Source organism: Balaenoptera ricei, chromosome 15 (assembly GCF_028023285.1).
Source record: "Balaenoptera ricei isolate mBalRic1 chromosome 15, mBalRic1.hap2, whole genome shotgun sequence".
NCBI lineage: Eukaryota > Metazoa > Chordata > Mammalia > Artiodactyla > Balaenopteridae > Balaenoptera > Balaenoptera ricei.
Genome location: NC_082653.1, coordinates 22,408,362 through 22,477,401, shown reverse-complemented (window position 1 = coordinate 22,477,401; position 69,040 = coordinate 22,408,362). Strand labels below are relative to the sequence as shown.

General features: G+C 54.0%; 1 protein-coding gene across 2 annotated transcripts; it reads left to right on the top strand.

The window, feature by feature from the left end:
* The first annotated feature begins 11,447 nt into the window (after positions 1–11,447).
* SRC (SRC proto-oncogene, non-receptor tyrosine kinase) lies at positions 11,448–67,525 on the top strand. 2 transcript variants are annotated; one of them, XM_059898797.1, is made up of 14 exons: positions 11,448–11,778; positions 32,336–32,403; positions 44,632–44,799; positions 46,037–46,326; positions 48,081–48,180; positions 55,691–55,789; positions 55,965–56,068; positions 57,965–58,114; positions 59,634–59,789; positions 61,879–62,058; positions 62,979–63,055; positions 63,800–63,953; positions 64,114–64,245; positions 64,554–67,525. In XM_059898797.1, the coding sequence occupies exons 4-14, from the start codon at positions 46,041–46,043 to the stop codon at positions 64,760–64,762; spliced, it is 1,647 nt and encodes a 548-aa protein (XP_059754780.1). In that variant the 5' UTR covers positions 11,448–11,778; positions 32,336–32,403; positions 44,632–44,799; positions 46,037–46,040; the 3' UTR covers positions 64,763–67,525. The 2 variants fall into 2 exon arrangements, with proteins under 2 accessions (XP_059754780.1, XP_059754779.1); XM_059898796.1 differs by having other exon boundaries at positions 46,034–46,326.
* The last annotated feature ends 1,515 nt before the right edge of the window (positions 67,526–69,040 follow it).

Sequence of the window (69,040 nt, the reverse complement as noted above, 5' to 3'; positions counted from 1 at the left end):
TCCCCCCAGATCCTTGTATGGCCACTCTTTTTATCCTTCAAACTTCAGCTAAAATTCATCTCCTCCGAGAAGCCCTCCCTGACCTCCTGTCCTCAGTGGTCCCCACTCTTCCCCATCACATCCCGGGCTTCCTCCCATCCTAGCAGGTAGCACTGTCTGCCTTTCTGAATCAACAGGTTTGTTCTCTGGTTTATCCACCACCCCTCACACCAACCTGTGAACTTCACGAAGGTGGGAGCTGTGTGTATTTTATCAGCCAGTGTGTACCCACAAGATGGTAAATATTTCATCAACTCCCAAGACCTTAACCAGGTCTCCACCCCTGGGCTCTGTGACCTTGGGGAAGTTTCTCACCCTCTCTGGGCCTTGAGTTTCCTGCGCCTGGCAGGTAGAGGGGCCTGGCTGGTGATGGACTCCTACCCCTCGCCCTGGCCTGGCCCAAGGTGCAGGCGGGAGGGAGGCTGGCCCTGTCACCTGCCGCAGACAGTGCTCCACAGTGTTTGCTGAGTTGAACTGAGTCAAATGGCCCTGCACCAAGGTCTTGGAAACACAGATGCCAGAACCTCCAGGAATGAGAAGATGGCAGGGGAGCTAGCTCAAGGCCCAGGGAGCTCGTTTACCTATTGGATGATTAAATATGTTTAATTATTGGGAGGTGGCTGTGGTGGAAGTCGAGGATAGACCACAAATCGCAAGAGGCAGCAAGAGGCCTGGTTCAAATTGGGGTTGGGGGGAGGTGACTTCCCCAGATCCAACCATCTGGATGGGAGAAGTCTCAGCCAGGGACCATGGTCCCAGGGGGCGCTGAGGCCTGGACCAGCACAGGGGCTGGCTTCCTTCCTGGCTCCTGCTAGGATCCCAAACCCCCTGAGTCCCTCCCTGAGCCAGCAGGGGTGTGGGGAGAAGGTGAGGCCAGACGCAGGCTGTGTCCTGGGGCAGGCTGGCTGGCTCAGTTCTTGTTCTGGAAGACTGAGTGAATGTGCTAGCCTCAGGCAGGGGCTGGGACAGGCCTTGCACTGTTCTAGTGGACCTGGGGAATCCAGGCCTGAGATTCCTGTCCCAACAAGCATGGGGCCTATTCAGCGTCAAGCCCTGGTGGGGGCAGTGCTGTGGCACAAGGATGACCCAGGTCCAAACTATACCGCCTTGAAGTTCTTGGCCTGTGGTGGGGGAAATGGATGGGTAAAATTGACATTCCTTATGAGAAGTGCAGAGGGGGTCCATGAAGCTTTGACCCAGACTGGGCGGGGGGGGGGGGTGGGGGAGAGAGGGGCAGGGGAGGGGCCAAAGAATGTACAGGATTAACCAGGGAGGACAGGTGGGGAGAGGTACATCCCAAGTGGAGCAAAGAGCAAAGGTGAGACAGTGCTGCTGGTGGGGAGTGACCAGGAATTCAGCCCTGGGGGAAGATGCAGACAGCAGTGGAGAGGCTGTCCCGCCCTCTGTGGCCTTCTTTACGGGCTTTGGCCTGAGGCCACAGGGGAGCCCCTGAAGGACCAGAGCTGTGTCCTGGAAAGAGGAACATGAAGGGTGTTAGCGGATGAGTCAGGGATGGGGAGACCAGAGGCCGGGAGATCAGGAGGAGGCCAGGCTGGTGTCTGGACGCACCAGGCCCCAGCTGAGCATGGCGGAGGGACCCACGGAGGGGGCGGTTAAGGAGGGAGTAGTAGAGGCAGTCGGTCTTGGGTGTGTGGGTATCTGGGGAGGCTGAGGGTGCTGCGTTTCTGAGAAGGTGGAAGAGCTATTCCTAAGCTGGGGACCCAGGATGGGGGCCGACCTCAGGGAACAGAGGGCGTGCTCTGCTTAGGGTAAGTAGAGTATCCAGGATGCCAGAATGGGGGTTGGGAGAGTGTCCTGGGGAAAGGCCTGGAGGATGACGGACAGATGGACCCAGAGCTCTAGAGAGAGGCCAGGCCGTGGGAGGGGGACTGGGGTGAGGCTGGGTGGGTGGTCCCTTCTCAGATCGTCTCCCTCTGGCTCTCTGGGGGCAGGGAGCAGGCTTGGTTATGGAATGTGAGGGAGTCAACAGCCCTGCGGGCATCCCGAAGCCAAAGAGGGTCAGGAGTGGGGGACAAAGGCCCCGTAGGATGGGCATTTGTGGGAGGCATGTTGAAACTCATTTGAGGTCCTGGAGGAATGGAGCTCCCGTTGCCTCTGGCAGTGACCTGGATAAGCCTCCTTTATTGGCCTCTCTCCTTCCCTGTCTCTTCCTGACCCCTCACTGCAGCTTCTGGGATCACTACCCTAATGAGTACTGGTCTCAGGCTCTACTTTGGGAGAACCCGACTAAGATAAAGTCGAGTGGGAGCCACCAGACTGTGGGCTCCTCCTGGGCTACTATTGGCTGTGTCTTTGGCCCCAAACCCAGGCCCCGGGCAGAGGACCCCCCCCTCCTCATTACCTGCCTCTGCCCCATCCTGGAAGAGTGTGCGGACGTAAACAGGGTGAGCCAAGGTTGAGGGAAAGGGGAAGAGCAGAGCCCCAGGATGTCATGGAAGAGAAGTGGGCACTTCCCCTGGGAGTCTCTCTCTTTCTCATCAGGCAGGGCCAGGATCCCAGGCAGAGGCACCTGGGGCAGGGGGTGGGGTGAGAGTTGGTGGCCAAGTGCATGGCCAGCTCACCCTTGTGGACTTTGGCCCCCCAGGAGCCCTGAGCTGTGGAGTCTATGACCAGGCCTTGCATTGGGCCTCCAGAGCAGTTAGGGAGCAGATCAGAGTCACAAATAATCTCTATCCCTTTCTATTGCCCCTGTATCATGACCTTATTTTCAAAAACTTAAAAAATAAAGACAAGCACAAAAGAAAAAACTATTAAGCTCATCTGTGGGTCTCCCCCTCCCCCCATCCCCGTGACAACTGCTAGAAACATGGTAGTGTTTATTCCTTTTGTTTTCCCTACTCCCACATTTTTTTAAAAACAGAAATGGGATTACATTGTTAATACTATAACATTTAAATTTACTAGTATAGTATGAACTCTTTCCAGGGCAAAACATATAGATGTACATTGTTAATTTTAAGACTGTCACAGTTTTCCGCTTTTCTAATGGAACCTTAGGTTGGCTACACCAGAAATAATAATAATAATAACAACAACAACAATATCCATTTACTGAGCGTCTAGCATGTGTGTGTCACGCTAATCACTGAACAACCAAAGGAGATGTGTACAGTTATCCCCAGTTTACAAATAGACCAGTGAGGGTGAGAGGGGTCAAGTGCCTTGCCAAAGGCCACAGAGCTATCCAGGCAGGATTCAAAGCCCTGTCTCTATAGTTGCTCTTAACCATGATGTTTGGCCACCTGGTAAGTCCCCTCTCCCGGGCCCCCATGTTCGTTTCCACCCAGATATTCTGATGAATTGAAGTCCTGTGTATGCTTTTACCTGTTCCACTTAGAGGGAAGCTTTGTATTGGAGTTGGCAGCGTGGGTGGGGGCGATCCTTTCCATCTCTCCTGCCTGTCCCTTAAGGCTCCCTGGACATGACATTGAACCTCTTCCCTCAGCAGCTATGGAAACAACGCTGGCCAGAGAGGGGAAGGGACTTGCCCAAGACCATACAGTGTAGAGGCTGCACCAGACTTCCGATTCCCCACCCAGGGGGTGGACAAAGCATGCAGGATGCACAGGACATAGAGGGTAGAGGCCCCAGCTCCAAAGGACAGGGTCCGTTTCAGTCTTGCTCACTGCTACATCCGTCCCCGAACCTGGCACAGGGGCTGGCATGCAGGAGGCATGAATGAGTAGAGAGGATACAAGGACCAAGAGGGGTCTCTGCGGAAGGTTTCCAGGAGGAGTGGCGGATGGGCCGAGGAGGGCAAGCGGGGTTTGCACAAGCTGAGGGGAGATGGTGGGCGATACTACAAGGGCAGATGTATGGAGCGGGGAAGAAGAAAGTGTACGTTGGAGGGCAGGAATGGGACACGAGACCAAGTGTCTATGAGTCTTTGAGAGACCAGAGCAGACCCCAGGAGGCTCCAGGCCCAGCATCTGGGGCAGTCCCCCAACCAGCACGGAGCCCTGCCCGGGGTAATTCCTGAACAGGAACAGAAGGAGGAAGTTGTATAAGCGACACTCAGCTGGTGAGTGGGAGGCAGGGCTGGGTTTCATTTCCAGACAGTCCCGGAGTTTTTCGGCTCCGGTGGCCGCCCCCGCCCTTGCCCATCCCCTGCTGCCTCTGTCCTTGACTCAGGCAATGGTGAACCCCAAAGCCCACTGAGGCTGGGAAGGAGGCATCAAGGCTAAGAAATGGGGAAGTCCCCTGGAGTGGGAATGCCCTGGGAGAGCGGCCCGATGCTTCTCCTTCTCTGCCAGACCAGCTGGTGAACTCTGGAGGCCGGGGCTGCAGCTTCCACATCCTCTCTGCCTGGCAAACGCCTTTCCATCCTTCAAGACCCAACCCAAATGTCCTTCATCTAGGAAGCCCCCCAAGAAATCCCCACCAAAGCAGATTGACAAATCACTCCCTCTCTGAGCTCTCCAGCACTCAGACTGCCCTTAAAAATAAAAAAAAGAATCATTGTTTATTGAGTGCTTCCGGTGCCCAAGGCGCTGTGCTGGGTGCCTCACAGCCCTGACGCCTTATTGGATTCTCTCAGCATCACTGAGAGAAGGTTCCATCACCAGCTCCTTTTCATCCAGCGGCACAGTGAGGCTTAGCAGGATCACATGGGCTGCAGATGGTGGGGCTGAATCTTCTGGACATGGAAGTTCATGGCTCTCTGGCTCTCCTGCTCAGGGTGTTTCAGCATCTGTTTCCCCTTCTGGTTTGAGAGCCCCCAATGGGCAGGGTCTGTGTCCCTGGACACCTGGCTCAGGGGAGGTACTGACCCATGGACAAATCTTTGAACCTCTCAACCTGCCTTCATCATGAGGAGGACCTAGACTGGTGTCTTGTATACAGCAGGCATTTGATAAATACTTGTGACACTGAGAACCCTTGATCCTAGTTCAGGCTGTCATAAACTTGCATATGACCTTGGGCGAATCTCTTCATTCCCCAGTCCTCAGTTTCCCAAGCTTTAAAAGGAAATGTTTAGGGAGTTTCCTGGTGGCCCAGTGGTTAAGAATCAGCTTTCCAATGCAGGGGACGCGGGTTCAATCCCTGGTCGGGGAACTAAGATCCCACATGCCGTGGGGCAACTAAGCCCACGCGCCACAACTACTGAGCCCTCGCACCTCAAATAGAGAGCCAGCGTGCTGCAAACTATAGAGCCCATTCACTCTGGATCGCTCATGCCACAACTAGAGAAGAAAAAATCCGCATGCCACAAGTAGAGAGAATCCTGAGCACCACAACTAGAGAGAAGCCCACACACCACAACAAAAGATCCCGCGTGCTGCAACTAAGACCCAACGCAGCCAAAAATAAAATAAAATAAATCAATTCATTAATTTTTAGAAAAAGGAAATGTTTAGCAACAGTTCTGTTGGCTTCCTGTCTGTCCTAAAATTCTGTCCTTTGCTCTAGAACATGATATGGCATATACCCCCCAACCAATTTCCCCTATAACTAACATCTTACATCAATATGTAAGACTGTATTATTACTAACTATCGATGTATTATTATTAACTAATGTCCATACTTTATTCAGAGTTCCTTAGTTTTCCCCTAATGTCTTTCTTCTGTTCCAGGATCCCACCCAGGATGCCACATTACATTTAATCATCGTGTACCCTTAGGCTTCTCTTGGTTATGACGATTTCTCAGACTTTCCTTGTTTTCGATGACCTTGACAGTTTTGAGGAGAACTGGTCAGCTATTCTGTAGAGTATCTTTCTACTGGAATGTGTCTGATGTTTTTCTCGTGATTACACTGGGATTATGGGTTCTGGGGAGGAAAACAACAGAGGTGAAGTGTTATGCTCACCACATCATATCAAGGGTACATATTATCACAGTGACTTATCCCTGTTGATGTCGACCTTGACCACCTGGTGGAGGCAGTGTTTGTCAGGTCTCTCCAAGGTAAAGTTACCCCTCCACCCACCCATGCTGTCCTCTTGGGAAGGAAGAAAGTCGCTGTGAGCAGCCCACACCCAAGGAGCCAGGAGTTATGCATCCCTCCTTGAGAGTGGAGTATAGTATTAGCATTTTTTCTTCTTTAGTATCTACTTTTCAAGCACTCCCACAAAACATTGCTACATTCCATCTTCCCAACAGGCCTGGGAAATGTGGGAGATAGAGACATTCCATGAGGTGGAAGCAGAGGCTCAGGGCGGGAGGGATCAGAGGTTGGGTCAGACTCTGGGGGTCTTGCCTCTCCCTGTTGGATGTGAAAGACGTCCAAGGTCTGGGCAGGACAGGACTGCAGAGCCTGAGCTCCAGACTCAGGAAGGCTTGAAATTGAGGTCCTGCCCTCCCTTGCCGTGGCACATAGTCTTGCTGAGCCTCAGTTTTCTCCATCTGTACAATGGGGATAACAGTAGCTCCTACATTGCAGTGCTGTGAAGAACAAACACCTTGCTACACATGGACCCCAGAACAGGGCCCTGCCCAGGAAGCTCCGCACACGGTGACTGTGGGCTGTTGCGACGATGATTATTTTTACAAGCATGCTTTGAAGACCTCCTGTTGCAGACTTGTCTCCTCTCTGCTCAGCAGGTTTCTAACCCCCTCTGATCTGTAGGGTCACAGCTCTGGCTGCAGATTTCCGCCCTGCCCTCTGCCCTCCTGCCAGGCCTGGCAGATCAAGGGCTCTGGCTCCTTTTATCCTTTCTCACAAACATTCTGAGATATGGCGGAAGGAGGCCTGGGCTGGAGGGGGGCTGGCTCTGCTTGCCAGTGACTCTCTGTGTGACCTTGGGAGAGTGTCGGTCCCTCTCTGGGCCTCTACTGTGGCCTGAGGGGAGTGATGTGATGAATGGCTGAGCTTCTTGGGGGAGCAGCCAGGTGTCTCCCCCATTTTCACGTGGACAGGGCTTTTCCTCCTGTGACACACCCCTGTTTTGTCTCCAGACTCCCAGCTGAGAAAAATGTTTGAACAGCACGTTTCCCATCTGTAAATTGGCCGTACAGCCCCAGAAGGTGAGTGTGTGTGGCGGCACTCAGAGGTCAACACAGTCATTTGTTTGTCATCACTTGGGCTCCACCTGCTCAGGTGCCCACTGTCTCCATCCTTTCCCTGGAGGTGGAAGGATGCTGGAGGAAACTGCTGGCGGCTGAGCACCCCTGCCAGAGGCCGGCCTCTGAGGAAGCACATGCTCATTTGCTCCCAGCTCCTTTCGACTCTCATGGGGCTGGGCATGCTTCCCTAGTGTCCTGTGTCTTAGGCCTTCGGGCCAGTTTGGCCTCGCTCCTTGGATCATAGGTAGGTGCCCATGCACACACACCGATGTAAGCCGGGGGCTTCACCTCTGCTGGTCCTCAGCTGTGGTTGCCATCAGCCAGAGGCCTCCAGACTGCCCCTCCCTGCCCCTCAATCTGCCCCCAACTCAGTGACAGCACCTCTCCCCAGGCCCTTCTCTGTTCTCAACCCTCCATGGCTCCCCACTGCCTCCAGGACAGAAGCCAAGCCTGGCATTCAAGGATCTTCAGAGCTCCCCCCAGCCTCCCTTCCCGCCTCCCTTCCCTCACCCCAGCCCACCCATCACGTTGTGCCCAGTTAGTACTTCCTGGTCGTGGTTCCAAACACAGCAGTGTTTTTGGCCTCTGTGTCTTTGCTCATGCTGTTCCCCCACCCAGAACACCTTCTCTTTTGTCCCATTTTCACCTGTAACTGCTTCCTCCGGCTTCTATACTCTCCATAGATGACCTCCTTCTTTCACCAGCCCCCCTACGCCAACACACGTGCTGAGTTAGAACCCCTTCCTCAGGGCCCCACCAGCCCCTGATGCTTGTGCCTAGCACACTGTCACTCTTCCCTGCTCCTCCAGGCTGTGAGCAACTCCAAGGCAGACACCAGATCTGGTTTGTTCACTGCTGTATCCCTAGCATATAGCACAGACCCTAGCACATAGTAGATGCTCAGTAAATATTGACTGACCAGAGGAAGGAAGAGTAAGGCTTAGCCAGGGGCTGCTGGGTGGAGAGCATTCCAGGCAGGGGGACCAGTGCAGAGGCCTCAGGGCGGAATAAGCTTCTGTGATGGAGTGACAGCAGGGAAGCAGGCTTGACTAGGAGGGAAGGGGACCAGGGCTCGCAAGCGAAGCCTGAGCAGTTGGCAAGGGCCAGATCAGGCTGATGCACTGACGCACTGAGGCACTGGGCATCTCTGTGTAAACTGTAAAGTGCAGTGCCATGAGAGGTGCCAAGCCCTTTCCACAGCCTCAAGCCAGAGCCTGCCCACTTTTCCACCTTATCCTGTAGCCCTGAGCCCAGTTCTTCAAATAGACAACTCACAGCAAACCATCTGGGGAATGACAGGGCTGGTCTGGAATTTCCCACCGAGTGCCTGTGATGGGTCAGCTTTCCAGTTGCTTTCCAAGGATGAGCTAGGCTCAGGGTGGGTGGGAGCCAGAGCCACCAGGGCCTTGGGTGAGGCGCAGGCGGTGCCCCTGATCCCGTGGCATGGGAAAGCTCTCGCCACAGGTTTGCTGCCAGTTGTGGTGGGCCAGGCCTCAACCCCCATGCTCCATCCTGCCCTCAGTTGTGGCTTTGACCCAGGTGGGGGGAAGGAGGGGAGAGGAGGTTTCCAGAGACAGAGAACTGTATACAGCTGGTGCTCACCGTCTCCACAATGTTGACATCAATAACATCTGTCATCTGCTGGGTGTTTTGGGTTGGGAAATTATCCCTCCTGGCGTTCCAGACCCGGCTCAAACTGTGTATACCATCGGTGGTCAATAAGTGCTTGCTGTCCATTAATGATGATGAATGATTTACAGGTATTAAGCAATGAGTTTCTGTTTTACTAACTATCTTTTAAGCAAAATAATGCACCAAGAGTCACTTACTGATCCACCAGGCCAGACTGTCAACTCTTGCATCTGCATAATCCTGGAAGGTGGTAGGATCGTTGCTCCCACTTTACTGATGAGTAAACTGAGGCTCAGAGAGGGTGGGGTCACAGAGTCGATGAATGGAAGAGTTGGAACTCTTGTATGTGGATCCCTAGGCCAAGTGCTCTCTCTGGCCAACTGGGCAGTGCCTGCCCTGTGCCAGGCACGGGCCAGGCCATAGTCCCTGCCCTCTGGGTGGGGACAGATGCACCCTGAATTTCTTGGGGTGTGTCTCCATCAGAGGTTTGTCAGGAAGCATGTCCTGGAGGAGGTGGCACTTACTTAGGTCCCTGATGGACAGGGAGGGCTGGGCAGCTAGAGATGTGGGGTAAGCATTCCTGGTAGGGGTTTACAGCCTGAGTGAAGGCCCAGAGGGGTGGTTGAAAATAACGAACTCTTCCAATGCTCAATCATGAAACCACTGTGCTGGCCACATCCTCCTGAACGACCTCCTGAGAACCTCAGCCGCTGAGCCGAGCCAGTGGCGGCTCCAGGTGGAAGGCTGCATCTGTGCTCATAGAGCCAAGATGTGTCCCAGCTGCCCCCACTCCTCCAAGAGAGCGGGTAGGGTATGAAAAAGGCTCAGACGTACTGGGCGTACATTGCTTCATTTCATCCTCACGTGAGCCTTCTGAGAGGAGCACTGTCTTTAGCCCATTTTGCAGGTTGGCATAGTGAGGCTCAGAGAAATGGCCTACTCAAGGTCACATATCCACAAAGGGGCAGAGATGGGACTTGAACCCAGGTCTGTAGGTCCCAAGTCTGTGCTTTTAAGCCCTCTGTCATCCCAGCTCTAGAAGAAGCTCAGAACTTTTAGTTGAACTCCTGGGGATGAATCTAGTGATATGCCAGTAAATATTTAACAACTAGCTTTCTGGAAGGAAAAAAGCCTTGATTTGTAGTGTTTGCTGATTTCCAAGGTGTTAATACTTCCACCATGGCTGATGTCAAGGTACCAACATGACATCATTGAACTTGGAGTTGGGAAGAGATGAACACAATCTGTCGGAAGAGCCAGCTCCAGCACACCACTGGATGAACATCCCACCCCTAGCCCAGGCCTCCAATAAAGGCCTTCAGGCCTGTCTGAGGAGTGAATGAGGGCTGAGAAACCTGCTCCTCCAGCTAGGGGAAGCTGCAGTTAATCTTTAAGCCAGCCTTGCAAATATGTGCAGCCATTTCACCAGCCCAGGCTGGCTTCTGGTGCTGGCTCTGCTGCTGACTTGCTGTGGGGCTTCAAGCAGCCCTTTCCCCCTCTGGCCTCAGTTTACCAACCATAAGAGCTACGCTTCGTTGAGCACAACCTCAGTCACCCTCACCCTTGTCAGTTTTAACTTTCCCAGGAGCCCTCTGTGGCCATGTTCACTCCTGTATCATAGGTGAGGGGACCTGGGCTGGGGAAGTTGATGGACTTGTACAGGTTACAGTGGGTAGGCAACTAGTCTAGATTTGAACTCAGATCAGTCTGGCTTAAGGCCTTGCTCATTCCTGGTCTCCTGGATACTATATTGTACCCTGAGGTCTTTGCCTCCCATACTCTAGGGTTCCCCTCCCAGCTCCTTTCCGGAGAAGCCCAGGCTGGTACCATTTGGCCCGGCTGGGCCTTACTTTCCCATCTGTGAAATGGAAGAACTTTCAGAGAAGGAAAGTAGAGGCAGATGGTGGCATTTAAAGCTGGATTCAGGCTCACCTTCCCCTGTGCAGTAATTCCAGGAGGACATGTGAAGAGCCAAGGGTGGGGCACCCACCCCCAATAGGGCAGTCCTGAAGCCTGGGTCGGGAGATGGTGGGAGTGGGGGGAGGGGTCAGATAGTGGTGCCTGGAGGTTTTGTGGCTAAACCAGCATTTCCTCAATGTCCCCTCCTTTCTCTGCTGCACTCCCTGCCTCCTGTGTCCAGATGTACTCAGTCTCTTTATCTACTTGGAAGTGTAATTTCCACTAAATACCTGCTTCAGCCCCCTCCTAAGCAGGAGTATCTGGAACTTGCTGACTTCGGATGGGCTGCCTTAGTTACTTTTCTTTTTTCTGATGCACATTAAAATGAATGCATATCTATTTAGATAAATGTTGCTCCTTACCACGCCGTCCTTCCTGCTTCAGTCCCCACTTTGGGAAACTCAGGTCAAGGCCAGGGTCCAAGGCCTGGTTCTTGTCAGGTGACTCCCTTCTCTGTGCCTCAGTTTCTTCATCTGTAAAATGGGGATAATCGATGGCCCGCCCAGCCCAGTTGGTTGGTAGGAATAGATCCTAAAATTGACCTGAACCGCTTAGCCTGGCCCCTGGCAAGAAGTGAGCGCTCCATCAGTGCTGCTGTTGATTATTACTAATAATTTTGGGAGAGGTAGATTTGGGGTAAATAGGGTGGGTGGGCTGTGGGGGAGTTAGGGAGGGCATTTTGGCTTGAGGGCTGATGGGTGCCCCAAGGGTAGGGAGCGCTCTCAGGGCGGGGTGGGGGCGGGGTTTCTGTGCCCGGTGCCTCCGCCCCCCATTCCCCGGCCCGCCGGGACCCTTGGCGTGGGGAGGCCGCGCACGGGTCTCTACCAGGTCACCGGCGGGGAACTGTCCCGGCGCGCTTCCTCCTTCCTCCTCCTCCCGGCGGCTTGCCGGGCCCCTCCTCCCTGCTCGCGCGCTCCCTCCCTCCTCTTCCCCTCCCCAGGCCGCCGCCGCCTCCTCCTCCTCCTCCCTTTCTCTCTCGATCTGTCTCTCCCGGCCCGGAATCCATTCCGGCCTGGGAGCCGGAGCGGCCAGGCCGCCGTGTGCCCGAAGCCCTGGCAATCCGGCGGTCGGTCCTCCGGTGCGTCTGTCTGCCGGTGCGTCCGCCTGCCCGCCGGCCCAGGTGAGCGCCCCCCGGCCCTCCGCCGGCCCCCAGTCCCGGCCCGCGTGAGGGAGCCCCCGCCCGGGGACCACCCTGGCGTCGGATCGCCAGGCCGCGGGGGCTCCTGGGCCCCCCTCCAACCCCCACACCCCCGGGCCGAGCAGCGATCCCGGAGCGCAGGGCGGGCGCACCGGGACTTGTCTGGCGCGGCCTTTTGTTGTGATGCCGCGGGGGGAGGGGGCTGGGTGGGGGGGCTTAGGGGTCCAGTCTGCGCGGGGACCCCCTCCGGCTCACCGTCCCTCTACGGGCCCCCTGAGAGCAAGCAGCGAGCCGGGCCTGAGCCCCCGGGCCAGGTCTAGGCCAAATCTGAAATCTGAGCCAGTCGGCGCCGCCTCTGGCCGCGGCTGCCCGGCCTGGCGCCCCCAGCCCTGGATGGGAGGTGGAGAGGGCGCGGGCAGGGTGGGCCTGGGGGCGCCGGGTTGGGGGTGCCGGGCCGGGGCACCAGGATCTCCCTGTCCTCGTGGGGCCTCGGGTAGGGCCTGGTGCTGCCGGCCTGGAAGGGACTGGCCAAACTGTGCTTGGTCCCTGCTGCCCACAGCCCCCAGCCTCGCCTCTGGACAGGCCCAGCCGCCTGTCTGCTCAGAAGTTGGCAAAAGTTTTGGGATTTCGCCACCAGGCTGGGTCCATTTGTCCGCCTGGGCTGGGGTTGGTGGTGGGTTTGAGTCCCGACAGGGGCCACCACTTACTTGCCCTGCTGTGTGTCCTCAAAGAACTGCCTGCCCTCTCTGAGCTAGGGGTCCTCATCAGGCCCCGCTGTGGGCCTGGCTGGGCTTACTGGGCTGGTGGAAGGATGGGCTGACAGAAGGGTTTCACCTGTGGGGTAGCAGTTCAGCCTCTGGGGCCTTCAGGCAGACTTGAGCGTGGACGGAGCCCTTGCGTGGCCCTGGGTGAAGCTTCCCGGGCTTCAGGGACTCTGTCCAATTGGGACAGTGCTCTCTGGGTCACCTGGGGTGAGTCCAGGCCCAGCCATAGTGCAGCTGAGACCAGACGATTTCAAGAATGGGCCAGGCTGGTCCTGTTGCTGACCCTCATCTTGGCCTCCTGGCTGGGGAGACAAGACCTAGGCTTCTCGTCTCACTGGGTGACCTGGGCCAAGGGACCACCCCTCTGAGTCCACATGTGTGCAGTGGGGATCCTCAGGGGAAGACTGTAGGCACTTCTGCAGGGAGGGGCTTAGCATGTGGTAGGTGTTCAATAAATGAGCACTTCACTGGATGAATTGCCTAAAAAAGATGGGTGGGAGGTGAGGTGGCTGGTCCTAGTGGGGTGGATTGGTGCCCCAAAAGCCACCTCCTAACCCCTTGAGAAAGAAACAGCCCCAGCACAGTCTTGCCACCCAGCAGCTGTGTGACCTGAGACAACTCACTACTCCCTCTGGCCTCATTTTTGTTAAGTATAAAATGGGCCCATGATAATGATAGCTGCTAACATCTACTGAGCACCTCCTATGAGGTAGGGACTCTTGTGTGTCTCCATTTTGCTGGTGAAGAAACTGAGGCTCAGAGAGGGGAAGTGACTTGACCAAGCCACACAGTTTGAAGCTGCAATGAGAGCCTAGACCTCAGAGTCCCTGGTCTGGCTGCCCTTGCACCCTTCCAGTGATGGGGGAACTGGGGTTTCCCAGTATGGGACCAGGCACGAGACAGTGTTGGAAAAGACTCTACTGATGAGTGAGTGATTGGGTGGAAGCCACGAGGCCCTTTTGGTGATGTGGTGATGTGGTCTTTCCACCCAGGGAAATGATTTACAGTGTGTCACCTCTTTCAGCTGACTGCCTGCCTAGGCCCTCCTGTGTGGCCCCTGGGCCTTTGCTCCTGAAGGTGTCCCCGCTGGGAGTGCCCTTTCCTCTAAGAGCTGCTGGTCTGCTCTTGCTCTTTAAGGCTTAGCTTAAGGCCCACCTCTCCCAGGAAGGCCCCCCAGCTCTCTCCTCTTCTCCCCTAGCTCCTTCCCAGAGCATGAAGTATCCCCAGCTCATAGCTAGTTCCTGCTTTGGCTTCTTCCATGATTGTGACCGGGGGTTGGTGGGGTGGGGAGGGGGGCTTGTCTAGCTCCCCCAAGCCCCAGGAGCCAGGGAGGAGATGGCTCAGTGGCCTGTTGACAGACCGCCCATCCCCTGGTCCTCAACCTCGTTTCCCCAAACCTGCCGAGATACAAGCATCCATGGCCCTGTACTGAGCGCCTACAATGTTCTAGGAGCTTTGAACTTGGGCTGAGCAGTGTGGTGACGGGTTAGCAGTGGGAGCGGTAGGAGGCCTCAGGAGGCTTCCAGGAGGTGGTGACAGGAGGGAACAGCGGTTCCCTCAGCGAAGAAGGGGCAGAGTGCTCGTTCTTCCCTTCAGCTCAGACACGTCCCAGGGCCCCTGGGGTTGTGGGGAGTGGTCAGCCTGGGTGGGTCCTTGCTGGGGAATTGTGAACAGGTTCCTGGCTGCCCAGAAATTTAAGTCTAGAGGGTGAGCCAAGTAGCAAACAGGTTGCCAAATAAATTAATATATAATCACAGATGTGATAAGGGCTCAGAGGGAGAGGCGTGGGGTGCAGAGGAATCTCGAAGGAAGCGTGGAGGAGTTGGCCAGGCATGGAGCTAGGGGTAGGGCTTAGCAGGCAGAGGGAACTCCACATGCAAATGTCCTGAGGTGGGGGAGCGTGTGCTCTTATGGAGAAACAATGAGAAAGCCTGTGAGTCTGGAGCGTAGAAAATTAAGGGGAGTGGGTGAGAGGTGAATGAGGGGGTGTTGTCAGCAGAACGGGGCCATGTGGGGCCATATGGGCCTTGAGGAGGAGCTTGGCCTTCATCTTCACACAGCGGGCTGATTGGTGTCCCCGGTTTTAACAGCCCCATGTTGGAGACCAGGGGTGCAGAGGTGACCAAGACACCTGGTAGAAAAAGATCTGTGGGCTGGACTCCAGATATTCTGTGAGGGCCTAGATCAGATATCAAGAGGAGGAGGCATTTGAGGCTGGGCTTTGAAAGTAGAGTAGGAGTTCGGTAGCAGGAAGGCAGGAGAGGGTGAGAGCCAGGGGTTGGGGCAGTGCCACGCAGGGTGGCTGGAGGCTGGGAGTGAGGTGGGGAGCAGGGAGGGGTTGGCTGGGGAGATGGAGACAAAGGTAGGGTAAGGGCTCAGGACTCAGACAGGCTTGCGTTTAAGTTTTGACCGTGTCTGCCTGCTGTGTGTCTTTGGGTCATTCATTCTATCTTTCTGAGACTTAGCTTCCTTGTCTTGAAAATGGGAACAGTAAATATCTTCCTATCAGGTGAGGGTTAAAGGAGGGCCATATGCCCAGTGCCTGGAGCCAGCAGGTGCTCAGGAAATGGGACCTGCCTTGTATGGTGTGACACTGGGCGGGTCAGTTGGTCCAATAGGTCTGGCCTCCCCAGCTGTCCGGTGAAGGTTTTGAGTGGATGATTCCCACTGATTCTGAAGGTGCTTGTCTAGGAAAGGATGCTGGCGGCCAAGGCCACCCGTATATTGGGTGACTTGAGTCCTGCCTTGCCCTCTGTGTGTGAGGAGGCTGAGCTGGGAGAGTTCTGTTGGTGTAGCCTGTCCCAACTTCTTGAAAGCTTGCCTTTGGTGAGATTAGCCCCATTTTCCACATGTAAATACTAAGACCCAGAGGGGGAAGACACTTGTTAGGGTCTCCCAGTTGCCAAGTGACAGGGCCGCACCTAGGCTGTGGGGCTCTGGGCTCCTAGTCCAGGTCTGGGCCTCCCATGTCTCTGCAGGCCTTACAGCCCCTTCAAAGGCCTCCACCCCCCTGCCCTGGGCTTTTTGCCCAGAGCCTCATTTCCTGCCTGAGTTGTGTGGCCCCCAAGCCTCTATCTCCCTTTGGGTTCCCCCAGCCCTTTACTTCCCCTTCATTGCTCCTACCACCTTATCTCCATGGTAAACCACTCTGGTTTCCACTCGAGTCCCTAGAGGGGTGGGGGCCCCTTCCTTTGGGGGCATCTCAGTTTCCTCATCTATGAAATGGGATAGTATGAGTCATGGCTCCCAGGATGTCCCAAGGGGACTGAAGTAAAGCGTTTAGCACACATTAGCTCAATAGATAGGGGTGGGGAACAGCCAGACACCTGCTCGAGTCCATTGTTTTCTGGCAACTGACACCCCCTTCCTGTGACTCATTTTCTGAAGCTGTAAAATGGGCATGGAGGTTGCACTTAGTACGGCCAAAAGGAGGATGGGGTGAAGCTGTACCTTAGGCTCTCACCTGGTAGCTGGCCCTGCATCACTGTTCCTGGGGTGGGTGACCCAGTAGGTACCTCCCCTGTGTTCAAGGCCCTGTTCCCAGCTGTCTGTCCAAAGGCAAATCACTCAGCCTCTCTGAACCTCAGCTTCTGCACACCTCCCTTGTGAGGATTAAATCAGAGAATGTCTCCCAGCAGCTTGAAACTATTGGATGCCCAGTAAATGTTATGTCTTTCTTTTCCCCTTCCCCTCCCTTGCGGGGACTCAGATATTACCCAGTCTAGGGATGGCCCAGGGTTAGGGTTAGGGTTAGGGTTAGGCCTAACCCAGACCTAGATTACTGTGTTGAGAAACCTTCTAAGATCCAGTCTTGGCTTCATGGGAAAGAGTGCTGTGATAGATTAGTAATGTCTGCCCCAGGCAGAGGATTAGGCATCACTGTATGTATGCCATGAGTTTGTCATTCCTGATCTATTCTGACCTTCTCTTTTCACAGATGGGGGAATTGAGGCCAGAAAGACCCAGGACATATTGTCCAAGCAGGGAGAAAAATGCACATCTCCTATCTTTTCATCCAGGGCTCTCCCCACCCAGCCAGCCTGTTCCTTCCCACAATACAATGCAAGGGGTGGGGTGCTGAGTCAAGGAGTAGATGATTGGGGAAGATCCCAGAGGTGGAAGCCAGAACCCTGATTTCCCCACCCCTTTCTGTGGGACCTTGAGCAAGTGACTTCTCCTCCAACCTGAACCCCAGTACCTCCCCTCCTCTTGAAACTACCCAGAGAAGTTCCAGAATAAAATGAAAAGCAAGAGAGGAGAAGAAGCCAGGTGATCTTGCCCAAGTCCTTTCCTGCTCTGGTCCTCAGTTTCTTCATCTGTCCAGCATGGGATCTTCCCTCCTGAGGCTCTGCGTTAGGGATCCTAGCCAGGGTTCTCCAGGGGCTGGCCCGGCTGGGTCCTCTTTGATGCCGTGTGAGCCTGGCGATGTCAGCGGGGCTGTGGGGGGCTGTTGAGAGACTGTGGGGATGGGTCCTTGGAGTCCTCAGACCTGCTGGGCTGTGACTCCCGGCTGGGGGATGGAAGTTGGGGTTAGGGTGGTGTCGGGAAGCTCAGCCTCCCTGTCAAGGTCTGATTATCTTTTCTCCCGCTGCTTTATCCAAATTTGTGACCTTGACTTTTACTCTGTCTGATGACGATGTCCTCACGTTGTGCCCTCTCCGGCCAGGTCATAGCAAGGTGACGTATTCCATTCTTTGTCCCATCCCTGGGGTGGGTGGAATTTTTGTTTCTATTACACAGAAGAGGGAAATGAGGCTCAGAGAGGCCAAGGGCTGGGGCCACAGTCACCCAGCGGAGTGAGATGTGAGCCCAGACTTCTGGCCTCTGGTTGATGTGAGGCATCTGAGTCCCAGTGAGTGTGCGCTCAGCTTGGCTGAGCTCTTTCCCTGGGTGGAGGGTGGATGTGTTGCTGCGCGGGCAGGTGATCCTGACTTTCTGGGCTTCCACCTCTGGCTGGTGGATCTCCACTCAGATCTGGAGGACTGGGTTCTTGCAGGGGTCCCCCAGCTTCCAGGATTGGCACATAATGGGTGCTCCATGGATGCTCATGGACTAAAGGGGGTGGAAGTAGCCAGACCTTTGGAGCGAATTGGTTCTGGTTTGAGTCCTGGCTCTGCCACTTGTTTGCTATGTGTGATTGCGGGAAAATGGTTGCTCTGAGCCTGAGTCTCCCCATCTCTGAAGTGGGGATGACAATGCCAGTACAGCTTTGACAAGGTGGTGTGAGGGTCAGGTGAGCGAATTTGTGTCTGCTCCGGCGCAGGGCCCCCGCACAGTAAGTGTTTACGATTTCTGAGTGTCTGTGGTTATGAAGGTAATTACCTGACGAGGCGGGAATTCTGGGTCTCTGCCGGTCAACTGATCCAGGAACACTAGGGCTGAGACTGGACGCCTGTGTCCAGGCTAGTCCTATGGGGTGGGGCTGGGGGGGGAGGTTAACTAGAGACAGACAAGTTTGGTGGCTGGACCTACTGGAAGCCGCCAGCTCCAGCCAGCCTCCCTGAGCCCACCTCCCGCCTCAGCCCTTGCCCTCCTGTGGCTTGTCAAGGCCTCCCAGTGCCCTGAGCCCTGGCATTCAAGGCCCCCTCACTGAATGGGTCCATCTCTCTGAAGGTGGCTGCCGTTTGAGCCCTGGGTGCTTTGCGTCTTTGCCCATGTGGCCTGGAGGCAGGGGCTGTTTCTGCTCTTGTGTTTTGGGGAAGGTCCCCAGCACGGGCCCCTGGAGATGCTGGTGGTCTGGGCCGAGCTCTTCCCCCTGCTTCACCCTGTCACCTCCCACACTTCCCTTTCACTCAGGTGTCCCGTTAGCCTTTCTGAACCATCAGCTGCCTTCCTGCTGGCCCTGGGTTTTCCAGCGTCCATGCTTTACCCTGTGGGTCCTGCTGCCTGATGTGCCCTCCCTCTCCACACCCAGCATGGCTAAGATGCCTCTGCCTCCGGAAAGCCTTTGCTGACCATCCTCTCTGCCCCAACTCAAGTCCATACTTTCCACGCTCCCCTCCTCTGCACCTGCCTTGCCCATTCTCTGCCCTCCCTCATGGCTCTAGCACATTCTGCCTTAGATGGCAAGTCATAGGATTCTTTTTGCCTCTAAGGGAGTACGGTGATAGTCATCACTCTCAAGGGTGCCGCACTTTACAGTTTACAAAGCACTTTCCTCAATCACCTCTGGCCATCCCCAGCTGGGAGGGAGACAGACCATCATAAAAATCTTCATTTGGGGAATTCCCTGGCGGTCCAGTGGTTAGGACTCTGCGCTTCCATTGTAGGGGGTGCGGGTTCGATCCCTGGTCGGGGAACTAAGATCCCGTAAGCCACGCAGCATGGCAAAAAAAAAAAAAACAACAAAAACCTTCATTTGGCAGATGAAGAAACTGAGGCCTCAAGGCAGGGTCATGCCAGACACTACTCTCTCTGCTTGGGCAGGTGGAACTGAACAACCCTCCCCACATAAGCCCTTAGTCCTTCCAGTGAGGACCTCCTCTTTCAGAGCCCTGTGGAAGCCTCGACTTATTATCAAAAGGAAGATCTGGAAGTTCAGAGAGGTAAAGTGATTTGTCTGAGGTCACACAGCCTGGAAAGCTGGCAGAGCTGGGAGGGTTCCGTCTAGGAATTAGAGAAGAGGCAGGTTGTGCCCCACTTCCCACCCCTTTGGAGTGGAGAGTCAGATACCACCCGGGTCCTAAAGGAACAGTGAGCCCAGTGGCCCAGCCCTGAGGATTCCTTCCATTGTCACCCGTTCCTTGAGCACATAGTTGAGCCCTTGCCCAGTGCCAGGCGAATGGCTGTGTCTGGTCCCCACAGCATCCCTGCGAGGCAGCAGTTCTGGCCCCATTTTACCAAAGAGGAAACTGAGGCTCAGAGGAGCAAAAAGGCTTGCCCAAGCCACCCAGTGCATGGATTTGGACCCAGGGCCTCCTCAGCACCGCAGGCCTGCCCTGCCTCCTCTGGGCTGAGCCCCACTCTGCCTCCTGCCTGACCCCTGACCCCTCCTCCAGCCCCTCCCCACCGCTCCTCTCTGGGCAGCGTGAAGGCCAGGAGCCTCCTCTGGGAAGCCACCCCGCCCCTAGCCCCACGGGTTTCTCCTCTACCTCCATATTATCTGTGTGACTTTGGTGAGTCAGCTCACCTCTCTCTGCCTCAGTTTCCCCATTTGAAAAACAGGCCTGATGGCAGTATCCACATCACAGACTTGTTCTAAGGATCGAGTGTGGCACTATGTGTGATGCTCTGAGCAATGCCAGCACGTAGTAAACGCTCAATAAATGTTAGCTGTTTTATAATTTGTTTCAACCTGGGGAGGAAGGGAATCACAGCCCCATTCTCCAGATAGGAAAACTGAGACCCAGAGAAAGGAAATAGCATCCACCAGGCCACAGGGGGATGTCACAGCCAGAAGGTTCCTGTGGCACATCTCACTTTCCAGATGGGGAAACTGTTCCCTTCCAGGACTCAGTTTTCTCATCTGTGCAGTGGGTCTGTGCATATTTGGGGGGAGATAGTTACATCACATTGTACCAATGTGGCTCTTCAGTCCTCAACCACCCTAGGGTGGGGGTCAGAAGGATGTAGGGGCTCTTTTTCTGTCTCCTGTGCCCTGTGGGGCTGTGCCCTGTGTTCTCTGGCCCTGAGTTATGCCAAGTCCCCAAGGCTGGGCCTGCCTAGGAAGCTGAACCGGGCCCTGCCAGGCCTTCTGGGTGCCCTCTGGCTGCCACCACCCAGGTCCCACCACATCACCTGGTCACCTGCCTCCTCTGCTCTGTGCCCTGGGCAAATGGCTTCTCTTTTTGAGCCTCAGTTTCCTTATCTGTGAGATGGGGGCAGGAGTCTTTTCCTCACAGGACTGTTGGGAAGATGTGATAAGCTCATTCCCCCCACATGCCTGCCCATGTCGGGCTTATAGAAAGTGCCCAGTCCGTGGCTACGGTCGCAAGGATTGGCAGGGTTCTGACTAGCAGCAAGGGGAGCAGCATTCCAGGCAGAGGACCCGGCTGAGCAAAGGCTGGGAGGTGGGATGGTTTAGGGAGCACCCCATGGGTGGGTGGGGGAAAGTGGGAGAGGACCCCCCCACCTTCCAGGATTTGGACCAGCCCTGAGGGAGGTGGGCAGGGTGTCAGTGCCGACTGGGGTGGTGTCGACCTCCCCACCCTCCAAACTTTAGATTTCCTTTCTCAGCCTCGGGAGCAGCCACCTGCCCTCCCCACCCCCACCCCTGCCAGGTGTTCCCGGAGGCCCTGGAACCAGATGAGCCACAGTTCTATTTGGGGACAATTCTGCTGTTCCCGTTTCTCTCCTGTGCCCTAGTTTCAGAAACGACGTGGGTTTGGTTACCAGTTGGCCGTTGGTGGAAAGCCCTCTCCCCCACTCCACCCCTACCTTAGATCTGTGGGCAGTGTGGGCAAAATCGGACTCAGTACTGCCTTTGGGAGCTGCTCCTGGCTTCTGCCCCTGGGCTCTCCAGGCAGGGAGTTGGCAGCTGGACTTTTGATTACCTGCTGGTGAGGTCTGGGCCTTGTGCTGGGTGCCGGGGACCCCAAAGATTCACTCTGGGAGTAGCCTACAACCTGGGGGAGCCAGACACAGACCCTGATCATTGCCCTACCATGAGGTAGGCGCCATATAAACTGGGGCAGCTATTGTGGTGCCAGAAGGGCTTTGCAGAGGAAGTGATACCTGGCCTGAAGCTTAAAGGGTGAGCAGGAGCTCATGAGAGGAAAAGAAGGATGAGGGCCTACCAGGAAGAAGAGACAGCATGAGCAAAGATCTGGAGGTGGGAAAGAGCCTGACGTGTGTCCACGTAGCTTGGGGAGGTGGGGAGCGGCAGGTCAAGTACAAGGTATTTAGACGATGACTCAGTTGATCAGGCAAGGCTTTGGCCTGGGGCTGCTGGGAGCAGGGCAGGCCTCCTGCTGAAGGTGTAAAGAGAGGACAGAGAGAAGGATCAGGCTGGGCTCAGGTGCTCAGTTACTGTTGCCAAGTGAAGGTAGCCCACAGAGGCTGGGGTTCAAGATAAGGATCAAGAGCCCCTACCTGGGACAGAAGGTAGGGGCTGGTCTGGGGTCTTGGAGGGAGTGGGTCAGGGAAGACTTCCTGGAGGAAGCGGTACATATGACATACCTGGAAGAATGGAATGGTTCTCTGGGAGCCGGTGGAGCTTCAGAAAGGCCTGAAGATGCAATGTGAATAGTTGCTCTTATTGGAGCTCAGAGGAGCAGTAGAGTTTGGCCCTGAGTGGTGGCTGGTGCCAATCAATGGAGGGCTGGGAGTACCTGCCTGGGGAGACTACACACTGCCCTTGGGCAGCGAGGAGAGGCACAGAGGAGGGGGGGTGCAGAACTGATTTGTCTGGTGCTGTGGGTAGTGCCCAGCTGAGGGTAGGTGCCCCGTCAGCAGTGTGGCTTTGGTGAAGTGGCTCTGGTGACTGCCCTGAGGGCAGATGGGCCTGGAGAGAAGGTGGGTGGCGGCCAGGCAGGTGGCAGGTCTGGGACCGACAGGGGAGCGGCAGGTGAGGGGCGGGGGATGTCTGCCCCCTGGTCTGCCTGCCCGCACAGCCTTTCCCTGTGGACGCCTGCCTGGCAGGAAGTGGTGGAGACGTGTTGGGGCCGGCAGACTCCAAAGGCACCTGGTGCACCGGCTGGGTGTGGGGCGAGGCCTCCGGGGTTCAGGGCCCGACCTCCTTCCCTTGTTGGGCAAACTTCGCCAGGGTGGTAGTCTCCTGGTAGCGTGAAGGGTCAGGCATGGTTGCCCACTTGAACCTCCAAAAGGCCCCTCCACCCTGCTGAACCCAGAGGATCTATACTCCAGACTTGGTGAGTTGAGAGCTGTGGCTGAAGACTCTGGTGCCAGGTGGGCCTGGGTTTGAATCCCAGCTTTGCTCTTTGCTGGCCAAATAACTTTGCCTCAGTTTCTATATCTGTAAAAATTCGGGTCGTCCTAGAACCTCCCTCCTAGGGCTCCTAGGGAGGATTAATGAGATTTTAGAAGGCTGTGCCCAATACTGTGTCAGTCCCTGGGATCTGGCTTTGGAGCTGTTGGCCCAGCTGACCGGGGGTGCCGGGACCTGTTGGGAGGCTGAGGGGCAGTTTCCGGTCTGCCTCGGGCTCTCAGCACCGAGGACAAAGCTCCTTTGTAGTGGGACAGATGGAGTCTGGGAGCCCCCCCTCTTTGGGACCAGGGGGCCATCTGCCCCGCCTTCTCACCCAGTTCCCCTGGGGGAAGGAGCTTCCTCAGACCGAGAGGATGGGAAATGAAAGTGGGGTTGTGCAGGAGGAGAGGCTGCAGCTGCAGAGCCTGGCTGGTGAGCTTGGATGCACCCTTCCCTTCTCCAGGCCACCTTTTCAGAGCCCCGGGCATCCCTGGTAAGTCCCAGGCCCACTGTGTGTGCCCTGTTCACTTATCCATCCATCCATCTATCATCCATCCATCCATTCCTCCATTCATCCTTTTGTTCATTTGTTCATTCATTCAGTAATTACCAAGGACCCACTCCATGCTAGGCCCTGTACTTTGGGCCAGTGTCTATTCTGACCAGATGGTGCCCAAGCATCCCAGCTGTTAACTCTTTTGAATATTATGCCCACTGCAGAGTATTCAGCTGTGAGTGAGACAGAAGTGGCCCCTGTCCTCATCAGACATGTAGTCATACAGTATGTTATGTTATCAGAGCCATGGTCCATGCTGGGAAGGAGAAGTTGAAGGTTCTCACTTGGGCTGGGGGAGGTCAGAGAGGCCTCCTGTGAGGAGATAGCTTTTGAAATGAGACTCAAAAGAGAGCAGAATTGGCTGGGCGTGTTGCTATTTAAAACGGTGGTCAGGAAAGGCCTCTCTGAGCAGGAGACATTTGAGTAAAGCACCTGAAGGAAGTGAGGGAGTCAGGCAGGCGTTTGTCTGGAGGAAGTATGCTCTGGGTGGAGGGAACAGCAAGTGCAAAGGCTCTGAGGCAGATGTGTATTGGGTTCTCAGGGAAAGGGGAAGTGGCCCGTGTGGGTGGAGCAGGAGTGAAGGGGGTGGGCCTGGTAGTGTCCACTGTAGGACCTTGGAGGCCCCCCGCGAGGACCTTGTCTTTTGTCTTGGAGTGTGGGCTGTGAGGGGTGTTAAGCAGGAGTGATGGGTTCAGATGGACATTTCAGAAAGGCTCTCTGCCTACAATTGGCCAGCCTGGAGGGCTGGATGAGGGGGTGACCGTGGTGGGAGGGAAGGAGGTGGATTCAGGATGTGTTTGGAGGTGAGACTGACAGGGCTTGGAACTGGATTGCATGGGGCACAGGAAGAATCATCCTTCCTCTCTTGGGCTGCTGGTGATGAGGGGCTGAGTCTCTGCCACAGACCACTGGGCTTCTGGTTCATGTTCACTCCCCCTCCCCCTAATCCATCTGGAGGCACGTAGGCCCAGCAGCTTCTCCACCTTTTCCTGAGGGTTGGACTGAGTCTTCCAGTTCCCGCGGCTTTAAACAGCGGTATCCCTTAGGCAAACCTGGCAGGATCCTACCCATTTTACAGATGAGAGAACTGAGGCTCTGAGTCGTACACCCATGGCCTGGGTTACACAGTGGGGGCAGGGTTGGGGCTTGGCCTCTAAGGACTCAGGAGGATCAATGGATTTGGGGAATATGGACCCTGCCATTTCAGGGGGTACCTGAGATTTCTTTCCTACCCTGAACTGTCTTGGGGAGATAGAGGCTGCCCAGGGGTGGGGTGGGGGGCCTGAACTCCAACTTGCCTCAACTAGGCCTCAGTTTCCTCTGCTGGGAAATGGGCACAGTAACAGTTCCTACCTCACAGTGTTGTTGGGAGGACCGGATGAAACAGTGCATGTAAAGCTGGATGCCAGGCATAGAGTTAAGTGTTCAGTGATCAGCACGTATTTTTTTTTAAATTTATTTATTTTATTTATTTTTGGCTGTGTTGGGTCTTCATTGCTGCGCACGGGCTTTCTCTAGTTGTGGAGAGCGGGGGCTACTGTTCGTTGCAGTGTGTGGGCTTCTCATTGCGGTGGCTTCTCTTGCTGCGGAGCACGGGCTCTATGTGCTCGGGCTTCAGTAGTTGCAGCACGCAGGCTCAGTAGTTGTGGCTCACGGGCTCTAGAGCACAGGCTCAGAAGTTGTGGTGCACGGGCTTAGTTGCTCTGCGGCATGTGGGATCTTCCCAGACCAGGGCTTGAACCCGTGTCGCCTGCATTGGCAGGCGGATTCTCAACCACTGCGCCACCAGGGAAGCCCTCAGCAGGTGTTTTTATTATTGTTGTTTCTGTGGGGAGTAAGGACATGTGTGAGTCTGGGCTCTGGCCATGTCTATCCTCAGAGGTGGGCTTTGGGGGCAGGGCTGGAGTCGCCGAGGTGGCCTCTTCTAGATAAATCGGCACCTTGGGATGGAGGGTCCCTGGAATCCATGCCCAGCACTGCTTTCCACCTGGGGAAACGGTCCTGAAAGGGCCACGATTGGCTCAGAGCTGTGCAGCACCGTGGGGCAGAGCCAGGCTTTACACCAGGTTCCCTGCTGCCTTGTCCTGCTCTGGCGCCGACCACTTCCCGGCCTTGCCCTTCTGTCTCGGGCTTCTAGGCTGTGGACGGGTCCTAGCGGGAAGGGATCCTGCCCTTCACAGAGCAGGTCAGGGCCTGGGGTCTGGAAAGGGATCCCCTTACTGCCCAGGAAGAAACCCAAGAGCTGCTTGGGCTGGAACAGTTCCGTCTCCACGGGGCTGGGATTAGTGGGAGCAGCACCGTCCACTTGCTTAGCTTTCTCCCTCCCTGAGCTGCGGGTTCCGGCTCCGGCAGCACCCCTCCATCTGCCTGCCGTGCCAGCCTGAGCCTGCAGCGCCCGCCCCGCCCTGGCCGCACTGGCAGAGCCGGTTTGAGACCTGCCAGCCCTGAGTGTGTTCGCACCGGGAACACGGGACCAGACACGTTCTGGATGCCCTGGCCCACGGACGGCCCCTGGCTCACGCTTCACTCACTCCTGGCTCATGCAGCAGGCATCCCCGGTACCCATGCCGTGCCTGAGGCCGTGCCGGGTGAGGCTCGGGGTCTACAGCTCTCTCAGACTTGCACAGTGTCCCATATAACCAGGGTGGTCAGAGGCTCTGTCACGGGGACATGCCAGGCAGTGGCAGGAGAGTGCAGTGGTCGGGGCATAGGCTGTGGGGCTGGGCAGACCTGGGGCTGAGGCCTGTATCTCTTTATCTCCTGGGGCCCTGGGTAGGACCCATTCATCCCTCCCTCCCTCCTTTCATCCCTCCCTCTACTCCTCCCTCCCTCCCTCTATCCATCCCACCATCCTTTTCTCCCTCCCTCTCTCCTTCCATCCCTCCATCCCTCCCTTCATCCCTCCCTCCATCTACCCCTCCCTCCCACAAATATTTACTGAACACTACTATGTGCCAGACAATGTTCTAGAGGCTGGAGATACAGCAAAGAACCAACCAAACAAAAATCTGTGCTCTCACAGAGCTGACATTCTAGTGGGGGAGACAAAAACACAACAAATAAGGAAAATATGCATGTGGTCTGTTAGAACGTGGTAAGTGTCATGGGTCAAATGTAAAGCTGGGAAGGCTGGCTGGGTTGTACAGAATGGCTGTGATTAGATAGGATGGCGGGCCTGGGGGTGGGGGGGTTTGGGGGTGGGAGGGAGGCCTCTCCCAGAAGCTCACCTCCCAGGAGGGGAGGGGAGGAGCCACGTAGCTCCCTGGGGCAAGAGAACCCAGGTAGAGGGCACAGCCAGTGCAAAGATCGGAAGGTAGTGGCAGGCTGGAGTGTTGGAGGAACAGCAAGGAGGCCAGGGGAACAGAGCAAGCGCGGGGAGAATGACAGGAGGAAAGGGCCGAAAGATGCAGAGGTGTCCAGGGAGGGCTTCTGGACCCTTCTGATGTTGGCTCTTACCTCCCAGTGAGGCGGGGCCCGCAGGAGGCTTTCTGAGAGCATCTGGCTGCTGTGTGGAAAGCAGACTGGGGGCTGAGGGTGGAGACAGGCGGACCAGAGGGACGACTGCATTGGTCCAGCGAGGGGAAGGGGTGACAGTGGTTGGCCCAGGCTGGGGCAGTTGGTGGGGCGGCAGAGGGTCAAACGTTGTTTTGCATTATTTTATTTCATCTTCCTTTTAAAACTCTTTGTTATAGAAGCATATTAGTATAACAAACCCCATGAACCTGTCACTGAGCCCCAAGCACCACCCATGGCCTGGCCTGTCCCCTCCACACCTGTTCCATCCCACCCCCTTCCTGTGTCATTTTAAAGCAAATCCTGCACGCATGTCTTCCTTCACGTGTAAATCTTTCAGTATGTATCTCTAAAAGATAAGACTCATGTTAAGAAAGTAGCCACAAAACCATAATCTACCTGAAAGAAATGCACAATAGTTCCTTAATATCAGCAAAATCCCCTTCTTCCCCAGATATATTTTGAGGTGAAGCTAATGCCTCCGGGCCTCCCTGTCTTTGCCGTTTTAAAGCGAGGTTCATAACGGCCCCTCCTCCCAGGCTGTTGTGAGATAATCCAGGTAAAATACTGAGCACCGGGCCTGGCATACAGTAGGTGCTCAACAGGTATCAGCCGCTACTCTTATTGGTTAATGGCAAATACTTACGGCACATTTGCTAGGGTCTGGGCTCTGTTCTAAGCCCTTTACAAATATGACTTCGTTTAATCCTCACAACAATCCTTGGAGGTAATTATTATTTTTATCCCTATTTTATAAGTGAGGAAATGGAGGCACAGAGAGGTAGAGTAACTTTTCCAAGGTCACACAGCTAGGAAGGGTCAGAGCTGGGTTTTGAACCCAGACAGTACAACTCTTTTTTTTTGTTTTTTGGCTGCACCGCACAGCTTTCGGGTCACAGTTCCCCGACCAGGGATTGAACCCAGGCTATCACAGTGAAAGCGCCGAGTCCTAACCACTGGACCGCCAGGGAAGTCCCCAAGCAGTACAACTCTTAGTCCCCATGTGATGGAGGCTATGTGAGCCCAGAAAAAGAGAGGTACCTCTCTCTGTTGGAGGGTAGGCAAGGTCAAGTATGACCTGTGGTCAGGCCCATAGGGTGCACTGGAGTTCATGGGGGGCACGGGGAGGTGGGTGGTGAAGCCTCAAGAGAGGAAACAGCATGTGCAAAGGGCTGGAGGCTACAGGGTAATTACGAGTCCAGGGAGGGTTAAGTGGTGGGGAGGAGGGAGCGTGCAGCTGACTCCCCTCCACCCTTGGCCTTGATCCCATGAACAGCCCGTAGGCGCGTTAAGGGTTTCGGCTCTCTTGCTGACCACTGTCCTCAGCCTCAGGCTCGGATGCCTTCTCCCTCAGAGACCTGCCAGAGCCCCCATTTCATGGATGAATAAAGGAAGGCCTGGACCTTCCCGAGGTCACATGTCCAGGGTGGCACCTGCGAGCTTTGAGTGTGGGGGGTTGAGCACAGGGCCGACAGCGTGGAGGGGCCTGGCCGCCAGGTGCTTCTGCCCACCCGTGTCCCTGGACGGAGCTCCTGTGTGGGTGTGGGTGGGGGCGGGGACGAGGGGGCACTGTGTGTTCCCAGAGCAGGGAAGCAGCCAGAGCTGCTGGCAGGAATAGCGGGCACCGTGGGCAGGGGCCGGCTGGCATCTGTCCCCCCAAGGCCTGTCAGCCATCAGCCAGCGGGGGTGGAACCACGGGGGCGGGGCCTGGGAGACATGACCTTGGAGAGGCTGGGAGAGAGCAAAACGTGTCACCTCAGTGTTCCCTGTGGTCACCACTGATGCTGGGGGTCTGTTAAGGAATCCTTGGCATGCCAGGGCCTTTGTCCAGGTGCAGATGCTGAGGCCCAGGAGGGGGCGTGGCTTGCCGAGGTCACATGGAGATTCTGATGGAGGCCTTCCACTTAGCCACATGGTGGCCAGCCCTCATCTGGCCGGGCCAGGTGGTACCTGGCTGGGTCCCTGGGACTTGCCTGGTCTGTGGTCCTTTGGGGCCAGCATCTCCTCTTCTAGCTCCTCCTCAGCCCAGCGCTCCTGGGCCTGGTGCCCCAAGAATCTTATCTTCAGTCCGGGTCCCAGTCCCACACCCTCATTCAAGAGCTGGCCTCCACCTTGCTGTGTGACCTGAGGCTGAGTGCTCCCTCTCTGAATCTCCAATTCCACATCTGTGAAGGGGGAGATCTCACAAAGCTCTCTAAGATCAGGGCTGTGGCCTCCTGGCCTGTGAGCTGCCCTCCCCATCCACCTGCCAGGCTGCCTGGCCTGGATTCTGGGGTAGAGGGTGTCGGGGGGGGGGCGGTCAGTGAAACCTCCCAACCCTGCCAACCTCACCAGCCCCAAAGATGCTCCATGGCAGGAGGACCCAGCAGCCAACTTCCCAGTGCCCTTCCTCTTGGGTGGGGGCCTTGGAGAAGGGAGATAGTGGGTGTGGGGGAGATGGAGGCACCCACAGTGTGCCTGTCTTTCCCCCCATTTTGCTGCTGGAGAAACTGAGGCTACATGACTTAAACTGACCTGGCTCTTTGCCTTTCTCTAAATGGTCCCATCTCTGGGCCTTTGGCCAAGTAATCCCTTCTGCCTGGATCATGCTTCCCCTTCCTCTTTTCACAAACTGCTCAGCCTTTGGACCGCAGCTGAGATGTCCCCTCCTCTGGGAAGTCCACCATGGTTTAGGTGTCTCCTCTGAAGCTGATCACTGTGCTCTGACTGGATCACTGTGGGATGAAGCCTCAGTAACCTCCCCCCGTCCCTCCCAGCACACTCAGGGGCCTGAGAAAATCTTCATGGGCTTCTCTCTCAAATTTTCAGGTCTTTCTGACCTAAATTGCTGGACAGGTCCCTCTCGGGGCCTCCCTCCGACCTCCTCGTGCCTGGGCCAAAAGCCTGCAGCGACCCAGTTAAGCTGGAACCCACTCAGTCCAGACCTGCACATCTGACCTTCCTGCCTCAGGGCCTTTGCACTCCACTTCCTGGCTGGGGCAGCTTCCTGGAGCCCTGTGTGCTCATGTGTAAAATGACTGTGGCCATAGCTTGTTCCAGGGCTGTTGGGAGCATGGAAGGGGTAGTGTGAACCCCAGGTGGGAGGGCATGAGGGGGAAAGGTGTAGGTCTCCACACCGCCATCAGCACGCCCCATTCCACCCCACCAACCTGCACTGGAGCAGCCGATGGTGTTGAGTTCTGGGGAGGGGGCTGAGCTGGCCCTGGCCCTGGCTTCTTCCTTGGGTCCATCCCAGTGGCCCAAGGGGTGGCAGCCCCCCTTCAGGGAGAAGCTCAGAGAGGGAGGAACTTGGCACTTAGCTGCTAAGAGGCGGGATTTTAATCACATCATTTAACCTGTCTGTGCTTCCGTTTCCTCTTCTGTAAAATGGGGTGATAAGAATGGCACATAGGGACTTCCCTGGCGGTCCAGTGGTTAAGACTCTGTGCTTCCCTTGCAGGGGATGTGGGTTTGATCCTTGGTCGGGAAACTAAGATCCTGCATGCCACACGGTGCGGCCAAAAAAAAAAAAAAAAGTGCTAAATGAATATTAGCTGTTGCTACTGCCGTTATTCTTATTACTGTCATTATTCATATTCCCCTGCTCTGAAGCAGGACTCTCTTCTATATTCCGAAACCACTTGTAGAAAAACACCTCAGTTGAGCACGTCATTCTTTTGAGAGTCTCAAGGAAGAAAGGGAATCAGAAGATTCCTGCCTAGTGTGGGAGGCTCCAGGGGAGGCAGGAAAGGGTCACAGCCCCCGCTTTTGGGGTGGGCGTGATGGGCCGGCACCCTCTCCTGCGCTCCTCCAGCCTCAGCTTCCTCCCCTGTGGACACGGGCCAGTGCTGGTGGTACCTGCGCCCTAGGGCTGTTGCGAGGAGGGCGGGGCATCAGCTGGGGACCCAGCCTTGGAGGTTCAGAAGGGTGACAGGTTCATTCCGTAAGTGGTCCTTCTTGGGCTGTGTGGCCTTGGGCCAGCCACTACCCCCTATCTTGGCCTCCATTCCCCTAGTAGAAAATGGACTGGCTGAGGGCCCTGCTTAGTCCCTGGTGTAATAACTCCCTGCGAGAGCCCAGCTGGGACTGGTGCTCTTGGGGAGAGGGGCCAAAGTGGCCTGGGGCCAGGAGAGCCAGGATCCCCAGCTGGTCCTCTGCTGTCTTGGATGGTGGCCTGGGCACCTGACTTGGCTTTTCTGAGCCTCTCTCTGTTGCCTTCTCTGGGAGATGGGGCCTAATCGTCCCTGCGAGGCAGGATCCTGGTGGGAACTGGAGAGCTAAACAATAACAATGGAAATAATAAGGTAGCAGTGGTGGTCGCACCCCCCTTTATCCAGCATGGCCTGCATGCCCAGGGCACACGTGGTTAGCTCATTTGCTTTTGCAACTGTCTGGGGGTGATTATGGGTGTCTCCATGGTACTGAAGGAGGCTTTGGTTGACTTGCCCAGAGTTCTCCCATGGGCCACAGCAGGAGCCCCCTTAACCAGGATGCTGCAACCCGCCTGACTGATGGGTGCCTGATGGGGCCTTTTTGCTTCCTCCTCTCCAGAGGCAGGACAGATGGACTCAAATGGGCTGTGTCCCTCCTGCCGCCCAGCAACCCCCCCCCCCCCCCTTCCTCACACAACAACCACCACCCACTCCTCCCACCCCGGGTTGGGCCGCTGTTATCAGGAAACATTCCTGGACTGGCTGAGAACAGCTTCCACCTTGGGTGCTTTTTGAGAAGGGATGTGACTGCTGATACAGGCCCTGGCAGTGGCTCCCTTGGGGGATGGGCCCTGGGACCTGAGGCTACGGAGCCCAGGCAATCCGAGTCTGCCTGCCGATGCTGTCTCTTATGAGCCGTGTGACCTTAGGCAAGTAACTTGACCTCTCTGGGCCTCAGTTCCCTCATCTGCAAAATGGGGCTGACTACACAGGGCTGCAGAGGGTTCACCTGGGCTCAGAGATGTAGTGCACTTCTCAGCATGGTGCCTGGCACACAGGAGTCTCTCTACCCATCAACCAGGTGCTGTTATCATCTGAGAACCAGTTGTCCCTCCTCTTTGTTGGGGCCCCCAGTTTAGACGGCATCTTTCTGCACCTTCTGATGAGTGCACATTGGGACGGCCCTTGTGGGCTTTCTCTTCTCCAGGCTCGTGGGACATGGGAAGGGTGGAGCTGGGAGTGGACCTTCCCATAAGTTGAGAAGGTGCTGTGTGACCTTAGGCAGCCTCTCTCCCTCTCTGAGCCTCCTTTTCCTGGTCTGCTTTATGAACAGTTGGACCTGGGTGAGGCTCTGCCCCAGCCCCTTGTTGTCTTCACACTCTCTGTAATTCCTCCCTTCGATGGTCCAGCTACTTGGCTTGTCTGTCTTTCCTATGACAGTGTCTGGCGCATAGTCGGTGCTCAGCTGAGCTTTGTTGAAGGAGCCAGGGAATGCACGACTGAGCGAATACCCAGGGCTTTCCTACCTCCAGGCCTTTGCCTGCACAGCTCCCTCTGCCAGAGGCACAGCCCCCAGTTATCTCTATTTGTGGACCTCCTTCTCGACCTTGAAGCCCTTCTCAAATGCTGCCTCCCCCAGGAATCCTTTCCCAGTTCCTCCCAGTTGGAGGGATTGCTGATGCTCTGAACACTTGGTCCAGGGCTCTCTGGTGGCACTTGTTACAATGCACATTGGTGTACGTAGTAACGTATTAATAACCAGCATGAGCCAGGCACCTACCACATGGAGTAGGACCACGCACCTACCACTTGGAGCCAGACACAGACACCGTGGGGAGCCCTGTGCGTGTGTGCGTGTGGGGCCTTGTCTTATTTAATCCTTCACAACAACTTTGCAAAGCAGATACTATTATTATCCCTCCCTTTGCAGAGCACAGAGGCTCAGAGAAGTGAAGTGACTTCCCAGCTATGAGAGAGAGCGCCAGGATCTGATACCAGGTAAACCTGTCTTTTTTCTTTCTTTCTTTTTTTTTAAAATTAGTTTTTATTGGAGTATAGTTGATTTACAATGTTGTTTTAGTTTCTGCTGTACAGCAAAGTGAATCAGTTATACATACATATATATATATATATACATATATATATATATATATATATATATATATATATACACATATATATATATATATACGCACTCTTTTTTAGATTCTTTTCCCATATAGGTCATTACAGAGTATTGAGTAGAGTTCCCTGTTCTATACAGTAGATTCTTATTAGTTATCTATTTTATATATAGTAGTGTGTATATGTCAACTTTTTTCTTAAAAAGGAAAGAAAAAGCATTAACACACACAGTAAAAAGTAATTCAAACAGTACAAAAGAAGGCAGGGAAAAGTAAACCTCTCTGGCACCCAGGTCTCCTTGCTAGAGGCAGCCATGGGGAGGAGTTTCTGGTGTGTTCTTCCAGGGAGTCCAGGCATATGTAAGCATGGATGTTAGAAAAAATAATTTAAAAACCTCAAGTGATCATGCATGGTATACTCAGCTCTACATGTGACTGTTTGCTCTTGACAGTGTGCCTTGGAGATCATTTTGTGCTGCTTCTTTCTTTTTCCTGATCGCATAGTATTCATTGTGTGGATGGAGACCATGCTTTATTTGATTAGAGAAGACTCCTTTTGGTTGTTTCCAGCCTTTTGCTTATTGCAGACCATTCTGCAATGCATATCTTCCATCGTATGCTTAGTGTTCATGTGTGAGGATACCTCTAGGTTTAATCCCAAATTGCAGGGTCCCAGAATGTGTGCAGTTGTAATTTTGTTAGATATGGCCAGATGGTCCTTCGGAGGACCACGGAGGTGGCACTGATGTACCTTCACACCACATCCTTTTCTTCCCTTCGCTCTCACCAACACAGGTTGCTCTAGAATTTGGGGATCTGCCAATCTAATAGATGAACAGTGGCCTCTGGTGTAGTGTTTCTGTTTTTGTTTTTTTTAAACACAGCTTTATTGAGATAGAATTCACATACCAGACAATTCACCCATTTAAAGTGTACAGTTTATTTATTTTGTATGTATTTATGTATGTATTTATTTATTTATTTGAATTTTTATTGGAGTACAGTTGATTAACAATGTTGTTTTAGTTTCTGCTGTACAGCAAAATGAATTAGTTATACATATGTAAACTTTTTTTTAGCTTCTTTTCCCATATAGGTCATTACAGAGTATTGAATAGAGTTCCCTGTGCTATACAGTAGGTCCTTATTAGTTATCTATTTTATATATAGTAGTGTGTATATGTCAACTTTTTTCTTAAAAAGGAAAGAAAAAGTATATGTCAATCCCAACCTCCCAATTTATCCCTCCCCCAAAGGGTACAATTTAATGGTTTTTAGTATAGTCACAGAGTTGTACAACCATCACCACAATCAATTTTAGAACAATTTCATCACCCCCAGAAAGAAACTGTGTAACCCATTTAGTCAGTCTCCACTGCCCCTCAGACCTTCCTCCCTCAGCCCCAGGTGATAACTAGTTTACTTTATGTTTCTGTAGATTTGCTTATTCTGGAACTTTCATGTAAATGGAATCATACAATACGTAGTCTTTTGTGTCTAGCTTCTTTCACTTAGCATGTTTTCAAGGTTCATCCATGTTGTAGCATGTATCAGTACTCCATTCCTTTTTCTTGCCAAATAATATTCTGTTATATGGATATACCACATTTATTTACCCATTCATCAATTGATGGACATATGGTTGTTTCCACTTTTTGGCTATTATGAATAATGCTTCTATGAACACTCATGTTCAAGTTTTTATGTGGATATGTTTTCTTTTCTCTTGGGTCTATATCTAGGAGTGGGACTTCTGGGTCATATGGTAACTCTATATTTAACCTTTTGAGGGACTGCCAGACTGTTTTTTCAAAACAGCTGCACCATTTCACATTCCCACCAGTATTGTATGAAGTTTCCAATTTCCCTACATCCTTGCCAACAACTTGTTGTTTTCTATCTTTTTAATTACAGCCATCCTAGTGGGTGTGATGTGGTATCACACTGTGGTTTTGATTTGCATTTTCCTGATGACTAATAATGTAGAACATCTTTTCATGCAGTTACTAGCCATATATTTTCTTTGGAGAAATGTCTATTCAGATCTTTTGCCCATTTTTAAGTTGGGTCATTTCTCTTTTTGTTTGTTGAGTTGTAAAAGATCTTTATATATTCTAGATACAAGTCCCTTATCAGATATATGGTTTGCAAATATTTTCTCGCATTTGGTGGATTCTTTTTACCTTCTTGATGGTGTCCTTTGACACACAAACGTTTTTAATTTTTTTTAATAAATTTATTTATTTTATTTATTTATTTTTGGCTGCGTTGAGTCTTCGTTGCTGTGCATGGGCTTTCTCTAGTTGTGGCGAGCGGCGGCTACTCTTCATTGCAGTGTGCGGGCTTCTCATTGCGGTGGCTTCTCTTGTTGCAGAGCATGGGCTCCAGGCGTGTGGGATTCAGTAGTTGTGGAACACGGGCTCAGTAGTTGTGGTGCACGGGCTTAGTTGCTCCGTGGCATGTGGGATCTTCCTGGACCAGGGCTCAAACTTGTGTCCTCTGCATTGGCAGGCGGATTCTTAACCACTGCACCACCAGGCAAGTCCAAACGTTTTTAATTTTGATGAAGTCCAGTTTATCTATTTTTTCTTTTTTTGCTTGTGTCATGACTAAGAAACTATTGTGATCCAAAGTGGGGAAATTTATGCCTGTATTTTCTTATAAGATTTTTAAAGTTTTACCTTGTACATTTAGATTTGTGATCCACTGTGAGTTAATTTTTGTGTAGGGTTTGAGGAAGGTGCCCAGCTTCCTTCTTTTGCCTGAGTGTATCCAGTTATTCCTGCAGCATTCATTGAAAAGATTCTTCTTTCTCCATTTAATTATATTGGCACCCTTGTCAAAAATCAATTGACCATAAATGTGAGTGTTTATTGCTGGACTCTCAATTCTCTCCCATTGATTTATAAGTCTATCTTCATACCAGTACCACACTGTCTTGACTTCCAGAGCTTTGCAGCAAGTTTTGAAATTGAGAAGTGTGAGCCCTCAGGCTTTGTTTCTCTTTTTCAAGATTGTTTTTTCTATTCTGGGTCCCTTGACTGTCCATATGAATTTTAGGATCAGTTTGTCAATTTTTGCAAAGAAGTAGGCTGGGATTTTGTTTGGGATTGTGTTGACTCTATAGATTAGTTTGGGGACTATTGCCACCTTAATAATGCATAGTCTTCCAATCCATGGACATGGGATATCTTTCCATTTATTTAGTTCTTTAATTTCTTTCAACAATTTTTGTTGTTTTCAGAGTATATGTTTTGCACTTCTTTTGTTAACCTTATTTCTAAGTCTTCTTTTGATATTGTAATTTATTTTCTTAATTTTATTTTTGGATTGTTTATTGCTAGTGTATAGAAATACAATTTATTTTTATATACTAATCTTGTACCTTGCAAGTTGCTGAACTTGTTTATTCTCATAATTTTTTTAGTGGAATCCTTAGGAATTTTTATATACAAGATTATGTCACCTACAGATAAAGAAAATTTTACTTCTTCCTTTCCAATCTGGATGTCTTTTATTTCATCTTCTTCCTTTATTGCCCTGGTTGGAACCTCCAGTACAATGTTGAATAGAACTGGTGAGAGCAGACATCCTTGTCTTGTTTCTGAGGGGGAAAGCATTCAGTCTTTCCCCATTAAGTATGTTGTTAGATATGGCTTTTTCATAGATGCCCTTTGTCAGGTTGAAGAAATTCCCTTCTATTCCTAGTTTGGTGGGTGTTTTTATCATGAAAGGGTGTTGGATTTTGCCAAATACTTTTTCTGTATCTACTGAGATTATTGTATAGTTCTTGTCCTTTATTTTATTGGTATGGTATATTACATTGATTGATTTTCAGAAGTTAAACCAACCTTGTATGCTTGGGGTAAATCTCACTTGGTCATGATGTATAATTCTTTTTATATGTTGCTGGATCCAGTTTGCTAGTATTTTGTTGAAGATGTTTACATCTTATATTCATAAGAGATAATGGTCTGTAGTTTTCTTTTCTTATGATGTCTTTGTTTGGCTTTGGTGTTAGGGTAATACTGGCTTCATAGAATGAGTTGGGAAGTGTTCCCAAGTGAAGAATTGGTATTAATTCTTATTTATATGTTTGGTAGAATTCACCAGTGAAGCCACCTGGGCCTGAGTTTTTCTTTGTGACATGTTTTAAAATTGCTAATTCAATCTCTTTACTTGTTTTAGCTTTATTTAAATTTTCTATTTCTTATTAGTTTCAGTAGTTTGTGTTTTCTTATGTATTTGTCCATTTTATCCAAGATATCTAATTTGTTGACATGGCATGGCATTGTTCATAGCATTTCCTTAAAATCTTCTTTATTTCTGTAAGATTTGTAGTTGTCCTCTCTTTCATTCCTGGTCTTAGTAATTTGAGTCTTCTCCCTTTTTTTCTTGTTCAGAACAATTTTCTTGTTTGTCAATTTTGTTAATCTTTTCAAAGAACAAACTTTTGGTTTTGTTGATTTTTCTCTATTGTTTTTTATCTTCTATTTCATTAATTTCTGCTGTAATCTTTATTTCCTTCCTTTCACTTGCTTTAGGATTAGTTTGCTCTTCTTCTTTTTCTTCTTCTTCTTTTTTTTTTTGCTAGTGTCTTAAGGTGGAAGTTTAGGTTATTGATTCAAGATCTTTCTTCTTTTTTAATATAGGCATTTACAGCTATACATTTCCCTTTAGGTTCTACTTTACTGCATCCCATACATTTTGATAAGTTGTGTCTTCATTTTCATTCATCTCAAAGTATTTTCTACTTTTTTGGGTGGTTTCTTCTTTGACTCATTGGTTATTAGGTGCATTAATTTTCACATATTTGTAATTTCCCAAATTTATTTCTGTTACTGATTTCTAATTCATTTCATTGTTATCAGAAACATACTTTGTATGATTTCACTCCTTTTAAATTTATTGAGGCTTGTTTTATGGCTTAGCATATGGTCTATCCTGGAGAATATTCCATGTGCACTTGAGAAGAATGTGTATTCTGCTGTTGCTGGGTGGCTTGTGTAGTTTTAATGTGATTTATCTTCTAAGTGAGATTGAGCATCTTCTCATATGTTTAAGTACCATTTCATTTGCTGTAAACTATCTGTGGTTATTTTTCTTATTTTATGGGAGCTCATTATACATTAAGGGAAAAAAACCTTTGTCTATCTACGAGTTACAAATATTTTTCCTAGCTTTTGGTTTGTCTTGTGAACTTATGATGTTTATCAAGCCATGCAGACGTTTTAGATTTTTATGTAGATTGATTTATTATTTTAAAAAAGATTTTTAGGTTTTTTGGTCATGTTTAGAAATGCTTTTCCCATTCTGAGATTAGAAAACTTATTCTCCCACCTTATTTTAGAGGTTTATGGTTTTATTTTTGTGTGGTTTAAATATGATTGATCTGGAATTTATAGGCATGTGGAGTGAGATCGAGATCCAACTTTGTTTCCTGATGGCAGATCATTGGTCCCAACTCTGTCTTAAAAATAGTCTAAAAAAAAAAATAGTCTACCTTTTTCTCACTGTTATGAAATGCTACTTTCATAATATATTAAATTTCCATATGTTTTGGGACAATTTTTGGACCCTCTTTTCTGCTCCTTTAATTTATATATATTTTGTACTGATATCACACAGTTTTAATTGTGACTTTATAGTAAGTTTTACTACCTGGTTGGACTATTTTCTCTTCGTTGCTCTTCTTTTTAAGGTTTTCCTGGCTATTCTTTCTTTTTTTTTTCCTAGTTAATTAATTATTTTTTTTGCCACGTTGGGTCTTCATTGCTGTGCGCGGGCTTTCTCTAGTTGCGGTGAGTGGGGTCTACTCTTTGTTGCGGTGCGCCAGCTTCTCATTGCGGTGGCTTCTCTTGTTGCGGAGCACAGGCTCTAGGCACGTGGGCTTCAGTAGTTGTGGCACACGGGCTCTAGAGAGCAGACTCAGTAGTTGTGGCGCATGGGCTTAGTTGCTCTGCAGCATGTGGGATCTTCCCGGGCCAGGGCTTGAAGCCGTGTCCCCTGCATTGACAGGCAGATTCAACCACTGTGCCATCAGGGAAGTCCCATTCCTGGCTATTCTTATAATTTACTCATAAACTTGAAAGTTGACCTGCTTAGTTAGAAAAAAAATCCTGTTGGGGTTTTATTGGGATCACATTCAATTTGTAGATTTACTTAGGAAGAATCTATATTTTTGCAATGCTTAGCTTTCGTTTTTTTTTTTCCGGCCACGCTGCACGGCTTGCAGGACCCCAATTCCCCGAACAGGGATCAAACCCGGGACCTCGGCAGTGAGAGCTCAGAGTCCCAACCACTCGAATGCCAGGAAATTCCCATGCTAAGCTTTCTTTCATTTTATTTCCTGATTGCTGTTGGTATATAGCTACATTATTGATTTTTGGATATTACATTTAATTTCCTTCTGCTTTACTTAATTCACTTTTTGTTCAATAGTTTTATGGAAAATTCTCTTGGATTTCTCAGATCTATATTGATAACAGCTGCAAGTGATGATACTCATCATCTGTTTTCCAATTCCATTTTATTCCATCCATTTCTTTTTCTTAGCTCATCGCACTGGCAAGCACCTTAGAGCAAGGTTAACTAGTGGACATGCTTGTCTTTTCTGGACTCTTTCCCTGTGAAGTGGCTTTTGTAGGCCTTGGTTCCAATCAACTCTACCAGACAATCTCTCCAGGGCCATGCACAGGGCTTTACACACAGTTGGAATTTTGGACGCCTTTGCTTAATTGTAAGAGTGGTTAGAAAATACAACAAGGATCTGAAGAGACGTCTTCCACAGTGATGATAATAATAGCTATTATTTATTGAGCACTTCCTATGTTCCAGGTACTTTATCAGTATTACCTCATGTTTTCCCCTCAAGCCCAATCATATAGGAGCAATTACACAGATTCCCATTTTTGATAAGGGGTAAACTGAGGCCCCCTGGAGGCTGCATGACCAGGAAATGGCAAGTTGGTATCTGAACCTGGCATTCTGGCTCCAGGCTTTCCATGATGCTTCTTCTTCCTTGGAGGGTCCAGAGATATGGATGGTGATGTCAGAGGTTGACCTCTGACCTGTCTTGCCTCTGTGTTAGGGAGGTGGAGATGGTGGAATGGTGGGGGTGCCTGGGGCAGGGAGGGTATCAGCACAGTGGGGGGGGGCACCAGAGGTGCCTTCTGACTGCACTCTCCTGATCCCCGAGCATCCCAACTCTGCTGCACTCACTTGCTGTATGGCCTTAGGCAAGGTTCTGGCTTCTCTGAACTTTGGTCCCATCTGTAAAGTGGATGAGTTGTAGTCCCTACTTCACTGTGCTGTGGGGACAATTGAGTATCGACTGCATGCAACATGCTCAGTTCTGTGCTTGGCATTCAAGGCCCTGCCACTAACTCTTGCTTCCTCTTGCGTTGCTCCTCTCGTCGCCTGTAACGGTAATAACAGCAAACGACAGTGAGCGCTGTTTATCAAGCACTTATTCTCTGCCTGGCACGTGGACTCTCTCACTTAATTCTCAGATGTTAAGTTTATTATTACCCCCATTTTATTTTTTATTTTTTTATCTGTTTATTATTTGTCATTTTTTTTATACATCTTTATTGGAGTATAATTGCTTTACAATGTTGTATTAGTTTCTGCTGTACAACAAAGTGAATCAGCTATACACATACATATATCCCCATATCCCCTCCCTCTTGAGCCTCCCTCCCACCCTCTCTATCCCACCTCTCTAGGTCATCACAAAGCACCGAGCTGATCTCCCTGTGCTTTGTAGCAGCTTCCCACTAGCTATCTCTTTTACATTTGGTAGTGTATATATGTCAATGCTTCTCTCTCACTACGTCCCAGCCTCCCATTCCCCCACTGTGTCCTCAAGTCCATTCTCTACGTCTGCGTCTTTATTCCTGTCCTGCCCCTAGGTTCATCAGAATCATTTTTTTTTTTTTAGATTCCATATGTATGCGTTAGCATACGATATTTGTTTTTCTCTTTCTGACTTACTTCACTCTGTATGACAGACTCTAGGTCCATCCACCTCACTACAAATAACTCAATTTCATTCCTTTTTATTACGCCCATTTTAAAGATAAGGCAACTGAGAGGTGAAGTGACTTGCCCAAGAAGATTTAGCTAGTGAGTAGTGGAGCCAGGATTTAAACCCAGATCTGACTGGAGTCCTCACTCTCAACTCCTAAGCTCCTGGCCTCCCCTCCACTCTTAGAAGAGGTGGAGGTGACCTTCTTCAGAGTCAGGAAGGAAGGAGCGGGTATGACCTGACTGAACTACAGTTTTTTCTGGACTCTTCTGGATGTTGTAAGTATCTGTGCCTAGGGGCACAGCCTAGGCAAAGGCCAGGAGGTGAGAGAGTGTGGTGCCCTCCTGTAGGGGGCCCATGGGAGGAGGCCACAGCCCCAGCTCCACAGGGCCACATGGACCCAGCTGAAGGGTTTAGGCCTCATCCAGAGGGGGATGATGGGAAGCTCTTGAATGTTTGTTTAAGTCTCATTGAAAAAAAAATCATGACAAAGTAATTTCTAAATGTCAAGTGACACAACGTGTAAAGTAAAGAAGGGATTTTCCTTTCCCTCTTTCACACCTTTTGGATTAAATATTGTGAAGAATTTGGACTCCTTCCAGAATTTTCTCTAAACCTTACGGCACATGTGTGTGCACGTCTGCACACACACACACATACACATTCACATGCTAATTTCCTTTACAGAAATAATTGTAGTTCATGTGTACTACGTGCCAGGCACCCCACTAAGGCCTTGTCTGCATTCCCTTTAATCCTCCCACCAACACTTTGACATAGGTAGCACTATTGCCCCCATTTTCTAGATGAGGAAACTGTGGCCCCGAGTGGCCCAGAGGACATTCTACAGTGCCATCTTCCTCTTCACTAAATAGTGTGTCGTGAGCATCTTCCCAGGCCACCCCGAGCTCTCATTCTGTTTGGTTACCTGCACCGCTGTCCACTTGATGAACAGACCATCCTTTATTTGTCCAGTCCCCCCCTGATAAACACTTAGGTCTTTTCCAGTTTTCCGTGGACCGTGTTGAGCAGGGGCCCTATTTGTTTGTGTGCGTTACAAAGATGCCTCTGGCTGCTGGACGAGGGCGCCCTGGAGGGGGGGCCCCCACTGCTGTCCCAGGTCAGGACGACAGGGGCCTGGCCTGAGGCAGTGGAGATGGGGTGGGGGGAGGGATGCATTTGAGGAAGATTGGCGGGGAGGACGGGCGAACCAGCCCTGAGATGGAGACATGGGGTGAGGGGAAGTCGTAGAGGGAGATACCAAGTTAGTTTGGGACCCGCTGAGCACGAAGTGCTGGGGGCACCGATGGGGAGGCGCTATAGGGCATCCCAATACCTCTCACGGTAGCGATAGTGCAGGCCTTCTGTCCGGAGCCTGTGGTCAGGAGCAGCTCCCCAGAGGAAAGGGGCTACCTTCCTCTGGGAGCCTCAGACACACCGAGTATGGAGCCCCCCCCAACTTCCTCTTGGACCCCAAGGATCTATCTCTGCCTTGGAGTGAGCAAGTGGCGGAAAAGATGTGGGGAGTTGTCCCTTCTCAAATGGGCAGCTCATGGTGACTTAGCGTTTGGGCTCTGAGACAGGGTCCTGCCTCAAGAAAGGAGACCACGGTCCGGAAGGGCGGTCTCTCTCAAGGTCACACAGCACTGCGGCAGCCCTGCAGGGACTAGACCCCACCCTAAATGTGCTGTCCCTCCTCTAGCACACTCTGCTATGGCAAAGCTTGAAATCTTGGGCTTTCTCTAGGAATGGGGCTAGGCTGCCTTATCCACTCACACCCCATCTTGCTGTTCACGTGAAAGGGAGGTCGGAGGGCAGGAGGTGGACCCTGTGAGCAGCCCCTGATTCCTGCCGCCCAGTGTGGTTTCATGTCCCCACTTTCCTTCATTCTCACCCTCGCTGTGTTATCTCAGGCAGGTGCCTCAACCTTTCTGTGCCTCTGCTTCCTCATCAGTAAAATAGGGACACTATTAGTATCTACTTCCTAGATTATCATGGGGATTTGATGAGTCAATATTTGCAAAGTGCTTAGAGCAGGGCCCAGTACAAGGTCCAGGCTCTGGGAGTGTTTGAATATTGCAGAATGATACTTGGTCTCTACAACATGGCATTGCAGGAACAAAGCAGGATGCAAATCATAATCTGTGCTCATTTAGTCTTTTGTCTATTCTGCAAATATTTCAGAGCACCTAGTAGGGATATGGAGATGGGTCCGACCCGGTCCTTCCCGCAGGGAGCTTAGAGTCAAGGGCACTAGATGGATCCCAATATACAGTCCTATATTCATATGACGCCGGAAGGAAACGCACCGCCGTGCCCAGGGGCTTGTCCTCTGGAGGCAGGTTGCCGGCGTGCCACAGCATCCCAAGCCTGTTCCGTGTACTTCCTCATGGATTCTCCCAGCAGCCCTGTGACATGGGTACTCTTGTTATCCTCAGCTGACAGAGAAGGAAACTGAGGCACAGGGTCCCACGCTGGGCTTGTAGGGCTGGGATTCACACACAGGTAGTCTGCTTCGGTACTCTGGCCCTTAACCTCGACCCGCCCACCTCTCCACAAACAGGTGGTACTTGTATAATCAGAATCAACCACAGGGACAAAAAACACCCAAAAAACCCAAAACAAAATCCCAAACCGCACAAACCAACAAACGTTGCAAGCAGAGGCCCTGGGCCACCTTAGTCTGGTCTTGAAGGACCTCTTATGTTTTTTCTGAGTGTCTCAGTGGGGGGTGGTCTTCTTGGTTAGTGTAAGAGCTTAGGGGTCGAGAGCTTTTTTCTTTGCCCCCTCCCAAGTGGGCACATGCATCCTCTTGGTGCTGGAAGGGCCTTCAAGTTCCAGCCCTGGCTTTCCCTCCCCCTCCATGGCACATCAGCCAAGTATACTTTCTCCTGTCCTTGATTACCTCCAGTGACAGGGGGCTCACTCTTCATCATTTAGTTCATTCTAAAGAAAGTTTCGGCTCTTCGAAAGTTCTTCATTAAAATTTAAAAAATATTTTTAATGTGTTTTTATAACTTTTATTTCCTCTCAAAGTCCCACAAACAAGTCCCCTGTTGGAGCATGCACCCTCTGAGGCAGGACCTGGCCAGTTCATCTCTGTGTCCCCCTGTGGTGACTGGCAGAGAGCTTGCTGTACAGTTGGTGCTGTGAATACTGTACCAGGGAGCAGGTGGGTGGGGATGTGGTGGTTGGGGCTCAGCCTCCATCGAGCCTGGGGCTGTGGGTAACCGGGTTAGTAGATCCCATAGGACACCAACTGTATGAGCACTGATGGGCATCGTGACCTCAACGGATTGGGTTGCCATAGAAATTGGCCTTCCCAGGCCCGTTGGCATATCCCTTGAGCAGGTCTCCCCAGGGCCTCCCCAGCCCCACATTCTCTGAGCTGGATGGCCCCCAGGGAGCATGCAGGCCACGCCCCCATTGTGCAGATGGGCAGCCTGAGGCCCAGAGGGTTACAGGGACTGGCTAAGGTTCACATAGGGAGGGGTGTCACAGAGCTGGGCTTGGCTCTCAGGGCAAACAGTCTTGCCTGAGGCCCCAGCCAGTCAAGGGGACTTTTCCACATTCACAGTTTCCCAGAGGAAGTTCTGGACTGATTTCAGGGCCTGCAGCATCCCCTGGAGAATAATTCGGAGCTTATATCGCCAGTGTGTCCAGAATCACAGTATCAGTAATAGCTGATGTGGCAGGGTGACCTACTGTGTTCCCAGCACTCTGCCTTGCCCCCTTCAGTTGTCACGGTCATTTCCAGATGAAGAAGTGGGGCACAGAGGGAAGTTAAGTCACTTGCCTGAAGTCACACAGCCGATTAGGAGCAGAGCCAAGATCTGAGTCTGGGGAGTCTGGCTTCAGAGCCCACCTTTAACTGCCATGCCATACACGGCCTCACTATCACTCTTGCTTTTGGGGGAGTAAAGGATATTTCAGGTCTGGGAAGCTCTTAGTATTGGGCCTGCCAGAGTCAGAGCCTGATAAATCATGACCCAAGAGACAGAACCTTGATGATTTCTCTTTCTAGTCATATCCTCCCAACAGTTCTGAGAAATCTGTTTTCTCCCTACTTTGCAGATGAGGATGCTGAGGCCCAGAGAGGGGAAGTGACTTGCCTAGGGTCACACAGCGGGGAGAGGTAGATCAGGGCCTCTAGTCCGAGACCGCCGACTCTACACCTGGTGTTCGTGCTGAGACCTCAGGCTGCTTCCCAGGTCCTCTGGGATAGCCCCTGCCTTGCACCAGGTGAGGTGATGACCCATCAGGGCTGCCAAGATGAGGGAGCTGGGAGGGGCGGCCATGGTGTGTGGGGAGACCCTGGCTAGGCTGCATGAGGACCTGCGGATGGCAACGTGGGGAGCAAAGGGGGGTGGCAGGGCTATGGGCGTCACTGGGGAGTTTGCAACTTGGGTTTCTCTGTGTTTCCCGATCTCTAGCCCTCCCAGATTTCTGGCTCAGAACTCTCTTAACTAGTGAATAGTCACACATTCACACTCATTCATTCAGCTGTTTAGTGAGCACCTACTGTGTGCCATACCCTGTGCTGGGTACTGGGAGCACAGCAGTGAACTAGACAGACAAAAGCCCATGACGATAATCATGTAATCACACACACACACACAAAACTGGGCCACATGTTATCAAGGAGAGGCACAAAAGGCAAGGGGACTTAAACCAATGAAAGAAGTTGGGGAACACTTCCCAGGGAGGTGATTTTGATTTTTTTTTTCCTTAAGAGCTTTATTGAGGTATAATTGACATACCATAAACTGCACATGTGTAAGGTGTGCAGTTTGATAAGTTTTGACACATGGATGCACTCATGAAACCATCAGCACAGTCAAGAAAATCCATCACCCCTAAACATTTCTCTCCCACCCCCCACATGCTGTCTCCAAGGAGGCAACGTTTGGGCTGAGAACTGAAGGAGGCATGAGTTACTCTGCTCAAGTGGTCAGGGAAAAGCATTCAGGCAGAGGAAACAGCATGTGCAAAGGCCCTGGGCCTGGAGTGAGCTCCCAGCCATCTCTCCTTTCAGCTGCCTGCTGTATCCCTGCCCTAGTTGCAACTTTTATCACCTTTCCCACTGGTGTTAGACAATTTCAGTCAGTCATGTATTCACTCAACAAACCCTCGGCCTTCTCCTATATGCCTGGGACATAGGCATGACTCAAGATACTATCCCTGCCCACGAGGGGCAGAAACAGTGACTCAGAGGAAGGTGGGGAAGGTTAGAGCTTCTGATTATGAGGTGTTTCTTCTGTGCTTGGCCCTGTACCCAGGAAGCCCTTTATGGTTGCCATCACTATTCCCATTTTACAGATGGAGAAACTGAGGTTCTGAAAGGTAACTTACCCAAAGAGGCCTCTTTGGGCCTCAGTTTCCCCATCTGTAGAATGGATGGGAGTGCAGGCTAAGGGGCCTAGGCAACCCTGCCGGCTCCCAGAGCCCTTCACCCAGGGTCCTCTCTCGTCTCCAGCAGGACCATGGGCAGCAACAAGAGCAAGCCCAAGGATGCCAGCCAGCGGCGCCGCAGCCTGGAACCTGCTGATAACACCCATGGCGGCGGCGGCGGCGGCGGCGGCGGCGGCGGCGGCGGCGGCGGCGGGGGTGCCTTCCCCACCTCACAGACCCCCAGCAAGCCGGCCTCCGCTGATGGCCACCGGGGCCCCAGCACGGCCTTTGCCCCTGCAGCCGCCGAGCCCAAGCTGTTCGGAGGTTTCAACTCCTCCGACACAGTCACCTCCCCGCAGAGGGCGGGGCCCCTGGCTGGTCAGTGCACCTGGGAGTGTGGGAGCCGGGTGGCCCTGGCCCCTCCCCCAGGAGGGCTGTGTGCCCTGGGGGAGTGACGCCCCCTCTCTGGGCTGCTGTTTCTTTCGCTCAGTGACCAGGAGGAGTCTGGGGGTTACTTGGCTTTAGGGAATATTGGGGGTTTCCTGGAGGCTTTATAAACTGGAAAGTGTGGTGCACACTCCATTGCCTTTAGGGGTGAATCCGATGTAGCGTATAAAGGGCCCTAGAGATACAGGACTATAGGCGGAAACAGGCCCAGAGAGCCGGGGGGTTTCTCGGAAGCACGGGGACGGGTCTGAGGCATTGCTTTTTGCTCTGGTCAGCCCAGAGATGGATCAGGACAGGAGGCGGTGAGTGGCCAAGGGGGCGGGGCGGGTTAGAAGGGAGAAAGAGAACTGGGGTCTTCAGAGGCCCGGCCCAATGCCGAGATGCGCCCCTGCACCCTCTGCTGGCGCTTTGTGGGTATAGCAGCGCCAGGTGAAGGATGCTTAGAGATGCAGATGTGGTCCTGGAGACACACAGACATAAGACCCTCACACAAACACGTGCATTCTTACCCGGACACCCTCACACAGAGCCCCCCCCCCCCACATACACACACACACACACACACACACACACAGTCAGCAACTCATTCAGAGACACCCATACAGGACATTTACACGTGCTAAGCTAGAGACGCTTTCGTAAACAGACACGCCATGCACATAGAGACACACGCAGGGACACATGGATGTGCACCCTCCAGGCACAGACACACACCCAACGCAAATGTATACAAATACAAACACACATATGCAAAAAACCTCATACTCCCAGATGGAGACAGACACATGTGGTCAGAAGCCCTTCAAAAGCACACACGTGCCCAGCTAGAAATGCCATCCCGGAGACCCACAGACTCACAGATGCACAGATGCACATATGTGCAGTGAGAACACACAGGCACAGACACACACCCAAGTGAGACAGACCCACAAACATACCCATTCGTTTGTTCAAGAGATAGTTGTGGCGCCCCTCCTGTGTGCCAGGTCTCTTCTGGTGCTGGGGTCACAGCAACGTGTAAAACAGACAGAACCCCTGTGGGGGAGAGAAGCAAAGAGCAAGGTGTGTAAACCGTGCAGGGTGTTAGTGGGTGGTAACTGCTGTGAAAGAGCAAAACGGGCAGGGAGTAGTGTTGGTGGATGTGTGGCTGGAGGTTGTAACTTCAAATGGGGGGACAGAGAGGGCTTCGGAGGGGACAGTTACCTGCAGCCAAGATCTTCCCTGACACACAGAAGCATCCAGAGTCACATCTCCCCAGAAAAGAGCTGCGTCCCCAGGTGCAGTTTCCTTCATTCACTGCTTCATTCATCTAGTGGTTGTTTCTTGAGCACGTACTATACACCAGGCTCTAGGAACAAAACAAAGATGTCTGTTATTGGGGACTTCTGGTGCTGTGGGGAAGACAGATAGCAAACAGAGAAGCCAACACCCAGCATCCCCTCAAGCCCAGTGGGCACACTCAGAGGTGGAGAGACGCACGTGCTTCCTACACGCCCTCACAAGCGTGCGGGACACACAGACACAGGGGGACATGCGTAGAGGCCCACCCCCAGTGAATGGGACCAGGCCTCTGGGCTGGAGGTGGGAGACCAACCCCAGCCCCGCCCAGGGTGCAAGGCTCTCTTGTCCACCTCTCCCCCCAGCCATGGCTCTGGCCGTTCTGACACTCCCCACCTTCTGTGCAGGTGGAGTGACCACCTTTGTGGCCCTCTATGACTATGAGTCGCGGACAGAGACTGACCTGTCTTTCAAGAAAGGGGAGCGGCTCCAGATTGTCAACAACACGTGAGTGCCCCCCTACCCCACTGCCCCTCAGGACCCCAGCCCTGGGCCTGGTCTTGGGACAGAGCCACTTCTGAGCGTCCCAGGGCCAGCTTGATGGGCAGCAGGCAGAGCTGGGTGTCCAGGCAGCTGAGGTGCAGGGAACCGTCCTGGGGCCTCTGGGGGTGATGAGGCAGGCGCCGGCGGTCGGGGGTCTGGGACGGCTCCACGGACAGGGATCTGGGTGCAGTAACTGGACGGCAGAGCACAGCACTCCAGATCCCAGAACCTGCACGGGGGCGTGTGATCAGCGCAGGACTGGGCCGGCGACCCAGGACTACAAAAAGCAGGGCCTGTGGAGCTGGAGGCTGTGCCCACAGAGGTGCTGGAGAGCCTGGGCAACCAGTAGAGTCTCCAGATGTAGAGGGAGGGCCCTCATTGGGAGGGTTGGGGGACCCATCCTGGGGACCCAGTGTGAGAGGGGTCAGGATAGGGCATGGGGATGAGATGGTGGGATAGGGGTGGAGGGCGGGGCACCGTGGTGGGCATCTCTACTTCACCTCCAGGGACTCCAGCCTTGGGGTGGGGCATCCTAGGGCCAAGTTGGCATATGGGGGAATGGGGGCCCCTGTGAGCAGGGATAGTGAACTGGCGAGGGGTGGGTGAGGCTCCGGCCATGGGGTGGCGTCCTTCCCCTCCTCCCCACTCCCCTCCTTTCCTTGCCTAGAGTGCAGTGAGGTGGGGTGCAACACCTGTCATGGCGGGTAGGGGGGTGCAGGCTTTGGGTCATGCACCCAAGGGTGGTCACAGCTGGGGTGATCCCACTGGGGGCGGAGCTGCCGACCGAGGGGTACAGCTCCATGCCTGCTGCATTCCTGCCTTCTGAGGGCCTGCGTCCCCTCTCCGCCACCTCCCATCCCCCCAACAGCCTCGGGGAACCCCCTCCCCATTCCTGGCCCGTGCTTGCTCCCTCCAGCTCTCTCTCAGCTTCTCCCTCTCTGCTTGTCTCTCGCTGGCCCTAGGAGGAAGGTGGATGTCAGGTGTGTACACACTCCGTGGGCGGCGGGCTGGGTAGGGGCGCTTCACTGGTGGGGGTGGGCTGCCGCCGGCATGTGCTTCATATGGTCTCTGGCTCCCTTGGTTGCACCCCTTCCGGCTTCCCCAGCTTCTGTCCTCACCCCTAATAGTTTGACCAGATCCCTACCTTCATCCCAGGCTGAGAATGGGGAGGGTCCTCCCGTCACGCCTGTCACTCCCCATCTCACCTCTTCCCCATCCACCTCATGCTAACTCATCCCCTCCCTGTTCAGCCCACACTGAGTGCCAGCTGCATGCAGGGTCCAGTGCTGGGCCCAGTGAGGCCTCGGTGGAGAAAGCCATGCCCTCCTGGAGCCAGAGTGTGGCCGGGATGCAGCCCCAGTCCAGGCCAAGTGGCAGGCAGAGGGCGGGGCCGGGGTCAGCTCAGGCCTTAGGGCCCCTGCTGTGTGCCCCCCCTCTGATGGTGACCACAGGGGCTGGGAGTTTCAAGCAGGACCTTGAAGGAAGCACAGTGAAGTCGAGGGGATGGAGGGAGTGGTAGAAGGCAGTCCCCCTCACAGAAAGGCAGCTCGTGGGAAGGTGCAGGGCTGGAGGGGGCTGGTTGCCTTCAGGGCTGTGGAAGGGCGAGAAGGTTCTAGAGGGTAGAGTAGAATCGATCCATGAGCATCCTCGAAGGCCTGGCTAAGGAGGTTGGACGTCTCCACCGTCTCCAAGCATTTCTTGCTTCTTCATGCCTCCCTGCCCTTTGTGCATGTTGTTCTCTCTGCCTAAAGCGCCCTTTCTCCCATCTCTGCCTGGCAAACTCCTATTCATCCCTCAAGATCCAGTTTAGAACTGCCCCCTTTGTGAGGCAAAGGGGAAAAGAGGTAGCAGGCATTTTTACCCATGTCCTTGTATTTGCTCTGCTGCCATCCCACCAGGGCTGTAGTGATGGGGGAGGGGCCATCTCCATTTTGCAAATGAGGAAACTGAGGCTCAGAGATGTGAAGGCCTTTGTCTAAGGTCACACAGCTACCAAGTAGCAAAGCCAGGATTGGAACTTGGGCAGCAGATCTCTCCCTTCCTTACGCTGCTCTCCCGGGGGGAGGGGGCTTTCCCTGCTCCCCCCACGCCCTTCTGTCTGAGTCCCAATTCAGAGTCCCGCTCCAGTTCTCTTATGGTTCCAGCTGTTTGTATCTCCCTCCCCCCAAACTGGGAACTCCTTGAGGGCTTTTCTTGGGCCTGCCACATTTCTGGGTCCCCCGTCACCTGTTGCTCAGCACACTGTGGGTGCCCGGGTGGTGCTTTTGCACGAGATGAGTGAACAGTCATAAAATAGCCACCGTCTCTTGTGCCTCGAGTGTGGGCCTGTTCTCGTGTGGAGCAGTTGCATTGTTTTATTTATACAGCACCACAGCCCTGGGAAGTGGAAATGCTTACTTGCTCCATTTTACAGATGAGGAAACTGAGGCCCAGAGAGGTGAAGTGACTTGCTCAAGGTCACACAGCTAGTAGTGGCAGAGCTGGGAGGGGTAGGCATGACCCCGAGCCCTTGGAAGAGGAGCTCCGTGGAGGTGCAGAGGAGCCAGGAGGAGGGAAGGGCCCGAGCTGGGGAGGATGCCTCAGGTTAGAGGCTTTGAAGTACTGGAGGATCTCAACCAGCAACGATGGGAAGAGTGTCTCAGGGGGTCACAGCTTGAGGAAAGCTCTCAAAACTTTGATTCTGCCTCTTTCACTCAGAGTCAGAGGGCAGCCCTCACTTCTTCCTTTGTCCAGCCCCTTCCCTTCCTTCTTCCTGCCTTCCATGATGGGCTGGGGGCTGCCAGGAAGTGATGGAGTCCCATCTGTGGGAAGCCCTTGGATGGCAGTGAGACACCCCGATTGGAGGGTGGGGGAGGGTGGGAGTGGATGGGGAGCCCTTCCTCACATCACAAAGCTCAGCTGCTCCTCTGCGAGAGTTGGGGGCTGGCATTAGAGGAAGAGGAGGGATAATGGGATGGGGGGGAGAGGCTTAGTGGAAGATGGGCCACCCACATTTGAGGTGCTCATGTCTCATACCTCACCCAGGGACCACCCTGCATGTCCTTCCACTGTTATTGCTTAAGGTCTATTATTGTGAACTCCCTGCTCCAACTCCCCTCCCTGTAGGAATGAGGGACTTTCTGAGTCTAGCCTGTGACTGGGCTGGGAGTCGGGGAGGGAGAGCTTAAGGCTGAGCCTGCCTGTTGGGGTTTGGCCAGGGCTGGCTGGGTTGGGGTCCTCACAGTAGCAGCCTGGAGCTCCCACTCCCTGGATCTCCATGCCAAACGGTTCTGCTCCTAGAATCCTGGGTGCTGTGTGGCCTTGGGTCCGGGGAAGCCACTGGGGTCTGAGGTGTGACTGCCCTGAGCCCCTGCCCCGGTGTCTGAGTCTCCAGGAGTCAGAGCCCCTCTGGGTCTGACTCTGGGATGCTTCCTAAATTGCCCTTTCCTCCTACCCAGATTATTCCAGCAGCTTCTCTGGGGGAGAGCTCCAGCAGGCACTGACTTCTGCCCCCTTGCCCTGGGCACTCCAGTTCTACTCCCCACCGTGGGGCGAGGGACCCCTTCCTGCCCTCCTCACATGACTTGCCTTGGCCTCAGCCTGCTCTCTCCCTACCAACCACGGGTCCAGGCCTCAGGGCTCGGAAACTTGACTGCCTGGGCCTTACCCAGCTGCCCTGGCTTGCCTGTAATCCCCAAACGGCTTCTCTGGCCAGTCCCAACAGCCCAAATGAGTTAAATAGAAGGACCCAAACTGGCATAACGTCCCAGGTTCCAAAGCTGCCACACTCCCAATCCACACGCCAGCCTGAATTAGCCACAAGGATTAGGCTCCAAAAAGAGGATCCTGAGGCTCAGAGAGGTGAGGTCAGTAGCGTGAAGTCACACAGCTAGTGACAGCAGTTAGGATGTAAAATTGTAGCTCGGGGACTCCTGGTCCAGTGCTTTCTCCTCTTGCCACATGTGGGAAGGTGAGGGGTCAGGCAGGGAATGTGTGATTCCCTTCCTTCCCTCTTCCTGCCTATCTGATAGGATCCAGGCCCCAGGGAAGGTGCCAGATGCAGTACATCTGCTCAACCTGTTAGGTTTACACCACTGTTACTTCTGAGCCGGGCTCAGATCGGTATCCCCACCAGACTGGACTGATCTGGGAAGCTATGGGGCCCCTCATTGTGAGGGCAGTCGCCGATCCTTGGCTGAGACAGCTCACAGCCACCTGAGGCAGGTTTGAGCCTCCCAGACCATTGGCTTGGGAAGATGGGGCTTGATATCTCCATTTCACAGGTGGGCAAACTGAGGCTCAGATGATAATCACAGTAGTCAGCTTACCCAAAGCCTGGCTTGATGCTGACTGATTTACACACTTTGCCTGCACGGGAGATTTTGTGAATATTATCTCCTTTTTACAGATGAGGAAACTAAGACCCAGAGAGGACAGGGTACTTGCCCAAGGTCACACAGCAAATCCTTATCGGAGACTGGAACTGAGCTGCTTTGGTTTTTTAAAACATTTTGGAGAGTGGGGAGGAGTACCATAGAGTTGCAGATTTAATTGTTTTTCTTTTTTTAGCCAAATCAAGATACTAACAGCTCATGCACGCTGAGCACCTACTATGTGCCAGGCCCTGTGCCGGTATTTTACATCCTCAGAGGGAGGCATGAGTATCCCCTTCCTGCAGATGAGGACCAAGGTCCTGCAGGGCCAAAGTAATGCAGCCTGCAAGTGGTGAGCTGGGCTGGCGCCAGGATGCTCTGATTCTGGCGCTCAGGCTCGGAGGTACCTCTCAAGCTGGGGCCAGGCTGAAGGTGGACCTTGGATCCTTAGTGAGACTGCAGTGCACCTCCATCCCTGCCCTTGAAATAAAACCCCCAAACTGGACTGCGAGCCCAGACTCACACATGGGCTGATGTTAGGCAGGTGGAGGCTCTGCTGGCAGAAGTCTGGGTAGTGTCAGCAGAGCTGAACCCTCACCCTTGCTTCTGGGGCCCTGCTTGGTTGGCCCCTGGGCACATGCTCCTGCCGGCCTTCCACTGTGAGTGGGTGGCTGGGGGCTTCCCAGAGGCCAGCCAGCTTGCACACTCTTGCTTTGTCAATTTGCCTCATTTTGTAGTCTCTGACCTAGACCTTGGCCCAGTCCTGCTGCCTCCTCCTCCATCTTCCCCTGGTTTTCCTGAGGGTGTCTGAGCCTCTGAGAGGCCTGGGGAGGGTGCAGGGGTCCAGGAGGCCTGCTGTGTCTGGCTGTGGGCACACAGGGGCCCTGGTTCTCATCCTTGCTCTGCTGTTGATTCGCTGTGTGGCTTTGGGCAAATCACCGCCCTTCTCTATGCCTTATTTTCCCCCTTGGTGAAATGAAGACTTGGGACTGGAAGATCTCAGCTCTTCCCTGTGATTTGAGTCCTTGCTGTGTAGCCTTGGGAAGTCTCTGCCCCACTCTGTGCCTCAGTTTCCCCAACTCTACAAAGAAAGTGCTGGGTTACTTCAGCCTGGGTGCTGTGTGTCCTTGGGCTGGTCCCTAGACATCTCTGAGCCATAGTTTCATCATCTGGGGGGCTGAGGCCTGCCTTCCTGCTTAGCAGGGTGGCCTTGAGGGTCAAATGGGACAGACAAGTGTGGATCCCCCACCCCATATGGGTGCACACAGAGAGGTAGATGGAGGGCCTGGGCATCTTCAGGCTCTTTCCTTGAGGTGGGCCTCACCCTCTTACTCCAGGGCCTTCCCTCTCCCGCAGAGATCCCCATGTGAGCTCGTGCCCCTGCCTGAGCATGCGTGCGGTGATCTCACAGCCAAGTCAGACCGCACAGCCCCAATCTCTCTCTCTTCGCCTCACTCCATCCAGAAGGGACCCACACTCTCTGGTTGAGCCTCAGCCCACCTGGCTGGGCCCCTGGCTCTGCGATGCTCACCTGTACTCACCTGTTCTCAAAGAGCTCCCCCAGCCCCACTCTCTCCCGGCCTCAACTTCTCCATCTTCAAAATGGGCTGAAGAATATGGATCAGAGGCAGCTCAGAAAAACCAGGAGCCAGGGATCCAGGTTCAAGTCCAGACTGTGGCTGTGGGCAAGGGCCTTTCTCTCTTTGTGTCCCGGTGATGGGGAATGGGGGAGCACATCCTGCTTGCTGTGTGTCTTCTCAGGGTTGTGATGAGGTCAAAGGCAGCCTTGGATGGAGAAGCTCAGCAAGGTATCAAGCCCCACTGCACCCTGTAGGGAAGGCTTCCTTCTCATCTGGGAGTTAGGAACCTGGGCCTGGCTGCGTGACGTGACCTTGAGCAGAGGCCTTTGCTTCTCTAGCCTCAGTCTTCCCATCTGCACAGTGGGAATGGGAGGGGGCTGGACCCTATTTCCCAGGCAGCCCTTCCCATTGGCCTCTCCTCCCTCCCCATCGACCCTCTCCCTGTCCCCTTTGATTGCTTTGGATGCGAGGCCCTAGTGGCTGTCCCGCCTTGTCCCCCCTCCCCCGTCCCCAGCACCGCCTGGCGCTCCGCTCTCTCCCTCGCTCTTTCTGCCTCTCTCTCTCTCACCACCCCCATTTCTGCCTCTTCTTTCCTGTTGGGCTCTCGCTTTCTCCTCCCTCCTCTGTGTCTCTGGACCCCCGCTCCAGCCAGACCTGGTTCACATTCAGATGGCTGCAAAGGTACTTCTGCCCCCTCCCCACTCCCACCCAGACCCAGGGGACCCGCCCTGCCGGGGGCTTTTCCTGCCCATCACCCTGTCCCCATCACCTCCTCCTCCTCCTCCTCCTCCTCCTCCTCCTCATGGGGCAATTAGTGTAGAAGGGCCCTGGGTACTGGGGCTCTGCCACCTCAGCTCCCTCTGACACGACTCGCTGTGTGACTTTGGGCAAGTCCCAGCCCCCTCTGGCCTCAGTTTCCCCCATAGATGGGTAGGCTGCAGGAGGAGGCCTGTAGTTTTCAGTCAAGGAGCCCTGTGGGTGTGACCCATGATTTGTGACAAAGGCAAGCATTGCTCTAGTTTGCAGGGTTGGCGCCTGGATTGTCACCAAGCCCCCAAAGAGCCACCCCTTGCCTCCACTCAGGTCTCACCAGCTCCCAGGCTTGGGCTTCCAAATCTCAGGACTTGGGGAGACTTTGAAGGTCTGATTTGACATCCATCTCAGGAGGAATCTTCTCCTGTTACAACTTGCTTGCTCCCCAGAGACAGGGAGTTCCCTCTCTCAATCCCAAGGCGGCTCTTGGCATCTTGAGACTGCTTGGTCTATCTGAAGGAAAGCAGATCACTTCCTGTCCCAGGACTCTGCCCCATGAATTCGGGCGTCGTCGTCTGAGTCAGCTTTGGCCAAGAGGCATCTGGGGTAGGGAGGGGAAGAGTCCCAGGTCACCTCGGCCTGGCAGCTGTGAGAGGCCTGATCTCACTGTTCCCTGCACCTCACTCAGCCTCAAGAGCCCCCAGCACGGCACCTATGAAGATTGCAGGCATCGGGGTCCATTGCTGATGGTTCCCTTCTCCTTTGCTCCCTCCCTCTCCCCCTGCTCAGAGAGGGAGACTGGTGGCTGGCCCACTCACTCAGCACAGGACAGACGGGCTACATCCCCAGCAATTACGTGGCGCCCTCCGACTCCATCCAGGCCGAGGAGTGAGTATCGACTCTGGCCTCCTGCTTGCTTACCATCGCTGCCAGTTCAGAGCTTCTCTCCTGGGCTAGAGTGGGAGGTCTGGCTGCCCAGGGCCCCAGCCACATCCCAGGAAGAGGCACTGTGGGTGGGCGGAAGCCTGGACCACCAGCACCATCCTCCTCCCTCCCACCCCAGGTGGTACTTTGGCAAGATCACCAGACGGGAGTCAGAGCGGTTACTGCTCAATGTGGAGAACCCAAGAGGGACTTTCCTAGTGCGAGAAAGCGAGACCACAAAAGGTATGAGTGCTTCTGCTGACCAGTGGGAACTGAGCCTTTTGTGGGTTATTTGAGCTGGGTATTGTGGAATGAATAGGAGTTTGGTATATGGAGTGGGGTGGGAAGAGCCCTCCAGCTAGAGAAAAAGACAGGATCAAAGGCAGGGAGGTCCATTTGAGGAACACTGAGTCACTCTGGGGTGACCAGAGATGCAGCAAAAGATGATGCAACAGGCGCAGCAAAAGAGGCCAGCCTCTCTGGCCTCAGGTTCCTCAGGTGAGGAATGGGCACAGGTTGTCAGGGGGTCTGAGGGTCACAGAGCAAAAGGCTGTTCCCAGGGAGGGTGCTGATGCAATGGGCCCCTCTCCTTCCCCTTCTCCAGGGGCCTCAGGGGCTGGACTGGGTGCTGGGACCTGGCTTTGCCCTTCCCCCAACAGTCCTGGCCTCTCTTCCTCTCCTGTCCCTTCCCCCCACCAGAGAATGATCACCCCCTTTCTCTCCAGCCCCTCCGCACGTGGGTTGCAGACTCTCCATCACCATAGCTATGAAGCTCCTGCTTCCTGTGGGCCTGGGGCTCAGTGGGAGATGGGAAAGCAGAGCATCCGTGTCATGTGTGTGCATTTATGAGAGGTCATGTGGCTGTGCATGCCGTGTGTGGGTCCAGGCATGTGTGTGCACACGTTGGGGTGGAGTTGTCTGTGGGTTGCTGTGTGGGAGTGAATTGTTACGGGTTTGTTCTTGTGCCCAGGGGCCTAGGGAGTGTGGACCTGTGTGATCATGCAGCCACTGGACACAGGCATGCCTGCGTGTGTGCACATGTGGTCAGGGCTTGGCCTTAGACTCAGGCCTGTGGCTTCTATACGCACATGGCCTGGCCATCTGTAGAAAGTCATGGTTGTCCAATGCAGGCTTTAGAGACCCAGGTACGGGTTCAAGTCCCAGCTCTGTGCCTGACTTGCTGGGTGACCTGAGGCTAGCTGCTTTCCCTCTCTGGGCCTCATTTCCCCTTCTTTACACTGGAGATTGTAACCCCCACCTGAGGATTGTCCAGAGGTTTTGTGGGCTGTGGGGACTGGGCTTCTAGTATGATGCCTGTGTGCTGCTTCCCGAGAAAGGCTTTCTCTGGCCGCTGGAGCCTCCTCCCCTACCCCTGGGGCTCAGCCTTGTCCCTTGATGCCACCCCAGGTATCTCTTAGGCTCAGGTTAACAGGCCTAGCCAGTCCTGTTGGGCAGAAGGAAACTTTTCCAGCCCAGAGCTCTTCCAGGCTCAAGGGAAACAGGGAGGGGGCCATTGGGATTGGCCCAGCTTAGCTTTGGCAGCCTTCAGGCCACACCCAGTACGTGGTCTTCTGCCCAGGATCGCCCCAGCCTCAGCCAATCACTGGCTCCTGCCTGAGCCTGGAGTCTTCAGGAAGGGGCAGGGCCCGGACAGTGTGCCCGTGGGCAGACCCACAGAGGGGAGGCAGTTAGGCCAGGGACACACAGCCACTTGGGACCATTCCTGTTAGGCTCCCTGCCAACATTTATCGAGCACCTACTGTGTGCCAGGCCCTCTTATATGTAGTCTCCCTGAATCTCCCCAGCAGCCAGGGAAGTAGCCCCACTGTGCAGCGGAGGAAACCGAGGCCCAGAGAGGGCTAGCCACTTGCTCGCGTCACACAGTTGGGATGCACCCCTGGGCTTCAGAGGTCTTGCTAGGGCCAAGGGTTCATGGGAAGGCTCTCCGGTCAGGTGCCCCTTTGTCATTTGGCTCTGCCCCAGTGGCCGCCCCAGAACTGGGTGCTCAGAGACAGGCTGGACCAGACCTGGCTCTGCCTGTGCCTCCCTTCCGTCCCGTGTTGGGTAGGTGTGCTCAGTGCCGAGGCCCGTGGGTGGGCCGGCATGGTGGTCACGGCTCCTCTTTGGGCTGCCCTGCAGGCGCCTACTGCCTCTCAGTGTCTGACTTCGACAACGCCAAGGGCCTCAACGTGAAGCACTACAAGATCCGCAAGCTGGACAGCGGCGGCTTCTACATCACCTCCCGCACCCAGTTCAACAGCCTGCAGCAGCTCGTGGCCTACTACTCCAGTGAGTGCCGGGCAGGCCTCCCGGGCGGCCAGCTGGGCGCAGGGGAGAGTAGGCCCTCGGAGAGCATGGGGGGGTCTCCGCCTACCCTATGAGCTGCAGACCCTGAGGAGGGGGGCTTTGGGGCCAAGAAGGGCCAGGACTTCTGTCACCCTGAGGATGCGGGCTCCCGTTCCCCTCCCCCCTTCTTCCTTTCCCCTTTCTCCCTCCTCCCACTCCCCTCCTCCCACCCCCTCTTTTTTCCTTCTCTCCTCCCTGTGCCCTCTCTTCCCTGTTTCCCCTCTTCCCTCCCCCCCCCCCCCACCCTGCCCCTCTATCCTCTCTCCTCCTCCGCAGCTGCCTGGTGAGGAGGGAGCTGCCTGAGAGAGTGAGCGGGGAAGGAGGGGGCATAGGCCGGTGTCATTTGTCCCTGCAGCCTTAGGACCGGTTAGAACTGGTTACCGGGAGACAAGGAGGGGGCAGCTCTATCGACTGGATTGTAGCAGAGAGAGGGAGAGTGGCAGGCGGGGAGCTCACATGCGCAGGTCGTGAGCGCGGGCCAGGCCGAGTGTGCAGGAGTGTGGCCGATCCATCTGGATGTTCAGGGCTGCCCGGGTGGACTGACGCGTCATGGCCTGGGTGCTCCCACGTGGACAGCTCTCTGTGGGTGTCTGGGCCTGTGGCATGTGGCTGTGGCCTGGGCGTGCAGGCGTGGCCTTTCCTGAGAGCGCCCGCTACTCCTCCTCTGTTGGCTAGGCCTCCCGACTCCCTCTAGGATCTGCCACCCCGCTCCGTCCCCTTGGCCACCACTGTAGGGTTCATCCTGAACCCCGTTCCCCCAGATCAAAACCATCCAGGGGTTACCTTGGAATTTTAGGATAAAGACCCCCATGTGGCCTCCGAGGCCTTGGGTAGTCTAAACCTGGCTGGCCTCCCTGCCTTACCTGGGGCCCTCCTTCCCCCAGTCACTCTCCAGTAGCCCCCTGGCCTCCTTTCAGTTCCTCCAACCCAGGGGCTTATTTCTCCCTCAGGGCCTTTGCACATGCATGAGGCAGTGTGCCCTCTGCTTGGAGGGCTATTTTCCCGAGTCAACCACTCACCCTCCTGTGGATCCAAGCTCAGGTGCTACTTCCTCTGGGAAGCCTTCCAGGATGCCACCCAGCCCACCTGCTATTGCATGCACAGCTCTCCTCTGTCACACTCGTGGTCCTGGGAGGTGATTAAGGGAAGTTGGGTGTCATCCTGGACTGTGCACTCCCTGAGGGCAGGGTTCCACTGGGTCCCTGGCACCTGCCTAGGTAGCCCCCGCTTAAAGTTTGATGAATGAATGACTCAGGGAGCAGATGCATGAGGCAGTGTGGGCCTGTGTCGGGGACGGTTGTGTACACACAGGTATGGACGCCTGGCCTTGGGGGTGTCCTGTGCCTCCCCGAAGCCTGTGCGCATACAGTGTGTAAGTCTGCGCACACACACACACCGCGGGACACGGAGACCCCAGCACGGACGCCGGGCCTGAGCTCCACCTCCCTGCCTCTGTCTTCAGAACACGCTGATGGCCTGTGCCACCGCCTCACCACTGTGTGCCCCACGTCCAAGCCACAGACTCAGGGCCTGGCCAAGGACGCCTGGGAGATCCCCCGGGAGTCGCTGCGGCTGGAGGTCAAGCTGGGCCAGGGCTGCTTCGGAGAGGTGTGGATGGGTAAGGCCTTGCCCCGGCCCCGCACACCCCACCATGTGCCCACCTGCGAACCAGGCAGATGTCTGTCCAAAGTGGCAGCTCAAGGCCCCATGAGTCCCCCAGCCTTCACCTCCACGAGTCCCATCACCTCTGCTGAACAGTGGGCCCTACTTTCAACATGGAGCTCCCCCAGCGGTGGCTGACAGCAGGCTGGGGTGTAGACCGCCACACCTCCGCACACCATGGTACCTGTTTACCCAGAACCACTCAGGGCTGGGCATCGCGACTCCCCAGTCACGTGCCGTGTGGCCTGGGCTGGGTGGCTTCACTCTGGAGGGCTATTTTCCCGAGTCAACCACTCACCCTCCTGCGGATCCAAGCTTAGGTGCCACTTCCTCTGGGAAGCCTTCCAGGATGCCACCCAGCCCACCTGCTATTGCATGAACAGCTCTCCTCTGTCACACTTGCGGACAGAGCCTCGATCTTCCTAACTGTAAAATGGGGCTGGTGATAATAGGACCCCCTAGTGGGGTTGAGAGAACGCTGGCCCCGTGTGGGTCCACACGTTAGCTTCAGCTGTGGGAAGAGAAGCCCCCGCTCACAGAAGGAGTACAGGGTCTGGCGTGTTCCAGGCCTGTTAACGATCTCCTGTCTAACTCTGGAGAGACAGCCAAACTGTCCTTGAAAACAAATGCCACGCAGCCCTGACAAAACCCAGGCCCCCTTCTGCTGATTGGTTTCTGCTGACACAGGAGTTGCGGAGGCAGCGGTGAGGCAGGCCTGGCTGTCGTGAGCCTGCGCGTCCAGCAGGGCTTGGGGGGAGGATGGCCGTGTGCTGTTTTCAAGGTGGTTTCATCTGAGCTGCAGTATTCACTTGGCGTCACCGCCACCACTTCCCTCCCTTCAGAGGAAGAGATGATGGAGGAGAGCAGAGGGGGTTCCTGGGTGGCAGCACTGCAGGGACAGAGGCCTGCAGGCTGGAGGTCAGGCCAAGTCAGGAAAGGGGAGGCTTTGAGCTGGGGAGAGGGGAGGGGGATGAGAAGCCAGCTTGCAGGCACAGGCACAAAAAGAGGACATGAGCAAAACCTGAAAAATCCATGGCGTCAGCCATTCCTGTGGCTGCAAAACTCATTCCTGGCTTGGGCGTGTGGTGAACAGTCAGTGCGGGAGGCTCCCGTTCCTCCCTGGATGATCCAGGTAGACTCACGAAGTGCCTGGTACGCATGCGCAGAGGGCCTGTGCCGGGAAGGCCACAGACGGGGGCCCGAGCCCCAACTCGCACCTGGAGGCCCAGAGATGGGCAGGAATGGGCCCAAGGCGCCTCAGGCCCGGCTGGGACAAAACTCAGATTAAACACACTGGTTTAGAACACAGCTTCCCCCGAGGCCTCACAATTTAAAAACCAGATAATAATAAGATGACAGCTGCAGCTATTATTAACTGTGTCCTTACAGTGGGCTTGGCCCAGTGGCTAAAATCTCATTTAATCCTCAAACAGCCCACAGGTGGATACTATAGCCTCCCCATTTTCCGGATGAGAAAATCGAGGCTCAGAGAGGGGAACTGACTCACCTATGGTCTCACTGCTGGGAGGAGGCAGAGGTGGGAGCCAAACTCCTGCCAGACTGACCTCCGAGCCCTTCTACTTAGTGTGATGCCTTACTGTTTGGGGAGTGTGGCTTGAGACAAGCTCTTGTTCTGGTGGCCTTGTTCTGAGGCCGGCTCTGCCTCACCCCCCGCCCCCACGAGTACACGCTCCATCTGCTAACACCTGGGCCACCCAGAAGGAACATGACTATCCAGGAAAGGGCAGTTGAGTTGGAACCATGGTCCCCCAACTCTCAGATGAGTGTGCTGCTTTGGGGGACATTTCTAATAATCAGCGTCCGAACAACAGCTCTTGTTTCTTGAGCGTGCCCTGTGTGAGGAGCGTCCTGCCCATTTGCAGATGGGGACACTGAGGTCCAGAAAGGGGCTGGGCCTTGGCTGGGCTTGTCACGTGGCCTGGGAGGCCAGAGCTGAAACTGGTACCCGGGCAGGCAGATCCTGGTCCCTGTGGGGTGGGAATGGGGGTCCTCCACTGAGGCAGCCTGCACCCCTTTCCACGCAGGGACCTGGAATGGCACCACCAGGGTGGCCATCAAAACTCTGAAGCCTGGCACGATGTCTCCGGAGGCCTTCCTTCAGGAGGCCCAGGTCATGAAGAAACTGAGGCATGAGAAGCTGGTGCAGCTGTACGCAGTGGTGTCTGAGGAGCCCATCTACATCGTCACGGAGTACATGAGCAAGGGTGAGGCCTGCGTGATGGCGCGGACACACGGGTGGCCCCTGGCTGGGGTCCTCACAAAAGGGCAGGTGGGATGTGCTTCACCTACCCACCACATCTAGAGCATACGCCTTTAAAGGTGGAATGAATGGAAAGAATCAACTTCCCATGTCAATGGAAAGTTAAACCAAAGGTTGCCTTTCTCCGTTCATTTTGTTTTTAATGATTTCCCACAATGCATCTATGTCCCCCCGTTTGCTGGTTTTGTAAAGCCGTTTGCCATTCTGGGGCTGGAAGGAGAACTCCCTGAATCCTCCAAGCTGAGCCACATCTGGGTCAAGTTCCTGGCTTGACTTTTACTTAGTTTTGAAATTAATTATTTTTCAAAATTCCACTTTGGGGAGGTATAATTTACATGTGATAAAATACACCCATTTTAAGTGTCCAGTTCGGTGAGTTTTAACAAATGGGTATGCTGTGTATCTCTTATCACAATCGAGTTATAGATCGCCGTCACCCCAGAAAGCACCCTTGTACCCCTTTGCATATAGTACTCTCCAGCCCCAAACCCACACAGCCACTGATGTGCTTTCTGTCTTCATAGAGTTGTTTCTTCTAGAATTTCGTGTAGGTAAATCTTTTATGTCCGAGGGTTTTCCTTCTTGTTGTGTGTATCAGTAGTTTGTCCCTTTTTGTTGCTGAGTAGTATTCCGTAGTATAGCTGTACCACAGTTCTGTTTGCCTAGAGGCGGACATTTGGTTGTTTCCCATCCTGCTTGCCTTCTGAGTGACAAACACAGACTTTATTCAGAGACGGGTTTGCACAAAATCTGCTGTGTGGTTAAAGTGAGGCCGGCCTGCCCCGGTGGACAAGATCTGGGAATCACTGCTTCCTGGCTCAGGGAGGACAGGGTGGGGGCTAGAGCTGCTTTCTCTCTTTCCAGGGAGTTTGCTGGACTTTCTCAAGGGGGAGACAGGCAAGTACCTGCGGCTGCCTCAGCTGGTGGACATGGCTGCTCAGGTGAGTCAGCCCCTCCCCGCTCCCACACCTGGCCTTGAGTTCTCTGACCCACCTGGCTCAGCCATGTCTGGCTTCTTGAGTGCCCCCTCCAAGGAACTTGTCTTGATTGCCCCACACTCACTGATCTCATCCCATGTATTACTGGGACCACTTACAGGTGCTGTGAGTGGTGGTTCGGGCAGAGGAAAGAGCCCTTACCTGGGCATCAGGAGTCACTGACTTGCTATGGGACGTCAGACCTCAGTTTTCTTCTCTGTCAATGTCAGTCACTCATCAAACATGTATTAGTACTTGCTTGCTGTAGGCGGTGCTCAACAACTACTTTTTAATTTAATCCTTAATACAATCAGGCGGTAGAGATGGCTAATATTCCATTTGACAGATGAGAAAACTGAGGCTCAGGGAGGGGACTTGGGACAACAGGCAGGACCTGACACTCATCTGTGTCTCTGGGAGCATCTGGGGCCTCTTTTGCGTGGTCACCCCACTTCCCTGGCTGCGTCTTGTCTTGTGCCTCCCCTTTGCCCTTTGCCCTATTCTACCTCCTCCTGCTGGGCACTGGTCCTGCTTTTTGTGCCAACAGTATTTATTGTAAATTGACTTCATTGCCTGAAGAACTGGGAAGGGTGGGGCATTTGGTTGGCTATCCACTCCTGGGGATAACACCACCCCTGGGCATGTGCCCTGTGATCTGGGAAGGGCAAGGGGTGGCCCCTGAACCAGGCTCCTGGGTTCTGCCTGCAGATCGCTTCAGGCATGGCGTACGTGGAGCGGATGAACTATGTCCACCGAGACCTCCGTGCTGCCAACATCCTGGTTGGAGAGAGCCTCGTGTGCAAAGTGGCTGACTTTGGGCTGGCTCGGCTCATCGAAGACAATGAGTACACAGCCCGGCAAGGTGGGCAAGCTCCCGGCAGATGCCGTGTGGCCGTGGGGAGTCACACCCCTTCTCTGAGCCTCGGTTTCCTCCTCTGTCAAGTGGGGATAAGAATGGTGCCTATCTGGTAGAGTGGTCATGATGTTCTCCTGAGCTCCCCCGACCCTTCTTGGTCCTGCAGGTGCCAAATTCCCCATCAAGTGGACGGCTCCAGAAGCTGCCCTCTATGGCCGGTTCACCATCAAGTCAGATGTGTGGTCCTTTGGGATCCTGCTGACAGAGCTCACGACAAAGGGACGGGTGCCCTACCCCGGTAAGAGGGCTCCCCACAGCCCATTTTTGGTCCTTCTGCCCCTACCCTGGTGACCCCTCTGCTCAGGTGACCTTGGGCAAGTCAAACCCCATCCAGGGCCTCAGTTTCCCCATCTGTATAACAAAGAGGTTGACCATCTGATCTTAGGCTCTGTCTTTGGTCAGGGCTCCCAGCCTTGCGGAGGGCCTTACCCACGGTCACAGCCACCCTCTCCTAGGCAGGAAGCCCTCTTCGTTATCCCCATCAACTTCCCTCTGCCCCACTTTCCTCAGCGGAGCCAGCCGCCTCATGCTTCCCTCTGCCCACAGGGATGGTGAACCGCGAGGTGCTGGACCAGGTGGAGAGGGGCTACCGGATGCCCTGCCCTCCCGAGTGTCCCGAGTCTCTGCATGACCTCATGTGCCAGTGCTGGCGGAAGGACCCAGAGGAACGGCCCACCTTCGAGTACCTGCAGGCCTTCCTGGAGGACTACTTCACATCCACCGAGCCCCAGTACCAGCCCGGAGAGAACCTATAGGGCGTGGGCTACAGGGCCAGACTGCCTTCTTGGCTTGGATCCTGAGCTGGGTGGCCCCTGACGTGGGGTCTTGCCTGCCTCTGCCTGCCCGCCACCCCCCCCCCCTCCCCCCCCCCGTTGATCCTCTCTGTGGGGCTGAATTGCCAGTGACGAGGCCCCTCCCTCTTTTGTGGCATGGAAGGGCTTGGGGCCTGGGGCCGCCCTGGGGGCGGGGTCCAAGGCTGGCGCAGTGACTGTGCCCCGGCCCCTGGCCAGCCGCACGCCTCCTCCCTGCGTTCCCTCCTGGAGCTCTGCGCGTCTCAGCAGGAGGAACTGGGAAGAAGGGCTGGGCTGAGGGCACCCTTTTCTTAGCCTCAACCTGCTGCACGCACTGGCCCTTTCCCACTTCCACGCCACCCCAGGTCTGTCTGCGGAGCTAGCCAAAGAGCCTTTCCAAAGAGGAGTGATGGGCCACTGGCCCTCGGCCTGCCTGCCACCCTGCCCCTTGCCATCCATTTCTGAAACGCCTGTTGGTGGAGGCTGCTGGGTCCAGCCCCCTCTGCTGTGGCTCCCAGGCTGGTGAGGCCTAGCTTGACTTGATGCTGGTGGGTGGGGTGGACACCCCCCTCAAACCCTGCCCTTCTTACACCTGAGGGATCCTTAGAGATCTTCAGTTTCTTGTCCCCATACTACCCATGGGGAAACTGAGTCCAGAGAGGGGATGTGACTTGCCCAAGGCCACAGAGCAGTTCAGGGTTGAGACGGGATTGGAACGTGGTGCTCCCTCTGTCTTCCTCAGGAACCAACAAGATTGTCCTCGGAGGCATTGTGGACAGACCGGGGCAGCCCAGGGGACAAGGGGCCTAAGGATGGGTTAGAGATAGCAGAGAGAGTCCTGCTGCCACTGCTTGCTCAGTGGGCTATTGTGGGGGAGAGAGTGGAGGTAGATGTGGGGCTGAGCTAGAAATGAAAGATACAAGGGTAGGGAGGCAGGTTTCAATCAGAAGGTGGGTGGTTTTTGACCTTTGGAGCTAGCCAATCATGAAAGGGAGTGAGCTCACAGGCTCTGGAGGCAATCAAGCAGAAATAGAAGATCCAAGTGATTGGGAGGCCCTGGCCTCAGGAAGGAACCCCAGGTCCTCCTTCCCCCAGTTTTTCCTGTGTCATTTCAATGCCCGGCCCCTCCTCTTCTCCCCAAGTTGGCACCCTTAACTCACAAGTACGGAAAGGAGTGCCTAGGCTGGGGTGAGGTGAGAGGACTGGGGTGTCTATTGCCACACACCAGGACTGTCTGTGTGCCCTCGGGCAGCCCCTGCTTCCTTCTCTGGGCTGCAGTGTCTGCCTCCATATGTGGCCATGGCCTCTGCAACTGCTCCACTCCTGTCCAGACCCTGTGGCCTGGCATCACGTGGTGAGCTCAGCCCATGGCATCAGGAGACCGTGTTTTGGCCCTTGGGCTATGTGGTGGCTTCTCCCTGGACCTCAGTGTGTCCTTCTTAAATGGGGCAGCCAACAGTTTGTAGGCATCTTGCCAAGGGCCCCTGTGTGCGTGTATGTGTGTGTGTATGTGTGCGTGTGCACGTGTATGTTCCTCCATGTGTGTCCATATTTAACATGTAAAAACACCCCCTGCTCTGTCCCCCAGACCTGTTGTACATCTCACCCACAGCCCCCCATCATAGCAATAACGTTCCCGCTGCCAGGGGTTCTCGAGCCAGCCAGGCCCTGCCAGTGGGGAGGGAGGCCAAGTGGTGCCTGCCTATGAAATTTCAACTTTTCCTTTCATACATGTTTATTACCCAAGTCTTCTCCTGTCCTGTCTCCGTCCCAGTCGAATCTGGACTCACTTACCCCAGCGCGCTCCCAAATCCCCTTCTGACTGCCCAGTGTCCTTTGTATAAGGTGTCCTAATACTGTCTTTTTTTTTTTTTTTTTTTTAAACAAACAGTGTTTTGTAGATTTCAGACGACTATGCAGAGGCCTAGGGGACCCCCGGCTCTGGGCAGGGCCTGGGGTTCCTGCGTTCCATGGCCGAGGCCTGGGGGGGGAGGGGGGATTTGGAATTGGTTGTAAATACTTTGCATATTGTCTGATTAAACACAAACAGACCTCAGAGTTTGGTCAGCGGTTTCTTGAGTATCTATTGTGTGCTGGAGAGTGAGAGGGGGTGGGATGTGAGGACAGACTGTGTCAGAGGGGCCTTTGTGCAGGCAGCATTGGTGGCTGGAGGGCTTGAGGCCAGGGAGGGACGTAATCAGATTGGAGATCTCTGGAATGCGGCTGTGTGTGCACATCCATCCCTGAGTTTGGGGAGTGACTGTGCCTGGCCGTAACCTTGCTTGTGTCTGAGATGCACCAGGCGAAGCCCAGGGCTTGTGAGCAGGAAGTGTGAGCAGTTGAAGACTCTTTGCCCTGGGTGGATGGTGGCAGTTGACACTCTGGGGGCCCCGCAGGGCTGTCAGGCCCTTGTGGAGTTGTGGACATCCTCACAGGGAGATGCGGCTGTGTGCCTGCTGTGTGTTTCCCAGGAGTGCTGGGCTGGGTGGGTGGGGTGGTGGTGAGACTGGGTTAGCAAAAGCCCTGGGCACTCTGGAGAAAAATCCAAAGACCCTTCCTCTCCTCCCTTCTCCCCTCCACCAAGGCACACAATCTGGGAAGTTCATTTGCAGCAGTCTATAGGAAGAAATTTATTTTATATCAGATCACACACCGATCCATGTAAGTTACCTCTGGTCGTAATAACACTGTTTAATCTGTATAATTAAAAACAGATTTCAAAATCGGGATGTTTCTCTGTTCACTGTTATTTTCACAAGCCAAATACCACAGTGTCCGGTCAGAATGGACACCTGGAGACCCCATGGGTGTACATGTGTCTTGGGAGCAGAGGTATGAGCATGGGTGTGAGTTTGCCCTCGTGGGTGTGTGCCTTTGTGCTCACTGGGGTATGCGTGTGGCCCTGTTTGCTCATGGGTGTCTGTGTTGGTGTGTGGACACGTGTCCAGGTGGCCTGTGAGTCTGGATGCCCAGATGTGTGAACCTGTTTTTTCTGGCCCTGTGTGCAGAGATTTGTGTGTACTGCGGGGACACCACTCTAGGTGGTTCTGCCTGAATCTGTGGGCTCCCAGGGGGCACGGGCCCGGATGTGTGTGGCGGGGCTCTGCTTGTCTGCGCGGGGCAGTGTGTGTGTCCGCGTGGATGCTTGTGGGCTCAGGGCGTGCACCGGGCACCGGCCGCTCCGCCAGGGCCCACATGCACCCGGGGGCGCAAAGACACGTGCGAGCAGCCCAGCCCGGGGACGCGCCCCAGCCCCGGCGGGGACAAAGCGCTCGTCCGCGCTACCGCGGCGCGTCGGGAATGCGCCTGCGCGGCGCTAAGCGGCGGGTCGAGCCGGGGAAGAAGCCCCGGGACCCCTTAATCTCCATCTCTCGCCGGTCTCACCAAGTGGTTCAATGCGTGTGTCTCTCTCTGCCTCCTCCGTCTTTGTCTCTCTTTGTCTGTGCCTCTTCAGCTCTCTCTCTGGCTCTCTGGCCCTGGCCCTCTTGTCTTCACAATTTTTTGTGTTTCTTTCCTCTTCCCTAAACCCCCTCCCCCCGCACTAATTGGTCTTTCTCTGTGTGCTTCTGATTTTCTGTCTCCGTTTCTGTATGTGTCTGTTTCTCACTGTTGCTAGTTTCTCTTTTTCCCTGTGCCTCGTGGCCGTCTCTATTTCTCTAGTCTCTCTCTCTCTCTGTGTCTCTGTCTCAGATTTTTTTCCCTTATCAATCTCTGTACACCTCTGGTTCTCCTCCAGACCCTCTCACACCTCTGTGCCTTTGCCCAGGCTGTTTCCACGACTGAGAGTGCCCTTTCTTTCCTCTCTGCAACCTGGCAAACTCCTCTTCATCCTTCAAAACATCTCAAAGGCCACAGACCACCTCTGGGCGCTTTCCCTGACCCCCTGGAACTTGCAAGGGTGGTCACGGCGGTTCACACAGCTCCCCCCCCCCCCCTAGAATGAGAGCTTGAGGGGCTGGGGAAATTCTGGCTGATGCACCCAGATCTGGCCCACCGGGGTGCTGTCTGATGAGAGAAGGGAGGCAGGAGTTTGCTCTGTCTCTCCCACCTATTGTCTCTGGCTCCACTAGTTTTGACTTCCTCACTCTGGGTCTCTGTTCAGTTTGCTTTTGCTCGACTCTTCGAGAGAAAGAGCGAAAAGGCGAGTGACGTCTACTCTGCTGGGACCACCATCTCACTGCCCCTCTGCCTGCTCCTCCTGCTGCCCTGTTCAGTTTCCAGCCTGCTTCAGGCGATTGGAGA

Coding starts and splice junctions, on each gene's coding strand:
- SRC (XM_059898797.1), top strand. CDS start 46,041: ATGGGCAGCAACAAGAGCAAGCCCAAGGATGCCAGCCAGCGGCGCCGC. Junction 48,181..55,690: donor CTCCAGATTGTCAACAACAC/GTGAGTGCCCCC, acceptor CCCCCTGCTCAG/AGAGGGAGACTGGTGGCTGG. Junction 55,790..55,964: donor GACTCCATCCAGGCCGAGGA/GTGAGTATCGAC, acceptor CTCCCACCCCAG/GTGGTACTTTGGCAAGATCA.